General features: G+C 42.3%; 6 protein-coding genes and 1 long non-coding RNA gene across 10 annotated transcripts; 3 read left to right on the top strand and 4 right to left on the bottom strand.

Annotated features, from left to right (window-relative positions):
* Positions 1-18,802: 18,802 nt before the first annotated feature.
* LOC134185279 (uncharacterized) lies at positions 18,803-20,575 on the top strand. The gene is made up of 3 exons (XM_062653059.1): positions 18,803-19,079; positions 19,136-19,235; positions 19,293-20,575. The coding sequence occupies exons 1-3, from the start codon at positions 18,849-18,851 to the stop codon at positions 20,573-20,575; spliced, it is 1,614 nt and encodes a 537-aa protein (XP_062509043.1). The 5' UTR covers positions 18,803-18,848.
* Positions 20,576-24,243: 3,668 nt separating this feature from the next.
* Positions 24,244-26,787, top strand: LOC134185812 (uncharacterized). Its single transcript, XM_062653692.1, has 5 exons — positions 24,244-24,568; positions 24,632-25,347; positions 26,085-26,171; positions 26,234-26,300; positions 26,368-26,787. Exons 1-5 carry the CDS (start codon positions 24,441-24,443, stop codon positions 26,531-26,533), a joined length of 1,164 nt encoding a protein of 387 aa, XP_062509676.1. The 5' UTR covers positions 24,244-24,440; the 3' UTR covers positions 26,534-26,787.
* A 10,849-nt stretch (positions 26,788-37,636) lies between these two features.
* Positions 37,637-40,191, bottom strand: LOC134185819 (ALK tyrosine kinase receptor homolog scd-2-like). Its single transcript, XM_062653697.1, has 2 exons — positions 38,071-40,191; positions 37,637-38,019 (listed from the first exon to the last, which is right to left on the bottom strand). The coding sequence occupies exons 1-2, from the start codon at positions 40,104-40,106 to the stop codon at positions 37,782-37,784; spliced, it is 2,274 nt and encodes a 757-aa protein (XP_062509681.1). The 5' UTR covers positions 40,107-40,191; the 3' UTR covers positions 37,637-37,781.
* A 361-nt stretch (positions 40,192-40,552) lies between these two features.
* LOC134186196 (uncharacterized) lies at positions 40,553-42,549 on the bottom strand. The gene is made up of 3 exons (XR_009970921.1): positions 42,482-42,549; positions 42,322-42,421; positions 40,553-41,367 (listed from the first exon to the last, which is right to left on the bottom strand). It is a non-coding gene; the product is annotated as an uncharacterized LOC134186196 (long non-coding RNA).
* A 4,782-nt stretch (positions 42,550-47,331) lies between these two features.
* On the bottom strand, positions 47,332-50,854 carry LOC134186156 (uncharacterized). 4 transcript variants are annotated; one of them, XM_062654074.1, is made up of 3 exons: positions 48,451-50,854; positions 47,883-48,381; positions 47,332-47,831 (listed from the first exon to the last, which is right to left on the bottom strand). In XM_062654074.1, exons 1-3 carry the CDS (start codon positions 50,846-50,848, stop codon positions 47,594-47,596), a joined length of 3,135 nt encoding a protein of 1,044 aa, XP_062510058.1. In that variant the 5' UTR covers positions 50,849-50,854; the 3' UTR covers positions 47,332-47,593. The 4 variants fall into 4 exon arrangements, with proteins under 4 accessions (XP_062510058.1, XP_062510057.1, XP_062510056.1 ...); XM_062654073.1 differs by having other exon boundaries at positions 47,883-48,633; positions 48,694-50,854; XM_062654072.1 differs by having other exon boundaries at positions 47,883-50,854.
* Positions 50,855-65,316: 14,462 nt separating this feature from the next.
* LOC134185278 (uncharacterized protein K02A2.6-like) lies at positions 65,317-66,297 on the top strand. Its single transcript, XM_062653058.1, has one exon. The coding sequence runs from the start codon at positions 65,317-65,319 to the stop codon at positions 66,295-66,297; it is 981 nt and encodes a 326-aa protein (XP_062509042.1).
* A 615-nt stretch (positions 66,298-66,912) lies between these two features.
* On the bottom strand, positions 66,913-68,813 carry LOC134185853 (probable serine/threonine-protein kinase drkC). Its single transcript, XM_062653734.1, has 2 exons — positions 67,386-68,813; positions 66,913-67,334 (listed from the first exon to the last, which is right to left on the bottom strand). The coding sequence occupies exons 1-2, from the start codon at positions 68,780-68,782 to the stop codon at positions 67,097-67,099; spliced, it is 1,635 nt and encodes a 544-aa protein (XP_062509718.1). The 5' UTR covers positions 68,783-68,813; the 3' UTR covers positions 66,913-67,096.
* Between the last annotated feature and the right edge of the window lie 2,652 nt (positions 68,814-71,465).

Below are 71,465 nucleotides of genomic sequence, written 5' to 3'. Positions count from 1 at the left end.
CCCCCTTACAACACACAAATGATCAAATCTACAATCAACAGCAGCGCATGTCATCACCTGCTGGGCATCACATCAATCCCTTTTCATGCACTTCAGTCTCTGGATCTTCTCTTTGTTGTTGAAAATCATCGGCAACACTCTCGTCCTCGTATGACGCTGCACACGTCAGAAAGACTCGAGACTGCATATCGCCTCACTACTCATCATCAATCTCTCTTTCTCTGATCTCCTCTTCTGCATTCAATATCTTCTGAGTGAAATCATGCTTGTCGGGCCGTCTTCCACTAATGAAAAGAGCAGTTACCCATTCACGATTCGAGCCTTTGTATGACGGTAGTATTCCTCGTGTTTGCTTCGTGCAACTGTGTCGTTCTAACTTCAGTCGCCATCGCTCTTCACACGTTCTTGTCCGTCGCTGAAAGATGGTGGACGAAACCGCTAGTCGTGACGGTCGTGGTTACCGGATGGATAATTTCGCTCACAATGGCTTGTCTGGCCACCTCGAGCGTGCAAATTACGTAAGCGCGTATCTCTCGGCGGGCACATCAGCGAAAGTTTTCTCTTTAATTAGTTGTCATTTACGGATGCACTGGAAACGACCGAGCAAGTTAGATTGAGTGATCGTTACAGGTTTAAACGTTTTATCCACGACGATATACTCTAATTTCGTAAATGTTGGCATACATTTAATTTCGACAAATTCGGCGAAGGGTCTGCCATGCTTAAACTAAATGTTCACCAAATTTAATGTCTACCCATGCCCATTTAAAAGTTGGATCAGTTTCTTCTGAAAGATTCCAAACAGACATTACTAGTACTATTAGTATATGTACTGTAAGCACATTCATATGTTTGCCAAAAATGAGTAATGCCAATATACTGTATTATATATCTGTGCTTCACCACGTACCTTGATGTACTAGTAGTACAAACGTTTTGAGCTGAGCTGGCTCCAGAGCGCAACATAAATATCATGGAACTTTGACACCTTAAACCAAGAATTCTAACTTCCACAGTGACACCGTATGTCGCGCTAATCAAAAATCATATCGTCTGCTGTTAATGTTGTGCCATACATAAGATAATATTATTTTAAAACGTCAGATTCAAATATAGACGGTATCTACCGAACAAGTTGTCTCTAATAAATATTCTTTTAGCCGAACTCAAGTAAGAAAACTGTGTGTGTGTGTGCGTGTGTGTGTGTGTGTGTGTGTGTGTGTGTGTGTGTGTGTGTGTGTGTGTGTGTGTGTGTGTCTGTGTGCTACAATGGCTCAGTTGGTTAGAGAGTTAAGTTATGGATAATGACATCCGGGACCTTGAATGGTCTCAAGTTCAAGTTACAGTGATGGCGAGCTATGGCATAATTTTATTAAGCAAGAAACTAAAACTCATTTGCTTCTGTTGACTCAGGAGTATAAATGAGTACCTGATCATTGACTGGGATCATAAGTGGTCGCCGGCTGTGACGTGATATCAGCCACTGGGGTCCTGGTGAGACTTCGGGTGCTCACACCACAGTTGGCTTCACAAGTCGGTGCTCCTGCGAGTACCTGGCCCGGCTCCAGAAGTTTGCTAGCGCAGTCCTAGAGTTTCCTGGGTAGCGCACCGGGCCAAGCAGAGCTGGAGGGCGTGACCTCTGAGAGACAGCTCCTGACATTTAGGATTTTTAGGTGTGTGTGTGTGTGTGTGTGTGTGTGTGTGTGTGTGTGTGTGTGTGTGTGTGTGTGTGTGTGTGTGTGTGTACGTACGTGTGTGTGTGCGCGCGCACGCGTGTGTTGCTTCGAGCAACTGTGTCGTACGGTGAACGAATCCAATAGTTTGGACGGTCGTACCGGATGGATGATCTCGTTCACATGCACCAACCGGACTGACCATCTCAAACTTGCAAAATTGCGTAAGCGGGTTTCGCTTGGTAGACAAATATGCGGAATTTTTCTTCTTTGATTGTGATACGGATGCACTGGAGGTATAGATCCAGTGATTGCTACAAGTTTAGACTTTTAATTGTCAATGATATGTTGCTTTCTTTAGGCCGCCTTTTGCATCAAGAAGCTACGAAGCATACAAATTATGTGGAGAAGCAATACCGTACGTGAGAGCTTTCTTCGATATGCAGATTCGCTTCGCTTTCCTAGAGCATTACTCAACTTAGCGTGCTGCAGAATGGTGGCCGCGGCATGTAATATATGTGTGTGTGTGTGTGTGTGTGTGTGTGTGTGTGTGTGTGTGTGTGTGTGTGTGTGTGTGTGTGTGTGTGTGTGTGTGTGTGTGTGTGTGTGTGTGTGTGTGTGTGTGTGTGTGTGTATTGGTACTCAAAGTGGCGAATACATGCAGAGTTTGCTTGAAGGCGGCACAAACAACAAGAAGTCGGTATGACGTCATCAACTTTTTATGACGTCATACATTTGCCTCGTGATTCGACGTTTAGACTGGTATAATTATGAACCAGTTTAGAGGACATATGTACAGTGTGTTACTGTTTTATTGCAAGTTAGCACAAATTATGCTTTGGCAAAGAATTTAGCAATGACATGATTTTATGTTTTAGTCACTACAGTACTGTCGTGCATTCTCTTGAACGTGAATTTAATTACATGAAATTAGACACTGTTTAAGACATAATTAAGAGTGAAAACCGCAGACGTGATTTCTCCACAATCTGCCATTCAATTAGATTACACAACAACGTGCATCTTAGTATATAGAGAGCAGTCGGCAAAAACAGGGGTGTACTTGGAGCATTTAGTTGGTCGGTTCTTTCAGCTAGTGCTTTAGTGGACCTCTCACTCAGTTTAACATGCTCTATTCTAGGCATTCTATTTATTAATTACAGGTTTATTAAAAGAAATCGGTACATATGTATAGTATAAAGGTAATACTGATAAACACTGCACATTGCGCGCCAAGGAGTTTTGAAGTGTAAATCTGCTAACAACTGGAATGGAGTCCCAGGCTAGCACTTTAGTAGTTACAGCTTCTACATGTAATCTGGTGCAAATATTGCATGCAGATTGGTCGTGCATACATATCGAGGTAAGAGCGGACTTCCGACTGAAGTGGGTCGTTCGTTCACACACCTCGAACCCCATAGGTACGCGCTAGCAAACACAATCAGAAAGTAAGCGCGTGATTAATTGAGAGAAGTTTAATCAAAACAAACACACAAAATTTGAGAAAAATGTCATCTAACATGCGCTGAATAACCATGTTCATTTGTCTAGACAACTGTACTCTACACAGTAAATAACAATTTTTACGACTAAAACTACCAATTCTAATATCGTATGCTATAGCAATCTAATCTGCTGTAATACCTCTACATAGCAGCTAAGCGTCACTAGACTAGTAGTAACAATTGGCCAAAATTCAAAACTCTCGTGTAGTCACTCTAACATGCATCTTCCACATGAATGCTTTCCAGACAGCTGACAACTTCGCTAAACGACGGTCGTTTCCGAGCTCTTCCTGCCCAGCAAGCTTGCATTACGCTTGCATACCCTTCCGGGCAATCGCACGGAACGACGGGACGCTCGTCTCTTTCTACCGCGTCGTCGACTTCGTGAGCAAACCGATACTGCTCGAAAGGAAAGCCACGTGACCAAATCTCCCAAAGCACAATTCCAAAACTAAGCACAAAATGTATTATTACATACAATAAAATTGACGTCGTCGAGTACCTGTAGACATCGATGGATCCATCGTAGCTCTCTCGTCGTGCTAACTCTGGTGCACTCCATCTCACTGTCCCGATACCATCTTCAGACAAATCTCTCATTTCAACTAGAAGCTCGTTTCCCGAATTCGTGCTGCTCAATGCATTGTTTCGATTTGATCGTCGGTTTTTCTGTGCCCCACTAAAGAGTCTTCCAAGACCAAAATCAGCCACTTTGACAATCCAACTTTTGCAAACGAGTAAATTCTCACTTTTCAGATCTCGATGGATTCTGGGCGGGTTCAATTTGTGAAGAAACTCTATTCCTTTCGAAGCGTCTAGAGCAAAATCTATTTTACGATTTGATCTATTTCAATACTGACGTCATCCAGTACGTGACGTAATGAACCTCTATGCGCAAACTCGACGACAAGAAACGGTTGTGCTTGTGGACTCGTTTTACCGGCTCCGATGAAAAGTACAATATTTCGATGACGCATTGTTTGCATAATCTTAATTTCTCCTTCAAATTCCAATAACGATTGTGATTCATCATTGTTAATCAGCATTTTTACAGCAACGTCTAGATTACGGTATTGCGCTTTCCACACTCTTCCCGAAGCTCCTCCTCCTATTTCGTCTTGCAGTTCTATTTCTTGCCAACTGATCTGCCACGCATCGTTCAAAATTTGTATTTGACGACGGAAAGCCGTTTCTCGTTCTCTTCGTTTCTTGATGATGCGCCGTAATACAACAACGAGTAAAGTAATAATACCTATAACAAGAATAACCCCCGTTCCAATGTAATAATATGTTGCGTCTTGACAGTGAGAACCAGTGAATCCGATGGTACACGAACAGACGGGAACTTGCGTTAGCCTGTCGCTCACCACCAGACATCTTCCATGACGACAGTAACCCGTGACACAAACATTGCATTCGGTCAGCCTCGACGAACGCTCTTGTCTCGTCGTCGTTCCGTTTGGACATTTGCGGCACTCTTTCGTCTCTACATCAGAGTAAAATCCTACTTTGCAGACGTCGCAGGGAAAACGAGAAATGTTGCTCGATCCTAGTCCTTCAGGACATCCAGCCTTGATGTAAAGTAAACTAGAAGGCTTTAGACTTATTAGATATCCTCGCCAAAAATACAAAGATGAATAGACATAATTGTCCGGCAAATTTTCTATTTTTTCAAACGTGACGAAATTCCAAGTCTGCAAGTGAACAATAAACATCCACAAACGGATATATACGTTGACATTGGATTTACACCTAGACACAATCCATAGCGTTTCACTTTGAGCGGTCGCCACAAGAAAGCAATTACTTCCATTAATAGAAGTAAAATGTGAAATTTGGTTGGTTGGTTCTAAATATCTCCACGAATTGTTAATCATGTTATATCTCCACAATTCTGAGTTCGAATGACCGTATTCGTCATATCCGCCAAAAACAAACATTTCGACTCCTATAACTGCAGCAGCATGATTATATCGAGGTGAGGGGACGCTTTCTGCTGCCTCGTTAGTAATGGGTCCGATGTAGCCGGACCCACTACTCTCCATCATTTTCACTTTCTTCCAAATTCTACTTGTAAGAGAAAATTGCCAAAGATTATTAAAAATGTGATTTCCATTAAAACCTCCAAACAGCAACACTGACGTCGAGTTGATAGTGACGACTGTAAAACCAGTTCTAGAAGGCCTAGGACTTTTCACTAGTCGTATGTGATCTCTAGACGCGATCAACATTGTGTACCTGGATGACACCACCAACCACACATTTTCCTGCATTTGCATGCTCATCACGTCAATCCTAATTATTTCGGCTATATTTATGTCTGTAACGTTGAGATATCCCTCCACTTGCCATTGCTTCGTGCCCAAGTTCATCGACCACATGGTAGGTGGGACAGACCTTACACGTTGGGACGGAAAGACAATCCGGGAATATGTGTCTCTCCACAAAGACTGAAATTCGTATTTTGATGGAATTAGAAGGGTATGGTCCATTTTATCAAGATGCCACGACTGTTCTCCCGTCATATTTCGTCTCTGCAGACTCCAAGTACTTGTACCACAAACTTCTGTAAGGACGTAATACTTAACAACCTGACCGGCAACTCGTACAAAATATTTTTTAGCTTCTGTTGGATATTGAGACAAAAACCACAGCTGTACGATATTAGCTTGATCTATCTGATTGACAAAAGCGTCCCCATTAGAGACAGACAGCCTAATAACTAAATATAGACCAATACTTATACAAAGAATCTCTCTGGTATCACTAACAAAATGAACATCCAAATGAACGGTGTTAGCAATAATCCGATAAATCAAATATGGAATGCAGAGTTTCGTTTTAGTCCAAATTGATTTCTTTACGGAATATTTCCAAATGCATTCGTCAACCAAAGCCAAAACTGTTCTCTTTCCTGACCAACCACCAACCAAATATACACTAGAAGAGACAGGAATTGTTTTGTTTCCTACTTTCTCCCAACGATATGTTGTTTGTTCTATCACACAGCTCAGTCTGTAGCCCGCACAATCATTTCTATCGAGAGTAACGTAGAAAACGAAAACATCCTGACTACAGGAGCACAAAGAATGTTCGCTTTCCACGGCCACTGCGTGAATGTCATAACGAATATCTGTCCAACTTGGCCCATCGCCCACAATCGCGACTCGTTTCCATATCAGTTGTTCGAACACAAATATCCAAGTGCTGTTGATAGCATCAGGAGACAGAATGATGGCGTGTGAACTACAAATTGTCACAAGACGTAACCAGGTATTCGATGGAAGGCCGTGGGCAACACTAGCAATCATTTTCCAAGAGTCTGTTTCTTCGTAATAAATCCACGTTTGGTATGAAGTTGCTTCATCTAAAATTGTGTCACCGGTTTCTGTTGTAGACATTTCTCCAAAAACCAGTATCCTGTAACGATATTCTTGGATTCTCATCGACGGTTTAATAACTAATTTTGCAAATGCAAAGTTCGTCAAAAGTGGAGTATTGCAGGTCCAAGAACTGAAACGTCCAAACTTATTAAAAGACTGACAATTACTGTTAAAAACTGCACTTGTTTTAGTATCTTTGCTTGCGAAGGTTGGAGGCGAGATATTGTCGAGTGGAAGTTGTTGTACTTCGTTCCTTGTGTTTCGACTTGGAGATGAGCTTGTGCTTAGCTTGTCATGTGCAATAAACAGAGTGAACAGAAATACGTACAGAGAGAATTCCATGCCGGCATTCGGCAAAAACTTGCTAAAGCAAAATGAAACGGAAACGCTTTGCGATTGTCCAACAGTCCTAGTAAGCGATATTGCAAATTGATAAACACAACTAAACGTTTGCACATAGATATTATTGCTATACATGCAGACTACTGTTCGTTTGCATTTGAAATACAAACAGCAAACAAACAAACACAAACCGACAGAGATATAAACAAACAAACAGACAACAGAGCTCGACTGTACTTCCTCACAACGAGCGAGTAGCCAACCTCCATTTGCTCGCTCACAAAAATTATGAGATAAACGTAATACTGCTAGATACTAGTAATGACGTGACCAGATGCAAAGTATCATGATTTTGATGCTACTAATACTACTGTAAGCTATTTAATTGTTAATTAACGTTGCACTCGAGTGCCAGAACGGTACTGTAGTCTGCTGTAGTCTGTAGCAACTGCTTATCATACTTGAAGAAAACAAGCAGAGGTGTAGCATGGCATGGGCTAGACAGAGACAAAATAGCCTCATCAACGATTGTAGGCGTGGTCATAAAAATTGTGGACTGCAACCCTCTTTTCCATTCTGGATCTGCCACTGATTCTACTGTCCAGTATCGGTCAATTAGAAGCCAATAAAAGTGGACGTGTACATAAAAGTGGGCATGTCTCGTATCATCGTGAAGTCCATTTTTAGAAGTCACGCTCTGCCTCTGTACAAGAATAATTTTATCTCACGCAAATACCTCAATTAATTAACCATTTATATACTAGATCATTAGATGCGGTAAACTTCCGTTCTGTTTCCGGCGTATTACCCCGTATAACCTGACTAGATCGCGAAGCGAGAAACATTGTAAAACGTACTGCAACACATCTACTAACACATTTAGCAGTAGCATGACACGTTTCAAACAATCTGCATCTAGCTTGTATGTCGGTTTTGACGCTAGACGATTGCGTACGCAGCCAAACGACACACTAACTAACAAGTACATACTCTTCGAAACATCAAACGCGCTAGAATGTACCTGAACTATACTTGGGCCGAGTTTCGCACGCGTTTTCGATATCCTTTCTTGTTCCTGTGATAAGTTCTGTCACGTTATGCCAAAATCAACACCTAGTTAGCTATAACAAAGAAGAAACTGGGCTACGACACGCACAACACAATTCGACCTATGCAACTACTTTGTCTCGACTTTGGCAATGGCAATAATCAGGCCCGACGGAAGCAACTTGAAAGTGGAGCGGTCTGGAGCGCGTTATGAGGTGTTGCTTAGCGCACGCAAGGAGTGGGGTTGCTGGGCGTGTACAGGTGCAACCACGAGTACACTGCTTGAACCACGCTGGCTGGAAAGCTCGATTGGAGACTTGCTTCTTTCCAAACTCACGTTTGGAGAATTGGAAGTTGGAAGGCTGGTGGGGTACTTCAATAATAGGAGGAAGCTCGCATTCGACGCTCGATCGCAACTATGGCGTGCCATTTGTGTCAAAATTAGACAATGAGATGAGGCGATGAGACAATGAGATGAGACAATGAGATCATGCGATGAGACAATGAGATGAGGCGATGAGACCATGCGATGAGACCATGGGATGAGACCACGCGATGAGACCATGCGATGAGACTATGGAATGAGACCATGCGATGAAACTGCACTATGAGACTGCAATATGAGACGGCATCAATATGAGATTACCGCAGATTACCGCAGATTACCGCATGCCGCTACTACACTGTATGGGACTGGGGAGACTGCATTACATAATTATATTTTATCTACTACAGAGAATCTACTTTTTGAAGATTTTTTCACCCGTTTTCTTGTGTGATTGCATCAAGGTTGCGTTTTTGAGCTCCACAAAACCAATCGAAGTGCCTACTCTCCCACTTTTCTAAATCTAGACAACACATGCAGTATGTAGTCTTTGGTATCCGGTTGGAGAGTTACAACATGTCGTATATATCTTGTACGAGTTAGACACTCGCTGCAAGTCACTCTATTTCTAGACTACAATTGATTGTCGAAACACATCTAGATGGAGACCTCGTGTAATTGTCTCTCAGGAAATCCCCTTACACGTGTAGAACACCTAGTAGATCGACTCCTTCCCTATTAAAACCTATATAATCTCTGACACAACTTCACGGATTTGCGTACAATGATAGTCAGCGTGCACACATGTATACATATATACTTACGTCGTCTACCTCTTATGTGCATATAGATGGTGGATTTTTCATGATGCACTCGGTCAACTAGTAATTTTGGGTGTAGTCAACGACGTCGAGTCTGCATTGAGAAGCTACGAGTGCAAAATAACAGCAAAACAACACGAGAGCGCAAACTCTGAAATGAAGATAGGAAAATAAATTTTAAAAAAATGCAAATAGAAAATAAAAATGCTATTTAAAAATAAAACGTCAGTATTGTAGTAACATTTCAAATTTAAATTTTTAATCTAAAATACTATAGTTAGCATTAAATTAATTGGATATTGCAATGAGAAGAGGCAATGAGACAATGAGACGAGGCGATCAAATGAGACTGCAATATGAGATTACTAGAAGAGGTCATGCAGCTACATCGTTTATATTTTTCTACAAAAATTTATTTTTAAAAAGTCTAATTACAATTACAATTATTCTTTTCAATAATTATAATTATAAGAGATAATGATAATTAGATTTCTACGCTTGTGTGTTTGCTTTAGAAACCAAGCGAGTACCTATACGCCCACGGTTTTAGACTACGCACAAGTAGCTAAAACATGCTGTATCTTGACACTCGCTGCAGCTTATTCTATTTCCTTAGAATCGCGCGTACGTATGTCTAAATTATTGCTTCTCGGGAAATCCCCTTACATGTGTCACAGGATACATTAGCTAATATAGGAACGCTTCCCACATGCAATAACCACAGTCGTCCTATTTCCAGAATGAACCTAGAAGTATAATCTCACGGATTTTCACACCCTAGTCAGCGTTCACACTCTTCGTTGTCTGAGCATGCGATGTCTGCTTTTTCTCACTCACCGTATTTGAGTCTGCGGCTAACTGAAAATTGTGATCCGCCTGCGAATTAACTCTTTCCCAATTTTGGGTCTGGAAGTGCGCGAAATCTAGAGTGTCGTACAGATGACAGGCGAGATTTACATGTGAACGCTAACTAGACCCGGCTGCCCATCGCCAAACCGTGTAAGTGCACATGCATCGAGTCTCCAATAACTTTGTGATGACATTCTAATCGTCACAGGGAGCGATGTTGAAAACCATATAATTTTATAGTACATCAATTTCAATGTCAGCTAGTCACGTAGCTCTTAAAATCAACCTTTATTATCTAGATATTTCTGTAGTCTAGCACAACCATAGATTAACTATCAAGCATCGAAAGGTAACAGAAACTTTAATTCAAAAAGGCTCTTGCTAAACAATTCCTTATTGTATTCTAACACAATAATCATAGAACCAAACATGCATCTACTAAAAGCCTAGTCAAATCTAGCAAAGAAAGGGTCTGCCATGCTTAAATTAAATGTTTACCCAAATTTAATGTTCACCCAAATTTAATGTCTACCCATGCCCATTTAAAAGTTGGATCAGTTTCTTCTGAAAGATTCCAAACAGACATTACTAGTACTATTAGTATATGTACTGTAAGCACATTCATATGTTTGCCAAAAATGAGTAATGCCAATAACTGTATTATATATCTGTGCTTCACCACGTACCTTGATGTACTAGTAGTACAAACGTTTTGAGCTGAGCTGGCTCCAGAGCGCAACATAAATATCATGAAACTTTGACACCTTAAACCAAGAATTCTAACTTCCACAGTGACACCGTATGTCGCGCTAATCAAAAATCATATCTTCTGCTGTTAATGTTGTGCCATACATAAGATAATATTATTTTAAAACGTCAGATTCAAATATAGACGGTATCTACCGAACAAGTTGTCTCTAATAAATATTCTTTTAGCCGAACTCAAGTAAGAAAACTGTGTGTGTGTGTGTGTGTGTGTGTTTGTGTGTGTGTGTGTGTGTGTGTGAGAGAGAGAGAGAGTGCGCGTGTGTGTTTGTGTGTGTGTGTGCGTGTGTGTGTGTGTGTGTGTTTGTTTGTTTGTTTGTGTGTGTGTGTGTGTGTGTGTGTGTGTGTGTCTGTGTGTGCGTGTGTGTGTGCGTGTGTGTGTGTTTGTTTGTTTGTTTGTTTGTGTGTGTGTGTGTGTGTGTGTGTGTGTGTGTGTCTGTGTGCTACAATGGCTCAGTTGGTTAGAGAGTTAAGTTATGGAGAGTTTACATCCGGGACCTTGAATGGTCTCAAGTTCAAGTTACAGTGATGGCGAGCTATGGCATAATTTTATTAAGCAAGAAACTAAAACTCATTTGCTTCTGTTGACTCAGGAGTATAAATGAGTACCTGATCATTGACTGGGATCATAAGTGGTCGCCGGCTGTGACGTGATATCAGCCACTGGGGTCCTGGTGAGACTTCGGGTGCTCACACCACAGTTGGCTTCACAAGTCGGTGCTCCTGCGAGTACCTGGCCCGGCTCCAGAAGTTTGCTAGCGCAGTCCTAGAGTTTCCTGGGTAGCGCACTGGGCCAAGCAGAGCTGGAGGGCGTGACCTCTGAGAGACAGCTCCTGACATTTAGGATTTTTAGATGTGTGTGTGTGTGTGTGTGTGTGTGTGTGTGTGTGTGTGTGTGTGTGTGTGTGTGTGTGTGTGTGTACGTGTGTGTGTGCGCGCGCACGCGTGTGTTGCTTCGAGCAACTGTGTCGTACGGTGAACGAATCCGATAGTTTGGACGGTCGTACCGGATGGATGATTTCGTTCACATGCACCAACCGGACTGACCATCTCAAACTTGCAAAATTACGTAAGCGGGTTTCGCTCGGTAGACAAATACGCGGAATTTTTCTTCTTTGATTGTGATACGGATGCACTGGAGGTATAGATCCAGTGATTGCTACAAGTTTAGACTTTTAATTGTCAATGATATGTTGCTTTCTTTACGCCGCCTTTTGCATCAAGAAGCTACGAAGCATACAAATTATGTGGAGAAGCAATACCGTACGTGAGAGCTTTCTTCGATATGCAGATTCGCTTCGCTTTCCTAGAGCATTACTCAACTTAGCGTGCTGCAGAATGGTTGCCGCGGCATGTAATGTGTGTGTGTGTGTGTGTGTGTGTGTGTGTGTGTGTGTGTGTGTGTGTGTGTGTGTGTGTGTGTGTGTGTGTGTGTGAGTGTGTGTGTGTGTGTGTGTGTGTGTGTATTGGTACTCAAAGAGGCGAATACATGCAGAGTTTGTCTTAAGGCGGCACAAACAACAAGAAGTCGGTATGACGTCATCAACTTTTTATGACGTCATACATTTGCCGCGTGACTCGACGTTTAGACTGGTATAATTATGAACCAGTTTAGAGGACATATGTACAGTGTGTTACTGTTTTATTGCAAGTTAGCACAAATTATGCTTTGGCAAAGAATTTAGCAATGACATGATTTTATGTTTTAGTCACTACAGTACTGTCGTGCATTCTCTTGAACGTGAATTTAATTACATGAAATTAGACACTGTTTAAAACATAATTAAGAGTGAAAACCGCAGACGTGATTTCTCCACAAGCTGCCATTCAATTAGATTACACAACAACGTGCATCTTAGTATATAGAGAGCAGTCGGCAAAACCAGGGCTGTACTTGGAGCATTTAGTTGGTCGCTTCTTTCAGCTAGTGCTTTAGTGGACCTCCCACTCAGTTTAACATGCTCTATTCTAGGCATTCTATTTATTAATTACAGGTTTATTACAAGAAATTGGTACATATAAACAGTATAAAGGTAATACTGATAAACACTGCACATTGCGCGCCAAGGAGTTTTGAAGTGTAAATCTGCTAACATCTGGAATGGAGTCCCAGGCTAGCACTTTAGTAGTTACAGCTTCTACATGTAATCTGGTGCAAACATTGCATGCAGATTGGTCGTGCATACATATCGAGGTAAGAGCGGACCTCCGACTGAAGTGGGTCGGTTCGTTCACACACCTCGAACACCAGGTACGCGCTAGCAAACACAATCAGAAAGTAAGCGCGTGATTAATTGAGAAAAGTTTAATCAAAACAAACACACAAAATTTGAAAAAAATGTCATCTAACATGCGCTGAATAACCATGTTCATTTGTCTAGACAACTGTATTCTACACAGTCAATAACAATTTTTACGACTAAAACTACCAATTCGAATATCGTATGCTATAGCAATCTAATCTGCTGTAATACCTCTACATAGCAGCTAAGCGTCACTAGACTAGTAGTAACAATTGGCCAAAATTCAAAACTCTCGTGTAGTCACTCTAACATGCATCTTCCACATGAATGCTTTCCAGACAGCTGACAACTTCGCTAAACGACGGTCGTTTCCGAGCTCTTCCTGCCCAGCAAGCTTGCATTACGCTTGCATACCCTTCCGGGCAATCGCACGGAACGACGGGACGCTCGTCTCTTTCTACCGCGTCGTCGACTTCGTGAGCAAACCGATACTGCTCGAAAGGAAAGCCACGTGACCAAATCTCCCAAAGCACAATTCCAAAACTAAGCACAAAATGTATTATTACATACAATAAAATTGACGTCGTCGAGTACCTGTAGACATCGATGGATCCATCGTAGCTCTCTCGTCGTGCTAACTCTGGTGCACTCCATCTCACTGTCCCGATACCATCTTCAGACAAATCTCTCATTTCAACTAGAAGCTCGTTTCCCGAATTCGTGCTGCTCAATGCATTGTTTCGATTTGATCGTCGGTTCTTCTGTGCACCACAAAAGAGTCTTCCAAGACCAAAATCAGCCACTTTGACAATCCAACTTTTGCAAACGAGTAAATTCTCACTTTTCAGATCTCGATGGATTCTGGGCGGGTTCAATTTGTGAAGAAACTCCATTCCTTTGGAAGCGTCTAGAGCAAAATCTATTTTACGATTTTGATCTATATCAATACTGACGTCATCCAGTACGTGACGTAATGAACCTCTATGCGCAAACTCGACGACAAGAAACGGTTGTGCTTGTGGACTCGTTTTACCGGCTCCGATGAAAAGTACAATATTTTGATGACGCATTGTTTGCATAAACTTAATTTCTCCTGCAAATTCCAATGACGATTCTGATTCATCATTGTTAATCAGCATTTTTACAGCAACGTCTAGATTACGGTATTGCGCTTTCCACACTCTTCCCGAAGCTCCTCCTCCTATTTCGTCCTGCAGTTCTATTTCTTGCCAACTGATCTGCCACGCATCGTTCAAAATTTGTATTTGACGACGGAAAGCCGTTTCTCGTTCTCTTCGTTTCTTGATGATGCGCCGTAATACAACAACGAATAAAGTAATAATACCTATAACAAGAATAACCCCCGTTCCAATGTAATAATATGTTGCGTCTTGACAGTGAGAACCAGCGAATCCGATAGTACACGAACATACGGGAACTTGCGTTAACCTGTCGCTCACCACCAGACATCTTCCATGACGACAGTAACCCGTGACACAAACATTGCATTCGGTCAGCCTCGACGAACGCTCTTGTCTCGTCGTCGTTCCGTTTGGACATTTGCGGCACTCTTTCGTCTCTACATCAGAGTAAAATCCTACTTTGCATACGTCGCAGGGAAAACGAGAAATGTTGTTCGACCCTAGTCCTTCAGGACATCCAGCCTTGATGTAAAGTAAACTAGAAGGCTCTAGACTTATTAGATATCCTCGCCAGAAATCTAAAGATGAATAGAAATACTTGCTAAATGACAAATTTTCTAGTTTTTCAAGTGCGACGAAATTCCAAGTCTGCAAGTGAACAATAAACATCCACAAATGGAAATATCCGTTGACATTGGAATTCCTGTGGCTAATAAACAAAGGACACCTCGACGCAATCCATAGCATTTCACTTTGAGCTGTCGCCACAAAATAGCAATAAATTTCATCAATAGAAGTAAAATGTGGAAGTTGGTTGGTTGGTTCTAAATATTTCCACGAATTGTTAATCATGTTATATCTCCACAACTCTACGTTCAAATGACCATATATTTCATATCCACCAAAAACAAACATTTCGACTCCTATAACTGCAGCAGCATGATTATATCGAGGTGAGGGGACGCTTCCTGCAGACTCGTTAGTAGTGGGTCCGGGACTAGTAATGGGTCCCGTCACTTTTTTCCAAATTCTACTTGTAAGAGAAAATTGCCAAAGATCATTAAAAATGTGGTATCCAGTCCCACCTCCAAACAGCAACGCTGACGTCGAGTTGATAGTGACGACTGTAAAACCAGTTCTAAAAGGCCTAGGACTTGACATTAGTCGTATGTGATCTCTTGACGCGATCAACATTGTGTAGCTGGACGACACCACCAACCACACATTTTCCTGCATGTGCATGCTAATCACATTCTTCCTCATTTCTTTGGGTATATTTATGCCTGTAACGTTGAGACATCCATCCACTTGCCATCGCATCGTGCCCAAGTTCATCGACCACATGTTCGGTGGCACAGACCTTACATCTTGGGACGGAAAGACAATCCGGTAATATGTGTCTCTCCACAAAGACTGAAATCCGTATTCTGATGGAATTAGAAGGGTATGGTCCATTCTATCAAGATGCCATAACCGTTCTCCCGTTACATTGCGTTTCTGCAAATTCCAAGTACTTGAGCCACAAACTTCTCTAGGGATGTAATACTTAATACCCTGACTCGCAACTCGTACGGCATAGTTTTTAATTTCTATTGGATATAGAGACCAAGACAATATCGGTTCGAGATCATCTCCATGTATCTGTTCGAGAAAAGCGACCCCACTAGAGACAGACAGCCTAGTAACTAAATGTTGACCATTATTTATACAAAGAATCTCTCTGGTATCATTAACAAAAAGAACATCCAAATAAACGGTGTTAGCAATATTCCGCCAAATATCATATGGAATGCAGAGTTTCGTTTTATTCCAAATTGATTTCTTTACGGAATATTTCCAAATGCATTCGTCAACCAAAGCCAAAACTGTTGTCTTTCCTGACCAACCACCAACCAAATATGCACCATAAAGGACAGGAATTGTGTTGTTTCCTACTTTCTCCCAACGATATGTTGTCTGTTCTATCACACAGCTCAGTCTGTAGCCCACAAAATAATTTCTATCGCCAATAGCGTAGAAAACGAAAACATCCTGACTACAGGAGCACAAAGAATGCTCACATTCCACGGCCACTGCGAAAATGTCATAACGAATATCTGGCCAACTTGGCCCATCGCCCACAATCGCGACTCGTTTCCATATCAGTTGTTCGAACACAAATATCCAAGTGCTGTTGATAGCATCAGGAGACAGAATGATGGCGTGTGAATTACAAATTGTCACCAGACGTAACCAGGGCATCCATGGAAGGCCGTTCGCAACACTAGCGATCATTTTCCAAGAGTCCGTTTCTTCGTAATAAATCCACGTTTGGTATGAAGTTGCTTCATCTAAAATTGTGTCACCGGTTTCTGTTGTAGACATTTTTTCAAAAACCAGTATCCTGTAACGATATTCTTGGATTCTCATCGACGGTTTAATAACTAATTCTGCAGATGCAAAGTTCATCAAAAGTGGAGTATTGCAGGTCCAAGAACTGAAATGTCCGAACTTATTAAAAGACTGACAATTACTGTTAAAAACTCCAATTGTTTCAGTATCTTTGCTCGCAAAGGTTGGAGGCGAGATGTCGTCAAGTGGAAGTTGTTGTACTCCGTTTCTTGTGTTTCGACTTGGAGATGAGCTTGTGCTTAGCTTGTCATGTGCAATAAACAGAGTGAGCAGAAATATGTACAGAGAGAATTCCATGCCGGCATTCGGCAACAACTTGCTAAAGCAAAATGAAACGGAAACGCTTTGTGATTGTCCAACAATCCTAGTAAGCGATATTGCAAATTACTAAAGTCAATTGAACGTCTGCACGTATAGACTATTGCTATACATACAAGCTAGTGTTCGTTTGCATTTGAAATACAAGCTGCAAACAAACAAACAAACATAAACCAACAGACATATAAACAAACAAACAGACAACAGAGCCCTACTGTACTTCCTCGCAACGAGCGGGTAGCCAACCTCCATTTGCTCGCTCACAAAAATTTTGATATAAAGGTAATAATATAAAAGTAATACTACTAGGTAATACTACTAGATCCTAGCAATGTCGTGATCAGATGCAAAGCATCATGATTTAGATGATCCACTAATAATACTCTACGTTGTTTGTCAATTAACGTTGCACTAGTGTGCCAGAACAGTCCTGTAGTCTGCTGTAGTCTGTAGCAACTGCTTATTATACTTGAAACAACAAGCAAGGGTGTAGCGTGGCATTCGCTAGACAGAGACAAAATAGACCCATCATCGTTTGTAGGTGTGGTCATGAAACTTGTGGACTGCAACCCTTTTTTCCAGTCTGGATCTGTCACCGATTTTACTGTACAGTATCAGTCAATTAGAAGCCAATAAAAGTGAGCGTGTTCATAAAAGTGGGCGTGCCTCGCATCATAGTGAAGTCCATTTTTAGAGGTCACGCTCCGCCCTTGAACAAGAACATATTTTATCTCACGCAAATACCTCAATAATGTTTGAAACATAATCAGTTCAGTCTTTGTTCCATTCTGTCTACTTAATTAACCATTTATATACTAGATAATTAGATGCGGTAAACTTCCGTTCTGTTTCCAGCGTATTACCCCGACTAGATCGCGAAGCGAGAAACATTGCAAAACGTACTGCAACACATCTACTAACACATTTAGCAGTAGCATGACACGTTTCAAACAATCTGCATCTATCTTGCATACCGGTTTCGACGTTAGACGACTGCACATGCAGCCAAACGGCACACTAAATAACAAGTACATACTCTTCAAAATATCAAACGCGCTAGAATGTATCTGAACTATACTTGGGCTGAGTTTCGCACACGTTTTCGATATCCTGTCTGTTTCCTGTGATAGGTCCGGTCACGTTTTGCTAAAATTAGCACCTAGTTGACTAGAACAAAGAAGAAACTGCGCTACGACACGCACAACACAATTCGACCTATGCAACTACTTTGTCTCGACTTTGGCAATGGCGACTCCCGACAGCGTGAAAATACGGTTGCCGTGGGCGTAACTAACATGGGTGTTGGAATGCAGTCGAACGTGCGCTACTTGACAGAACGAGCGGTTTCACACTGGTGGCTATACCGTGGTAAAGTTCGGTTAAGTTAGGTTACCAAGGTCAGTGTGAAACCAAGTATGGTTAAGTTTGGTTAACTACGGTTAGATCGTGGTTAGAGCGCTCCAGACCATGGTTAGCGTTGGGTTAGACTCGGTTAAGAGATCGCGCTTGCGCAATAGATCATAGTACTGTGTACTAGCTTGAGAATAGCCTCGTCCCCAGACTCACGTGAGTCTGGCAGTGTCCGGTTCCCGTATGACATTTTCAGCCTCCCGTGAGTCTGGACTCACCGCACCTACTTTCACACACTTACTTCACTAAGTGTCACCCCACGTCATAGAGTTGGCACACCACGTGACTACATACTATCAAGTCACAAACTCAATTAGCTATATCTGATTGCAAGACATTATTGCGGCTTGAGTCACCCACCATTGTGTGTCCAGTTTCCAAACAGCGCATGCCTCATGGTGATTAGTCCACTCGGTGTGTGAACCAAGTTCAGGCTCTCCTAATTCTCTCAAGACGGTTTCAGCATGTGGAAAGGTGAGTGTATCCTACCTTATTGTCTTACTCGTATAGACTGGCGAACCTGCCAAGTCCAGTTACTTCGTGTGCAGTTCATTCGTTGTTTTGTCGCACATCTGCCTTCTGCACGATCCTTGCTAGTGCGCAGACTCTAGTGTAAAAGCCAGTAGGGCGCGCAATGGCAACGAGAGACATTGACGTGGAATTACAGTCCGCTCTTCGTATTTTCAATTATGATGACTTCCGGGAGGGTCAACTTGAAGCCTCTAGGGCCATCCTAAGGGGAAAAGACGTCTTTGTCCGCATGAAAACTTCTGGCGGGAAATCTCTCTGCTACCTTGTACCAGCGCTAGTCATGCCAGGATCTTGTATAGTTGTGAGCCCATTGATATCTTTGATGGACGACCAGGTATTACACAACGAAATAGTTCTAACTATAGCTATGTCTAACTCTTCCTGCTCAAGGTGAGTAAGCTAGAGGAAAAGTCCATCTCTGTCACTCGAGTGGCTTCTCTGGCAGATGATGTACTTCTACAGGATATGTGTTTGGAGAAGTTCAAACTGAGTGAGCACCTATTTTTTGTCTGTGTGACAAGCAGTTATCTGCATCTGCTTGTTTTAGTTTACATGTCACCTGAAGCTATCACAGCAAAGTTTTGGAGAAACGCTATTAGTCACAAATTGAAGGATGTTCTGTCTTTTATTGCAATAGACGAAGTTCACTTAATTGAAGATTGGGGTGCCACCTTTCGTCCTTCTTACAAGGAGCTCAATTTTATCAGGTCCTGCCAGCCGTCTATCCCGCTCATGGCCCTCTCTGCAACAGCCCCAACCCATCTTATTTTTTCTATTACTCGAGAGCTGAACATGTTTGACTATGTGCTAGTGTCCGCTCCCTTGAACTGCCCCAATCTGTTCTTTTCTCTGGATTCGTCACATAGTATGTTTTCTGTTTTTTCCTCCTTGTCTTCCATGTTATCGTCAACGAATTCTCCGGAAAGTATTCCCAAGACTCTGATATTCTGTAGGTCTAAAGATACCTTGTACAATGTGTATGTCTACCTTATTAGAAGCTGTAACAACGCTACCAAGGGTTATGTTGGCCAGTACCACGCAACCATGACTTTGCAAGGACGGTCACAGCATTACCGTGATTTTAAGAGTGGGAGGCAAAGAGTGATGGTTGCAACCAGTGCTTTTGGCTTGGGAATCGATATCAATGACATTACTGAAGTGATATTGTTTAGTGTTCCAAACAAAGGTTCAGAGTTAGTACAGCTGGCAGGTCGTGGAGGCAGAGACCCTCGGCGTTTGTGCCTGGTTCGTTTTGTGGTCCGGCCTCAAGATCTTAGAGACAGTGATAGTGCAGTTGTCAAACTAGCATCAAACACAGCTTGTTTGCGAAAAGTTATTCTTCGTGAGATTTTGCAATCTGAAGAGCACATACACGCTAGTGACTTTTGCTGCTCTTTCTGCTCCTCTGTCGAGCGCCCATCTGCATTTTCATTGGAGCTGCCATCTGCAAGCACTGTTTCTTGTAGTTCTCATAGATCTGGAACACTGAGATCACGGCGAATTCTGGCTGTGCAAAGGGCTGCTTTAAAAAAAAATTTAGTTGAATTTAGAGGAATGGCTGGTGGCACACGATTTAAACGAAGGGGTTTAGATGGAGTGTTGTCCATGGCAGTGATTGATAACGTGCTGAAGAAGTGTAACAGAATCATTTCTGAAGATGATGTACAATCAACAGGTGTGATGCCAGAGTTTACAACACCTGTATATCAAATGATCGAGCGTCACATTCCCATAACCATACCCCAAAGTGTTCCAACAGTTACACGTGCTAGCAGAAGCATAGCTTCCTGTAGAGAATCTTTATTGGAAGACATTACTAATTGTCTGTAATGTTGCTGTAATTAATGTAATTAAAATTTGCAAGGGTACTGTCTGTTCAATAGTATACATTGTAAACACTGTATTTTGCTCACTATTGTGCCACATTACATTAAAATGTCTTCCACGACATCAGTTTCCTCGTGGTCCTCGTCTGTTGCGTGCTCTTCATCAAGTCGCAGTTCCTCTTTTTTTAGAAACTTTGTAACCCATTGTTTGGATAGTGCAATTTGATAACCTTTACGCTCTGGTGTAGTAAAATAAATTTTTGATGGCAACTTTCTTTCAGGAATACAACACGTTACTTGGAATTCCAACAAGCTAGCTGTCATCATCTCAATATCTTTCTGTGCTTTTGTGCTGTGATGCTGTGATCCTTTGTGACCAGCAAGGACCTCTTCGTCACATAAAACTGCTGCATCGTGGAGCATCTGTGACGCTAAGCTCATCATCTTCAAGTGATGGAGAGTAATATTGCCACCAGATGATCGAATGGCTGTTTTTATGACTAGGTTATGATGTTCCACGGCCATGTCGATGGCCTTGCCATGACCTGGTCGCCCTGAAGAATTGACTGTCCTGTTGTGGACCACTACATAAGCCAGCCATTTTGAAAAGTCAGCCTTCAAATTAGCTAAGAGATTGGCAGCTTCATTACTGTAATTGGTTCTTTTTGATGCCAGAAAGTACAGTAACCAAATTCGCCAGTGCTGGATAATTCTTGGACCATCTTCGTGCTTGATAGCATCCCTCAAGTCTTCATAAAGTAATGCCATTTGCATGAAAGACTTATGAAAGTTGTACATGTGGTCAGCATTTGCATCATCTTCATCTGTTGGCACTACTAAAACTTCATTGGCAAATCTCTCAGCTGTTTGATGCAGCCATTGATCAGTTGGTGCAGTTTCATCAAGTACAACTTGACTTGATATGTTGGACACTTTCAAGAATTTTAATAAAGCTGCAGTAAGATGGGCCTCAAGGGCATGTTTGATGAATTCATCTGCTTGTTGGAAATTTTTTGCAGCTATGGTGACATTGCTTCTGTTTATTAGGTTACTGAGATGGGCCAATGACCCAGGATGCTGTGGTGACTCCCAAAAAGTAAGATAAATTACTTTTAGACATTCCCATGTAAAATGAAAATCACCTGGATTTTCTTTGGCCCATAGCAGTCGTGCATTTGGGACATCAGCTACGCGTCTTCGTTGTGCCCCACGGATTGCTCGACAGGTCGCCTGGTCACCCACAACAGATTGCTGTACAGAATCGTCTATTGCCAACATCTTTTGAAATTCATCAAGTATTGCCACATTGTTGTCTGTGAAGCTTTCATCAACGTCAATGATGGCAATTGGATGGATGACAGACTTTATACCTTCTTGGCCTGTGCTAGAGTAGAGAGGTGGCACAGCAAGGTGACTGCAGCATTTGAATCTTTGTACAAGCATTCTCTCTACCCTTTTTGTGCAGATTCATGGAAGGTTTTGTCATCATCATCATTGGGGAGAATGTCCTCTACAGATAGGTTTCTTCGTTTGCCTTGCGGTATGCCAGCCGTACTATTGTATTCTGCTGGTGGTAATCTAGCCACTTTGAGCGCTAAACGGCTGGTGAAGTTCCATGCTTCAGTGTGCCTTGCACACCTTTCATGCCTTACCCTTTTCTGGATGTTGATGTTGTCGTATGCAAGAATCCAGTGACCCTGACGGAGCTGACTGCTGTTTTGTATTGCTCTGGCTGCGTTTTCTATATACCTGAGAGTCTGACTATATGATAGACAAATACCTGTGTGGTTGAGTGTCGTTATGACCGCCTTGCTTGTTGCTCTAGCAACCAACATCAGACTCAACAGAAGTTGGAATCCCTTGACTTGGTCACTATTTTTCTTCGCAAGAACAGAGATAGCTGCCAGACTGTGTATGTCCTTTGGTGTTGTGACTGTCTGTGTATCATCTGTACTAGAACCTATTGTTGATAGCAGGGATGTGATCTTAGGTGCATGCTGCAACAACTGCTCGTGAAGTTGAGAGAGACTGAATTCGGTTAGAGTGGCTGGATCATCTTCTTTAATCGGACCAATGGAGAGAACTCCTCCTGATCTTCGTATGCTTTCTAATTCAGCATCTAACTCTGCTCTTACTCTGTCCCATGGGATGTGCTGCATTTGGTTCTCCAGGTCATGCCTGACCTTCCTTTCATGCTGCAGTTGAAGCTCCAACTGTTGTCTACTCTGCCTTTCATACTGCAACTGAAGACTCAAATCTTGCCTAAGCTGCTGTTCAAGCTTCAGTTCATCATCTAAGTCAGACATCTGTTGAGCTGTTGATGACAGACGGGGGCGTTTGGATGCATCTCCCAGCTTCCTTCTGATGCCGTTATACATGTATGTCTTACCACCATGAACACGGACATGTTTCTTATCAAAATTACTGCTTGAGCCAAACTCAACATGTAATAGCTTTCCTATCGTACTAGGAGATAATGTAGCTTCTCCGGTAGCCTCTAAAGCAGAATTCAAGCAATCCACAACATCCTTCGTCATCACTTTGTCTGACTCGTCTCCCAGCTCAAACTTCTCGTGAAGTCTACCATAACATCATCATTGTAGCAAAGATTAGAGATTGTGTAATACAAGGTAGGTGCCCTTACAACTTTGCGTAACGTGAATCCATAGATATTGTCAGAATTTAACGGTGTTTCTCTTTCTTAGCCGTGGCAAAAGCAAGAGGTACACTGAGCAAGCGAGAACTATACTCACAAATGAAACTCGTATGAGATCATCTTTCCTTTTGTAGGCCATGGGACATGGGCACTAATTAGTACAGAGGGCGTATTTGTGTTGGTCACTGTGTGATGGCAGGGACACAATTACGTAGTTTGCACTACAGGTGAAAGTCCTATGACATAATCGTTTCTTTGTGTTGGAATGGTTAGGTCACTTCTATTACTTCCGAAGTTCAGAGGGCGTATCTTTGTTGATAGCTAGAGACTAACGCTGAACGTTTACAGAAAGCCACTGATGTTCTAGCCAGAACTTAGCTTTATTACGTGTCTTGTAGAACAGATGAATCCTCTGAGATAGTCGTTTCTTCCGTTTTTGGCATAGTAATACATCGCTAGTATTTACACCTGCCCTAGCTAAGATTACAGCAGCTAGATATCAGAGAGCGCATGATTTGTTTACAGCTCGGCGCCCAACACTTGGCTTTACGTGATCATAACTACCTCAATTGGTATCAGAAACTCCATGCACGAAGACACTCAATTGAGCTGAGCGCGCGCAAATTTAGAATTCAATGTCCCAAACGACGTCCATCAGGCCGTCTTATTACCACTGAATGTTGGCACTGTCTTGCAGTGCCAGTTGTACATACTGGAATCATGCATGTCGCTCTCCCCTGTGTAATGTCTTTCCACGTGATCGGCAGCACAGGGAATGAAACCGATATGCATGGAGTCATGTTTGTAAGCGTGTCGAATGAAACCAATATGTATTTGCAATCAGATATAGCTAATTGAGTTTGTGACTTGATAGTATGTAGTCACGTGGTGTGCCAACTCTATGACGTGGGGTGACACTTAGTGAAGTAAGTGTGTGAAAGTAGGTGCGGTGAGTCCAGACTCACGGGAGGCTGAAAATGTCATACGGGAACCGGACACTGCCAGACTCACGTGAGTCTGGGGACGAGACTACTTGAGAATGCCAGCTTCGTTTCGTGTCAATGCGTCTACCTTCTTTCTGCTAATGGTTTCGCGGCTAGACGTTAGGGCTCAGAAGAGGAGGCGTCAGAGGAGGCTCGTTCGCCGTCGGCAACGAGGGGTCCTTCTCGTTTAACTCTGTTTACTCCAGTGTGTTCTAAAAGTGGTAGCTAGAATGCGCCCCGCCGGTCAAACATTATGGATCAAACCGAGAGAATCAAGGTGGTTTGACAGAATGCTTGCGGAGGCATCAGATACCGATTGGAGAGAGAATTTCAGGATGTCAAGAGGAACTTTCATGAGGTTTGGATATTGTTCTAGAATAGCTAGTTAACTGATAACCTCAATTTCTTCTATTTTGTGTAGTCTCTGCAATGATATACGACATCTGATCACGAAGAAGTCCACCCACTTGAGAGTCCCTATATCGCCAGAGAAGAGACTAGCCTTGACTTTATACATGTTGGCTGGCAGTGAATATTATAGGACTGTCTCAAACTTGTTTGGCGTTGGTGTGTCAACTGCTAGCACTATTTCCAATGAAGTATGTCAGGCAATCGTTTCCCACTTGAGTGGTCAGTATGTCCAGATGCCACAAGGAGATCGCTTGAAGAAAGTCATTGAACGGTTCAGAAATATTGGTCATGGGTTCCCTCAAATTGGTGGAGCAGTAGATGGGTCACACATACCTATTAAAAGTCCACCTCTCAATCCAGCCTGTTATATCAATCGTAAAGGGTTTCACTCAATTATACTTCAAGCCGTGGTAGATTCATTTCTTTACTTCAACGATATCTGTATTGGCTGGCCAGGACGAGTCCACGATGCTCGTGTTCTTGCTAACAGTCTCCTCTTTGCAGTTGCTGAACGTGCTGGAACAGCGTTTCCTGGAAGTGAGACTGTTGTCTGTAATGGTTCTCGAATACCTGTTTTAATTCTGGGAGATCCAGCCTACCCTTTGAAAAGGTGGTTAATGAAAGCATATCCCGAGAGCGCCAATATGAGGGAGTCTGAGAAAAGTTCCAACTACAAACTGAGTTGTGCTCGAATCGCAGTGGAAAGGGCATTTGGGCTACTCAAAGGTAGGTGGCGAATTCTGTTAAATCAGCAAGAGACTGACATCAACAACGTTCAAGTAGTCGTTATTGCTTGCTGTACCTTACATAACTATTGTTTGGCACACAATGAAATCAACGATGACTACAGTGAAACTGAAACAATATGTGATCTTGAATCAGGATTGGCAGCTATTGGAAGGAGAGATATGGCGGCATCAGCAATCCGAGATAATATCAGAGACTATTTAGATAGATAAAGTTAATTAACAACAGGGCTGTAGTAGTAGTCTCACGTTTGAGAGTTCTGTGTGGGAAGGGAGGGGAGAACATGGATCCGTGGCCAGATGTTCGAGAGTGCTGAAGGGTGGATGGTTGGGAGAACAAACTCTCTCTTCCTTACCCCATGGCACTCTCAAATGTCAGGCCGCGCATCCATGTGCTTCCCTCTTCTCTCCCCCCCCCCCCACAGAACTCTCAAACATCTGGTACACAGAAGACTACTGCTATTAGAACATGGTTACATTGTGTTAAAACAATCTGTTAGAGACTACTGTAATTAAAACATGTTTACATTGTGTTAAAATAATCTGTTAATTAACATAGTGTTGTTAAAACAATGTGATAAAAATATTGTTAGAACAGTATTAATTAAAAGTGTTGACCAGTGTTAAAATATTGCTAGAACAGTATTAATAAGAACATTGTGTTGTTAAGAACTGTGTGTTAACAATATAGTTAGAACTAAAACTTTGTGTTGTTAGAACAGTGTGTTGAAACAGTGTGCTTTAATTTTTTGGGGAATTTTGTGCTACTGGTTTGCATTGTCAGGTTCTTCCATTTGTTGTCCGGTAAGAATTCGTAATGCATTGAGCAAGAATGCATCTCTTCGTTCAGCCTCTCTTCTCTCTAGCTCTTCTCTCTCTCTGTCAGCATCTTCCATCCTTGACATCAAATCCACGATCTTTTCCCCAAATTGAGTAAGTTCATTCACAACTCTATCAAGGCCACTGCTTTCTTGTCTTTTTCGTTTTTTGGGTGCACTAGGAGGTGCACTTGGAGGTGCACTAGGAGGGGTATGGTGCCTACTAGTACTGGCAGGTGTTTCAGAGAAGCATGGGCTTTGGTCACTGCAATCTGGAGGTGTACCAGTGCTATTTCCGGATACACATTCAGCTCCTGTTTGAGTAGAGTCGTACGGAGAGGCAACTAAGGAAGAGGACAATAATGTACAGATACCATCAGAAGACTCGTATACATTAGTAGGTGACACAGATGGACAGTCACCTAACACCATGTCCATATCATCATAGTACGCAAAATCACTTGTTGTATTTCCTTCTCCACTTCTTGTTATTCGATCCTTGACCAGTCTGTAATCTTTTTTAGATTATTTATTTTTTCTTTGTACTGCTCTGGTGTTCTGATGAATTTATGTTTGGCTAGTTCTTGTGATATTTCCTGCCATATTTTGCTCTTGCTACCAGGCTTTGTCAGGAGATTCTGTATTCGCGAGTGTGACCACAGGTTGATGAGGCACGTCGTTTCTTCCTAAGAAAATTGACGAGACTTTCTCTTTCTTCCTTGTCTTCCAGAATTTTCTATACGTTGATCAATTTGATGGTCAGTTTGCTCTTCACTGGCTTCCTGTTCTTGACTGGTTTCTTGACTGGCTCCAGACGGATTCCAGCCTAGGGGATACTGATCAGTTGTCTCTGCAGTTTGTAGAGGCTCCTGGCTATCAACGGTGAGTTGACCCAAGGCTTGATAGTGACGAAACGTATCGCCAGTTCGGTAGCTTCCCGTCCTTATCCGGGTTATGTACAAGGTGTTATAAGTGCCTAGTAATGCATAGTGATGCAGTAGCGCGCATGACCATTTCCGAGACAGTGTGAAACCACGTTGGTTGCCGCAACCTATCTTGCTAATTAGCTATTAAAGTCTCTAACTAGACGGTACGCATGCATGCCAGAGTAACAATAATTCTAAAAATATTTTAGTCGTCGTCTGAATAGAAGTCGAGCCATTTATATTGTTACTTCTTCTGTCTCTTACTAGTTATCTAACATGCGCTGCAGTGACAGGTCTGTGCAGTTAGGACGGTGACAGTGCATTGAGCCGTGCTGCAATCGCGTCGACATTCACAGTTGCCAAGTTTCTGAAAGCAATCGCATGTACATCCGAGTCCTCCGCTATACAGCTGAGGTTGTTTTCATAGAGTTGTAGCTCTAGAGTATTGAATCTACTTTGTGCTTGTGCGTGTAATTTAGAACGACAGCTGTCATGCCATGGTACTACAAGAAAAAAGTTTTACAAGCAACAAGGTCGGTTACTGTGCGAGTGAGAAGTGCAGTCCTATCGTCTCCTTTGATTTCAGCAGCCTTGTGAACTGTTTCTCCAACTTTCTTGATTAATATTCATACTTCGTGTGTGTATATGTGTGAATGTGTGTGTGTGTGTGTGTGTGTGTGTGTGTGTGTGTGTGTGTGTGTGTGTGTGTGTGTGTGTGTGTGTGTGTGTGTGTGTGTGTACAATTTCTGTTTATATCCTTTTGCTTTGCGGTCTTCCGTCACAAACAGACATCTACCGGCCAACGAATCGATCCCTTTGCCGCATTAGTGGATGGATGTAGTTGTACTTCTGGAAGTCCTTGGTGACATGCAGCGATACTGGCGGCAGCAACGGGTGTTGCAGTATAGCGTCGTGCTAGCTTTGATGCAGTAAAACGACCAAGGTACATACATTTCTCTGTTATATACGTTCTGTAGCAGATGCGATAGGGTAATTTTCTTCAAGCTCATCCACGAAATACGTACGAAATTGTTTATCTCCGCTATTTAGAATTCTAATAATTATCTATAGTAAATTGGAAATGTCGACCAGGTAGCAAGTGTAAACTCTATCAGTTCGATCATGACCAAGCGGACATACAGGGCCTTTTAGAGTCTAACTACTGGTTGAATTACACATACATCGGTTAGCTCGTGCTCTAGGTAACTTCTTCGCAAGAGGTTCTTCGAAAGCAATTTTGCACAAGTCACTGGTCGCCTCTACGTCCCTAGTTAGTGAACTACTTGCAACAATTCAGTGTTACAAAAACAGATTTATACTGCAAATCAACTTAAACTTTATTTGTCAGAGTGGCGTTCACATACACACTAGAAATTAAGTTGCTAACAATTTTAATACCCATGCATTCCAAACTAAACTTACAACGATGTGAGTCCATACGTCGCCTATAGAACTGTAGAAGTCAGAAATATCTCTGACGCGATTTAGAGGATCGAGACGTGAGCTTTGACAACAAGATTCTACAGTTAGTCTGTTGGCAGCTCATGCATGTACTAACGCAACGAACGCGTGAATTCGAAGCACCGACATGCAAGTACCGTATACATAAAAAACTCTCGGTTATCACTGTGACTGTAGCTAAAAAACGCTTGATATATTTTTGCATCACAAATCGACATACATTTACGGGAATCACGCAAAATATGGGAGTCACATTGGAATCACTGTGACCCCAGAACAGGTGTGAAATTGGTGCGTCGCAAATCGTGCCACATATGGCAAAGCGATGAACAACAAAGCTAGACCGGTACGGCAATCAACTAGATCTAGTAACGTTCTGTCGTTGGAACGCAGAAATTTAATTTGCAATAATTTTCATCTCGATTCTCAAATCGCAGTAATTTAATTAAGAACGCAAAAAGTACCTGTTAGATAATTATACGTACTACGATACGCGTGCGTGGTGATACGTGGTAAACAACAATATTTATAATTTGAAAAATGCGTCGATTATTGTGCGGTAGACGGTTAAACGGTTCGAACTTAACGCTAAAGGTTATCTAATAGTATGTGAGGTCATGTAGTAGAAGAAACCAGTCGTTAGAAACCCTACATTAATATAACTGCATGCACCACTGGTCTGATTCACAGTTTCCCGTATGTTCACATGACGCCGACTGGAAGACACCATTAGCTCTAGTTTAGTTACACTAATCTATTGCATTAGCTCTAGTTTAGTGACAAACACGCGCGCGCGCGCACACACACACCTAGATATTCCTAAATGTCAGGAGCTGCCTCTCAGCGGTCACGTCCCCAGCTGTTATGCTGGTAACAGCTGGAGGCGTAACCTCTGAGCGGCAGCTTCTGACATTTGGGAATTTTTAGGTGTGTGTGTGTGTGTGTGTGTGTGTGTGTGTGTGTGTGTGTGTGTGTGTGTGCACGCGCGCGTCTGTGTTGCATCGAGCAACTGTGTCGTACGGTCGACGAATCCGATAGTTTTGACCGTCGTACCGGATGGATGATTTCGTTCACATGCACCAACCGGTCTGACCACCTCGAACATGCAAAATTACGTAAGCGCCTTTCGCTCGGTGAACACATCTGCGAAATTTCTCTCATTGATTGTCATGTACAGATGCACTGGAGATATAGATCCAGTGATCGCTACAAGTTTAAACTTTTCATCCTCAATGATATGTTGCTTTCTTTAGGCCGACTTTGGCATCAAGATACGACGCATACAGATTCATTTCGCTTTCCTATAGCGTTGCTCAACTTGGCGTGCTGCATCATGGTGCACGGCCGCAGCATGTAGTCCAGATATACTCGAAGTGGCGGATCCATGCAGAGTTTGGCTGAAGTGGACACAAGCAACTACAAGTCTGCATGACGTCATCACCTTTATGACGTCACACATTCTCCGCGTGACTCGACGTTCGGACAGGTATAATTATGAACCAGTTTAGAGAACACATGTATAGTATGTTACTGTTTCATTGCAAGTAAACACAAATTATGCTTTGGCAAAGAATTTTTAGTCACTATAGTACAGTCGTGCTTTCTCTTGAACGTGAATTTGATTACATGAAATTAGACACTGTTTAAAGACATAATTAAGAGTGAAAATCGCAGACTTGATGCTCATTCACAGTTTCTGCCATCCAATTGTATTAGACAAAAACATGCACGGCAGTCATACGGAGCAAGCAGTCAGCAGAAGAAGAGGTGTACTTGGCACATTTAGTGGGTCGGTTCTTTCAGCTAGTGCTATAGTGGACCTCACAGTCAGTTTAACATGCTATATTCTAGACATTCTATTTATTAGTTACAGGTATATTAAAAGAAGTTGGTAAATAGCCATAGTATAAATGTAATACTGATAAAGACTGCACATTGCGCGCCAAGGAGTTTTTAAGTGTAAATCTGATAACGTCGATCTAGTTATACATCGCAACGGGGTTTCAGGCCAACACTTTAGCAGTTACAGCTTCTACCTCCAGGGATGCCGTTGCCATGGTGATGGTGCCAATTGTGGCACCAGGCTTCAAAATCGTGGCAACATGCAAACCTGGCGTGGGAAACACTTGGCATTCATAGTTGACCTCGTCTAAGGGCCGCTAATAAACAGCTATCCTGCATGTATGGAATATTTGCAATCATTTATTCGAAAGCACCATCTAATGCCATTTGCTCGACTTGGCTAACTTTTTGAGTCTTAGACTTATTAATATTAATCAAGTGGCACCGGAAAGCGCCACAATTTTGGTACAAGCTATAAATAAGGCCGGCAACACTGACATCTGGTGCAAATATTGCATGCAGATTGGTCGCGTATATAGGCCGAGGTAAGAGCGCACTTCCCACTGGAGTGGGTGGGTACTTTAGCATCTCTCGAACTCACTTAGATACGTGCTAGCAAAATAATCAGAAAGTGAGACCCACCGTGACTAATTGAGACAAGTTCAATCAGAACGAACATACCAAATTTGAGAAACGTCATCTAACGTGTGCTAAATAACTATGTTTCTTTGGCTAGACTGTGGTATAGCGAGCATGCGCTTTAGGTGTGACTGCGGTTTGCGTACGTGTTATATTAGTCTAACGTAAACTAGCGTTGAGTGCACTTGTGCAGTAGAGTACGTGTCGTTCACTGTAGCAGAATGGATTCTGGTATAACCGGTCCACTGAGTCGGTATACAGCGGAGACTACAGCGGAGTAGTATCACGGCTGATGAGCTATACAACAATTGGCGACGAGGATATACTCGGAAAGTGGCGAAGAGTACGTAGCCACAAGAAGATCGGTACGACACTGAGGAGCACCGATTCAGTTGCGACAAGAGATTGTCATTGAACGATAGGAGTTCGAACTATCAGAGTAAACACACGACCGTATGGCTGCTGCAAGTTATCATGGACGTTTGGCGGAGTTCAGCCCAGGAATTGACACCGTAGAGGACTATAAAGAAATGTCCTTCTTGTATTGTACAGCTAACTCGATCGAAGATGGAGACAAACAGAAGGCCGTGTTCTTGACGAGCATCGGAGGGACGACCCACACCCTATTGAAGAACCTAGTAAGACCGCGACTGCCGCAAGATCTCGAGTTGGAGGCACTAATTGACGTGCTAAAGAGGCACTACCAGCCCAAAGTAGTCGTCATAGCGGAGCGATTCAAGTTCTTCAAAAGACAACAGCGAGAAGGTGAGTCAATCGCTGTGTATTTGTCTGAGCTGTCAGTGGCGGATTCAGGCCGGGTCTATGGGGTCTATAGACCCCCCTTTGAGCTGAGCATTACTGTTTCAGATTCGATTTTTCATTATAATACAAAAATACCTGTTCTTTGGTACTGTGTTACTGTATGAACTGGGTTACTCAACAGTATGTTTAATTAATGACAGCTAGCTAAGTTTCGAAACTATCAGGTCCACGGTCAAGTCCTTTCTCCGGGTTGCCGAGATCGTGTTACTGTAGGCTTGTTGTAAGCGCGCAAAATGGACGGTAGATCGCGGCCATAAGATCTGCTCATGCTCAGAGAACTTCATTCTACAATCCCACGCATCAATTGATTCCGTGAAGTCGTCAACAAATACTTCAAGATGAAGAGACATGCTGCTACACCTATCACTTCATTCTTCTCCAAAAGGAGCAGAGAAGGTAAATGCAGATGACAAATTTGCATCTATACTATATATAATAGCGTTTGACAAAATTCAATGGATTACCATTTACTGACTATTCCCTTTACTACAGAGTCTGAGGGAGAGTCACACTTAAGTGCAGATATAGGTTCGCCATCACAGAACTGTGTAACAGAAGACCCTTGTGGGGCCCAGATGCTTCTGGTAAGTAGATTATAAATAGTATTAAACTTAAATTCAAATATTAAGTTACATACGTGTAGCTGCAAACAGAATACAAACTATCACAACACCGATTAATTTTAATGTTTACAGGTCCAAGTCGAATGTTACCCAGTGCCACCACTCTGTCCCAAGTTGAGTCGAGCACTGCTTTCGCTCCTGACGATATTGGAGCACTGTTGAAAGCAAACCAGAAGTTAAATGACTTGGATCCGACACGTAAATACCAATTGCTTACATCTGAGCCAAATCTTGATCCTTCCTATTACCCAAAGACGTACTATGCTGTTTCTAAACACTATCGCCACTTTACAACAAGCTCGTTTAAGAAATATCCTTGGCTCTATTACAGTCGTGCAGAGGATGGGGCATTCTGCCAAGCCTGTGCATTTTTTGCTCCGGAATTACCTGGTGGACATTCTACAGGTCAGTTCGTGACTGCACCTTTGAGAGCATGGCGAAAAATATCTGACAGGACGCTAGCTCATGGCAAGCTTGATTACCATCTTGCTTCTCTGGCAAAGATGAGTGCATTCTTGGATTTTATAGTAACCCATCACAAGCTATTGACACAGTGCTTGTATCCGAGGCTCGGAAGCGGATGGAGGCTAACAAGAAAGTGATTTCGTCTTTGTTAAAAATACTTTGCTGTGTGGAAAACAAGGCTTAGCGTTTCGTGGTAATCGTAATGATTGTTTCAAGTGGAAGGATACCGAGTATAAACACTCAAACCCAGGGAATTTCATTGAGCTTGCATGCTTTAGGGCTGAAACTGACAATATTTTCTCTGAACATCTCAAGAACTCTCCAAGAAATGCTAGATACACATCCAAAACGATTCAAAACGAATTGATTGAAGTGGTTGGCAAGTACATCTGCAACGAAATCATAGCAGAGGTAAAGAAGAGCAAATACTACACTGTCATTGTTGATGAAGTCACTGATATTTCATACAAAAAGCAGCTCTCAATTTCCCTTCGCTACGTTTATTATGGTACTGTGAAGGAAGTATTCGTTGCCTTTGTCTCAGTAGAAAGAATCACAGGAAAGAATATTGCTGCAGCAATTTTGAACTGGATACAGACAGTTGGATTGTCACCAAGTGATATGCGAGGGCAGTGCTACGATGGAGCCAGTAACATGTCTGGAGAAAGATCAGGGTGTAGTGTTGTTATTCAACAGCAAGCTCCAAAGGTTGCCTATTTCCACTGTGCTGCTCATCGATTGAATCTTGCTGTAGTGTCTGCATGTAAGATCCAAGCATTCATGAATGTTGAGGCATACATCAGAGAAATTGCAAGGTTCTTCTCATTCTCTCCCAAAAGGCAACGACTGTTTGATAAGACAATGGATAAATTCCTTCCAGAAGCCAAGGCCCGAAGGCTCAAAGACGCCTGTAGAACAAGGTGGGTTCAACGTATTGATTCGTACACAGCCTTTCTGGAGTTGTTACCGGCACTTCACACATCTCTGCAAGCTATGGTTTCTCCAGGACAACACAAAGACTTTGGTACTGATTGGGGCTGGGATGGCAATACAATCACAAAGGCGAATGGCTATCTGTATCAGCTTCAGTCGTCTTCTTCCTTAGTTTGCTTCAAGATTCTCCTTGAAATCTTGCAATGTCTCAAAGGCCTCACAGTCAAGCTTCAAATGCAAGCATCTGATGTCATGTATGCCTACAAGCAGGTTCAGTCAGTACGTCTAATCCTACAGAAAACGAGAGAGGACTGTGTCCAAGAATTCAATAAAATCTTTGCCGAAAGTCTTAAGTTAGGACAAGATCTCCATGGTGAAGATTTTGAGTTGACCAAACCGCTCATTGCAAGACGACAGTCTCATTGAAGCAACATTGAAACATGCAGTGCAGAGCAGTATTATTGTGTAACCATGTACAATGAGTTCCTATCTCATGTCATAAGAGAGCTTGACAACGGATTTTCTGGAAACCAGTACTTGGTTCACGGCTTGCTTCATTTGGTTTCAAGTAAGGTTGCTTCTGAATCTCATGATGACTTTCCAGAAACACTCAGTCAAGCTGTTGATTATTTCGAAGATTGACTTGCCTCATCACGACATGCTTTCCATTGAGTATGGAATGTGGGTCCGGAAATGGAAGTGTTCAGATGAAGTTCCAACAATGCTTGTTGATGCACTCAAATAATGTGATGAGATACAGTTTCCTAACATATTCGTTTGTTGAAGTTGACTTTAATTAACGCTTCCAGTCACCACTTGCGAGTGTGAGAGAAGCTTTAGTCAACTCAAACTGATTAGAACCTGCAGAAGATCTACAATGATAGATGATCGATTAAATGGATTGACAATCATGAAAATAAACAGTGATCGATGTGAAAGAATTCGTAAATCTCCAGAAGCACTAAATCTACTTGTGAACTCATTTGCATCATTACATCCTAAGAGAATGAAGATTGCTTTTGTTCTAGCTAATCAATAATTTCACGTTTTTAACATGTAAAATCATTTAATTCCACCGTGTACATTGTACTAAACATTATGTCTTAATTAATGTATATAGTATTATATCTATCGCATATATAAATAGCCTTAGCTGCTATAACCATAGATTGAGATAGCTAGCTTGCTGCTACCAGCTGGTGCAGCTAGTTCTTGTTTCTGCTGGGGAATTATTTGGAATTGGTTTTACGCCCAAGGGAGACAACTCCAAAGTTCTTAATTATTAAAGAGACTGAATCCTAAGAAAAGTAGGCAAAGTAGGCGTGGTTAAAATTTTGTTTTTATAGACCCCTCCTTTCTCAATTTCTGAATCCGCAACTGGATTGCACGCGTACAATAAACAGCCCTTGAATGTGCAAGGAGAAGCGAAAGTTCCTGCAAGATACAAGAGACAGCAAGTAAATGTAAAATTTCATGTGGTAAAAGTGAAGAACAAGCCCGCCATCCTAACTAGAGACTGATTGAAACATTTTAAACTAGATTGGGATTCAATCTTCACTGTACAGAAATTTCAGGCAATAGACCCAGTGGAAACCTTTCCACAGTTGTTTGGCACTGGGGTAGGTACATTGGTTGGATATCAGACTAACATCATGTTGAATACCAATTCCAAACCAAAGTTTCATCGACCCAGACCGATTCCATATGCCTTGCATACTAAGGTCGATGCTGAACTCGAACGGATGCGGAAGGAAAGTATCCTGAAACCAGTAGAGAAGGCATCTACAATAAGTAAATACTGCTTCCCCGCAAATTCCGTTAAGGAAGGGAGCACTTCCATAAATACCTGATGAGAAGGAAATCTAAGCTAGTAACCGATCATCGACCGCTACTAAGAATTCTAGGAGCTAAGGAAGGAGTTCCTCCGCTAGCAGATGCACGACTGCAGCGCTGGGCACTCATATTAAGTGCCTACAGCTATGAGCTAGAATACAGGGCAGGGCAGGATAACAAGGAAGCTGATGTATTGTCTCGACTTCCTATACCAGTAGAAGTGATTAATCCAATGAACAAATCTTTGGAATGGATTATTGTAAGCAATTGTCCATGACTGCCAAAGGGATTGCAAAGGTAACCCAATTGAATGTGGTGACAAGTAGAGCATATCAATACACTCGATACGGATAAACTACCAGAGATGTGGACCAATCCATACAACAATTTGCTAAACGTGTTAATGAGTTATCGATTGAAGGTGGCTGCTTATTGTGGGGCATCAGAGTTATCATCCCAGAGGAATTGAGAAAGACCGTATTAGCGCAGATACGTGAGGGTCATCTGGGGACCAGCAAAATGAAGGCCTTAGCCAGAAGTTATGTGTGGTGGCCAAACCTGGACAGGGATATAGAAGATTTGGCAAGATCATGTGAACAGTGTCAAAACCAGAAGAGTAGACCAAGTACTACTAAACCTCACATCCACGGATCTACCCAACATCACCATGGCAACGTGTCTATGCAGATTTTGCAGAATTTGCGGGGAAGCAGTATTTACTTATTGTAGATGCCTTCTCTAAATGGCCAGAAGTCCACAAACTGGGTATACATGCTACTACAGGGCAGACAATATAAGCTATTCGAAGCAGCTTTTCTTGTCATGGATTGCCACAGCGACTCGTAACCGACAACGGTCCTCAGTTTAGGGCACAAGACTTCAATGAGTTTATGGAAGCCAATGGAATCAAGCATCAACTGACTCCACTCTACCATTCTGCATCTAATGGACAGGTAGAGCGAATGGTACAAGAGTTGAAAAAGAGCTTGAAGGGTCGACCAGCGGGAAGGTCGATAAGTCATCGAGTGTCTTCGTTCCTTCTCCACTATCGTACGACTCCACATACTGCAACAGGCAAAACTCCTGCCGAACTGTTGTTAATCAAACGAATACCGATAACCAAGTTATCTTTTTTGCGCCCAGAGGTAAGTGACATTGACAGAGATGAGCAGAGAATCAAGTTCGAGGAAGCTACCAAACGATCAAGACAACTGGATCCTGGTTGTAAAGTCGGTGTGTGGAATCCACGTTAAGATAGTCGTGGTAGATGATTGGTGGGAACCGTCGAACAACAGCTAGGACCAACCAACTATTTAGTGAATGTGGAAGGACATTCCAGGTACGTTCATACAGACCAAATGCGGTGGAGAGATCAACGGAGTGTACCAGAAACAGCTGATGTAAGCGTACCAGAGATAGAGGTGGAAGAGATACCAGCACCAGTCGTTCCTGTGAAAGAGACAGTACAAGTAGTTGAAATTCAATCTAATCAACATAAGAACCAAGATGAGGAGTCTACCTTGATCTCCAAGAAAATGTTATCACCTCCAGAAGACCACGAGATTGAGACTTCCAGACGTTATCCAAAAAGACAAAACAGACAACCACCAGCAAGATATCGTAAACAATAGATAAGGACAGCACCAGGTTAAGGAAGAGAGAGTGTGGCATAGAGAGCATGCGTTTTAGGTGTGACTGCGGTTTGCGTACGTCTTATATTAGTCCAGCGTAAACTAACGTTGAGTGCACTTGTGCAGTAGAATACGTGTCGTTTACTGTAGCAGAATGTATTCTGGTATAACCGGTCCACTGAGTCGGTATATGCGATATACTTAGCCTAGACTACAGGGGAGTAGTATCACGGCTGGTGAGCTATATAACATAAACAACTGTATTCTACACAGTAAATAACAATTTTTACGACTAAAACTACCAATTCGAATATCGTATGCTATAGCAATCTAATCTGCTGTAATACCTCTACATAGCAGCTAAGCGTCACTAGACTAGTAGTAACAATTGGCCAAAATTCAAAACTCTCGTGTAGTCACTCTAACATGCATCTTCCACATGAATGCTTTCCAGACAGCTGACAACTTCGCTAAACGACGGTCGTTTCCGAGCTCTTCCTGCCCAGCAAGCTTGCATTACGCTTGCATACCCTTCCGGGCAATCGCACGGAACGACGGGACGCTCGCCTCTTTTTACCGCGTCGTCGACTTCGTGAGCAAACCGATACTGCTCGAAAGGAAAGCCACGTGACCAAATCTCCCAAAGCACAATTCCAAAACTAAGCACAAAATGTATTATTACATACAATAAAATTGACGTCGTCGAGTACCTGTAGACATCGATGGATCCATCGTAGCTCTCTCGTCGTGCTAACTCTGGTGCACTCCATCTCACTGTCCCGATACCATCTTCAGACAAATCTCTCATTTCAACTAGAAGCTCGTTTCCCGAATTCGTGCTGCTCAATGCATTGTTTCGATTTGATCGTCGGTTTTTCTGTGCCCCACTAAAGAGTCTTCCAAGACCAAAATCAGCCACTTTGACAATCCAACTTTTGCAAACGAGTAAATTCTCACTTTTCAGATCTCGATGGATTCTCGGTGGGTTCAATTTGTGAAGAAACTCCATTCCTTTGGAAGCGTCTAGAGCAAAATCTATTTTACGATTTTGATCTATTTCAATACTGACGTCATCCAGTACGTGACGTAATGAACCTCTATGCGCAAACTCGACGACAAGAAACGGTTGTGCTTGTGGACTCGTTTTACCGGCTCCGATGAAAAGTACAATATTTCGATGACGCATTGTTTGCATAAACTTAATTTCTCCTGCAAATTCCAATGACGATTCTGATTCATCATTGTTAATCAGCATTTTTACAGCAACGTCTAGATTACGGTATTGCGCTTTCCACACTCTTCCCGAAGCTCCTCCTCCTATTTCGTCCTGCAGTTCTATTTCTTGCCAACTGATCTGCCACGCATCGTTCAAAATTTGTATTTGACGACGGAAAGCCGTTTCTCGTTCTCTTCGTTTCTTGATGATGCGCCGTAATACAACAACGAGTAAAGTAATAATACCTATAACAAGAATAACCCCCGTTCCAATGTAATAATATGTTGCGTCTTGACAGTGAGAACCAGTGAATCCGATAGTACACGTACATACGGGAGCTTGCGTTAGCCTGTCGCTCACCACCAGACATCTTCCATGACGACAGTAACCCGTGACACAAACATTGCATTCGGTCAGCCTCGACGAACGCTCTTGTCTCGTCGTCGTTCCATTTGGACATTTGCGGCACTCTTTCGTCTCTACATCAGAGTAAAATCCTACTTTGCAGACGTCGCAGGGAAAACGAGAAATGTTGCTCGATCCTAGTCCTTCAGGACATCCAGCCTTGATGTAAAGTAAACTAGAAGGCTCTAGACTTATTAGATATCCTCGCCAGAAATGCAAAGATGAATAGAGATAGTTGTACGGCAAATTTTCTAGTTTTTCATGTGCGACGAAATTCCAAGTCTGCAAGTGAACAATAAACATCCACAAATAGATATATACGTTGGTATTGGATTTCAGGGTTTTAGGACACCTAGACACAATCCATAGCGTTTCACTTTGAGCGGTCGCCACAAAATGGCAAGAATTTCCATAAATAGAAGTAAAATGTGAAATTTGGTTGGTTGGTTCTAAATATCTCCACGAATTGTTAATCATGTTATATCTCCACAATTCTAAGTTCAAATTATCATTTTCGTCATATCCGCCAAAAACAAACATTTCGACTCCTATAACTGCAGCAGCATGATTATATCGAGGTGAGGGGACGCTTTCTGCTGCCTCGTTAGTAATGGGTCCGATGTAACCGGACCCACTACTCTCCATCATTTTCACTTTCTTCCAAATTCTACTTGTAAGAGAAAATTGCCAAAGATCATTAAAATTGTGGTTTGCATAATAACCTCCAAACAGCAACACTGACGTCGAGTTGATAGTGACGACTGTAAAAGCAATTCTAGAAGGCCTAGGACTTTTCACTAGTCGTATGTGATCTCTTGACGCGATCAACATTGTGTACCTGGATGACACCACCAACCACACATTTTCCTGCATGTGCATGCTAATCACTTTCTTCCTCATTTTATTGGCTATATTTATGCCTGTAACGTTGAGATATCCCTCCACTTGCCATCGCTTCGTGCCCAAGTTCATCGACCACATGGCTTGTGGCACAGACCTTACATCTTGGGACGGAAAGGCAATCCGGTAATATGTGTCTCTCCACAAAGACTGAAATCCGTATTCCGATGGAATTAGAAGGGTATGGTCCATTCTATCAAGATGCCATGACTGTTCTCCCGTCATATTTCGTCTCTGCAGACTCCAAGTACTTGTACCACAAACTTCTGTGATGACGTAATACTTAACAACCTGACCGACAACTCGTACAACATAGTTTCTAAATTTTATTGGATATAGATACCAAGACAAAAGCGGTTCGAAATCATCTCCCTGAATCTGTTCAACAAAAGCGACCCCAGTAGAGACAGACAGCCTAATAACTAAATATCGACCAATACTTATACAAAGAATCTCTCTGGTATCATTAACAAATTGAACATCCACATAAGATATCTTGATATTCAGCCAAATATCATATGGAATGCAGAGTTTCGTTTTATTCCAAATTGATTTCTTTACGGAATATTCCCAAATGCATTCGTCAACTAAAGCCAAAACTGTTGTCTTTCCTGACCAACCACCAACCAAATATACACTTTGGAAGGAAGGAATCGTGTTTCCTACTTTCTCCCAACGATATGTTGTCTGTTCTATCACACAGCTCAGTCTGTAGCCGACAGAATGATTTCTATCGCCAATAACGTAGAAAATGAAAACATCCTGACTACAGGAGCACAAAGAATGTTCTCTTTCCACGGACACTGCAAAAATGTCATAAGGAATATCTGTCCAACTTGGCCCATCGCCCACAATCGCGACTCGTTTCCATCTCAGTTGTTCGAACACAAATATCCAAGTGCTGTTGATAGCATCAGGAGACAGAATGATGGCGTGTGAACTACAAATTGTCACAAGACGTAACCAGGTATTCGATGGAAGGCCATGGGCAACACTAGCAATCATTTTCCAAGAGTCTGTTTCTTCGTAATAAATCCACGTTTGGTATGAAGTTGCATCATCTAAAATTGTGTCACCGGTTTCTGTTGTAGATAGTTCTCCAAAAACCAGTATCCTGTAACGATATTCTTGGATTCTCATCGACGGTTTAATAACTAATTTTGCTAATACAAAGTTTATCCCACGTGGAGTATTGCAGGTCCAAGAACTAAAACGTCCAAACTTATTAAAAGACTGACAATTACTGTTAAAAACTGCACTTGTTTTAGTATCTTTGCTTGCAAAGGTTGGAGGCGAGATATTGTCGAGTGGAAGTTGTTGTACTCCGTTCCTTGTGTTTCGACTTGGAGATGAGCTTGTGCTTAGCTTGTCATGTGCAATAAACAGAGTGAACAGAAATACGTACAGAGAGAATTCCATGCCGGCATTCGGCAACAACTTGCTAAAGCAAAATGAAACGGAAACGCTTTGCGATTGTCCAACAGTCCTAGTAAGCGATATTGCAAATTGATAAACACAACTAAACGTTTGCACATACATATTATTGCTATACATGCAGACTACTGTTCGTTTGCATTTGAAATACAAACTGCAAACAAACAAACACAAACCGACAGAGATATAAACAAACAAACAGACAACAGAGCTCGACTGTACTTCCTCACAACGAGCGAGTAGCCAACCTCCATTTGCTCGCTCACAAAAATTATGAGATAAAGGTAATACTACTAGATACTAGTAATGTCGTGACCAGATGCAAAGTATCATGATTTTGATGCTACTAATACTACTGTAAGCTATTTAATTGTTAATTAACGTTGCACTCGAGTGCCAGAACGGTACTGTAGTCTGCTGTACTCTGTAGCGACTGCTTATCATACTTGAAGAAAACAAGCAGGGGTGTAGCATGGCATGGGCTAGACAGAGACAAAATAGCCCCATCAACGTTTGTAGGCGTGGTCATAAAAATTGTGGACTGCAACCCTCTTTTACATTCTGGATCTGCCACTGATTCTACTGTCCAGTATCAGTCAATTGGAAGCCAATAAAAGTGGACGTGTTCATAAAAGTGGGCGTGTCTCGTATCATCGTGAAGTCCATTTTTAGAAGTCACGCTCTGCCTCTGTACAAGAATAATTTTATCTCACGCAAATACCTCAATTAATTAACCATTTATATACTAGATCATTAGATGCGGTAAACTTCCGTTCTGTTTCCGGCGTATTACCCCGTATAACCTGACTAGATCGCGAAGCGAGAAACATTGTAAAACGTACTGCAACACATCTACTAACACATTTAGCAGTAGCATGACACGTTTCAAACAATCTGCATCTAGCTTGTATGTCGGTTTTGACGCTAGACGATTGCGTACGCAGCCAAACGACACACTAACTAACAAGTACATACTCTTCGAAACATCAAACGCGCTAGAATGTACCTGAACTATACTTGGGCCGAGTTTCGCACGCGTTTTCGATATCCTTTCTTGTTCCTGTGATAAGTTCTGTCACGTTATGCCAAAATCAACACCTAGTTAGCTATAACAAAGAAGAAACTGGGCTACGACACGCACAACACAATTCGACCTATACAACTACTTTGTCTCGACTTTGGCAATGGCAATAATCAGGCCCGACGGAAGCAACTTGAAAGTGGAGCGGTCTGGAGCGCGTTATGAGGTGTTGCTTAGCGCACGCAAGGAGTGGGGTTGCTGGGCGTGTACAGGTGCAACCACGAGTACACTGCTTGAACCACGCTGGCTGGAAAGCTCGATTGGAGACTTGCTTCTTTCCAAACTCACGTTTGGAGAATTGGAAGTTGGAAGGCTGGTGGGGTACTTCAATAATAGGAGGAAGCTCGCATTCGACGCTCGATCGCAACTATGGCGTGCCATTTGTGTCAAAATTAGACAATGAGATGAGGCGATGAGACAATGAGATGAGACAATGAGATCATGCGATGAGACAATGAGATGAGGCGATGAGACCATGCGATGAGACCATGGGATGAGACCACGCGATGAGACCATGCGATGAGACCATGCGATGAGACTATGGAATGAGACCATGCGATGAAACTGCACTATGAGACTGCAATATGAGACGGCATCAATATGAGATTACCGCAGATTACCGCAGATTACCGCATGCCGCTACTACACTGTATGGGACTGGGGAGACTGCATTACATAATTATATTTTATCTACTACAGAGAATCTACTTTTTGAAGATTTTTTCACCCGTTTTCTTGTGTGATTGCATCAAGGTTGCGTTTTTGAGCTCCACAAAACCAATCGAAGTGCCTACTCTCCCACTTTTCTAAATCTAGACAACACATGCAGTATGTAGTCTTTGGTATCCGGTTGGAGAGTTACAACATGTCGTATATATCTTGTACGAGTTAGACACTCGCTGCAAGTCACTCTATTTCTAGACTACAATTGATTGTCGAAACACATCTAGATGTAGACCTCGTGTAATTGCCTCTCAGGAAATCCCCTTACACGTGTAGAACACCTAGTAGATCGACTCCTTCCCTATTAAAACCTATCTAATCTCTGACACAACTTCACGGATTTGCGTACAATGATAGTCAGCGTGCACACATGTATACATATATACTTACGTCGTCTACCTCTTATGTGCATATAGATGGTGGATTTTTCATGATGCACTCGGTCAACTAGTAATTTTGGGTGTAGTCAACGACGTCGAGTCTGCATTGAGAAGCTACGAGTGCAAAATAACAGCAAAACAACACGAGAGCGCAAACTCTGAAATGAAGATAAGAAAATAAATTTTAAAAAAATGCAAATAGAAAATAAAAATGCTATTTAAAAATAAAACGTAAGTATTGTAGTAATATTTCAAATTTAATTTTTTAATTTTAAAATACTATAGTTAGCATTAAATTAATTGGATATTGCAATGAGAAGAGGCAATGAGACAATGAGACGAGGCGATCAAATGAGACTGCAATATGAGATTACTAGAAGAGGTCATGCAGCTACATCGTTTATATTTTTCTACAAAAATTTATTTTTAAAAAGTCTAATTACAATTACAATTATTCTTTTCAATAATTATAATTATAAGAGATAATGATAATTAGATTTCTACGCTTGTGTGTTTGCTTTAGAAACCAAGCGAGTACCTAGACGCCCACGGTTTTAGACTACGCACAAGTAGCTAAAACATGCTGGATCTTGACACTCGCTGCAGCTTATTCTATTTCCTTACAATCGCGCGTACGTATGTCTAAATTATTGCTTCTCGGGAAATCCCCTCACATGTGTCACAGGATACATTAGCTAATATATGAACGCTTCCCACATGCAATAACCACAGTCGTCCTATTTCCAGAATGAACCTAGAAGTATAATCTCACGGATTTTCACACCCTAGTCAGCGTTCACACTCTTCGTTGTCTGAGCATGCGATGTCTGCTTTTTCTCACTCACCGTATTTGAGTCTGCGGCTAACTGAAAATTGTGATCCGCCTGCGAATTAACTCTTTCCCAATTTTGGGTCTGGAAGTGCGCGAAATCTAGAGTGTCGTACAGATGACAGGCGAGATTTACATGTGAACGCTAACTAGACCCGGCTGCCCATCGCCAAACCGTGTAAGTGCACATGCATCGAGTCTCAAATAACTTTGTGATGACATTCTAATCGTCACAGGGAGCGATGTTGAAAACCATATAATTTTATAGTACATCAATTTCAATGTCAGCTAGTCACGTAGCTCTTAAAATCAACCTTTATTATCTAGATATTTCTGTAGTCTAGCACAACCATAGATTAACTATCAAGCATCGAAAGGTAACAGAAACTTTAATTCAAAAAGGCTCTTGTTAAACAATTCCTTATTGTATTCTAACACAATAATCATAGAACCAAACATGCATCTACTAAAAGCCTAGTCAAATCTAGCAAAGAAAGGGTCTGCCATGCTTAAATTAAATGTTCACCCAAATTTAATGTTCACCCAAATTTAATGTCTACCCATGCCCATTTTAAAGTTGGATCAGTTTCTTCTGAAAGATTCCAAACAGACATTACTAGTACTATTAGTATATGTACTGTAAGCACATTCATATGTTTGCCAAAAATTAGTAATGCCAATATACTGTATTATATATCTGTGCCTCACCACGTACCTTGATGTACTAGTAGTACAAACGTTTTGAGCTGAGCTGGCTCCAGAGAGCAACATAAATATCATGGAACTTTGACACCTTAACTTCCACAGTGACACCGTATGTCGCGCTAATCAAAAATCATATCGTCTGCTGTTAATGTTGTGCCATACATAAGATAATATTATTTTAAAACGTCAGATTCAAATATAGACGGTATCTACCGAACAAGTTGTCTCTAATAAATATTCTTTTAGCCGAACTCAAGTAAAAAAACTGTGTGTGTGTGTGTGTGTGTGTGTGTGTGTGTGTGTGTGTGTGTGTGTGTGTGTGTCTGTGTGTGCGTGTGTGTGTGTGCGTGTGTGTGTGTTTGTTTGTTTGTTTGTGTGTGTGTGTGTGTGTGTGTGTGTGTGTGTGTGTGTGTGTCTGTGTGCTACAATGGCTCAGTTGGTTAGAGAGTTAAGTTATGGAGAGTTCACATCCGGGACCTTGAATGGTCTCAAGTTCAAGTTACAGTGATGGCGAGCTATGGCATAATTTTATTAAGCAAGAAACTAAAACACATTTGCTTCTGTTGACTCAGGAGTATAAATGAGTACCTGATCATTGACTGGGATCATAAGTGGTCGCCGGCTGTGACGTGATATCAGCCACTGGGGTCTTGGTGAGACTTCGGGTGCTCACACCACAGTTGGCTTCACAAGTCGGTGCTCCTGCGAGTACCTGGCCCGGCTCCAGAAGTTTGCTAGCGCAGTCCTAGAGTTTCCTGGGTAGCGCACTGGGCCAAGCAGAGCTGGAGGGCGTGACCTCTGAGAGACAGCTCCTGACATTTAGGATTTTTAGGTGTGTGTGTGTGTGTGTGTGTGTGTGTGTGTGTGTGTGTGTGTGTGTGTGTGTGTGTGTGTGTACGTGTGTGTGTGTGTGTGTGTACGTGTGTGTGTGCGCGCGCACGCGTGTGTTGCTTCGAGCAACTGTGTCGTACGGTGAACGAATCCGATAGTTTGAACGGTCGTACGGGATGGATGATTTCGTTCACATGCACCAACCGGACTGACCATCTCAAACTTGCAAAATTACGTAAGCGGGTTTCGCTCGGTAGACAAATATGCGGAATTTTTCTTCTTTGATTGTGATACGGATGCACTGGAGGTATAGATCCAGTGATTGCTACAAGTTTAGACTTTTAATTGTCAATGATATGTTGCTTTCTTTAGGCCGCCTTTTGCATCAAGAAGCTACGAAGCATACAAATTATGTGGAGAAGCAATACCGTACGTGAGAGCTTTCTTCGATATGCAGATTCGCTTCGCTTTCCTAGAGCATTACTCAACTTAGCGTGCTGCAGAATGGTTGCCGCGGCATGTAATACGTGTGTGTGTGTGTGTGTGTGTGTGTGTGTGTGTGTGTGTGTGTGTGTGTGTGTGTGTGTGTGTGTGTGTGTGTGTGTGTGTGTGTGTGTGTGTGTGTGTGTGTGTGTGTGTGTGTGTATTGGTACTCAAAGTGGCGAATACATGCAGAGTTTGTCTGAAGGCGGCACAAACAACAAGAAGTCGGTATGACGTCATCAACTTTTTATGACGTCATACATTTGCCGCGTGACTCGACGTTTAGACTGGTATAATTATGAACCCGTTTAGAGGACATATGTACAGTGTGTTACTGTTTTATTGCAAGTTAGCACAAATTATGCTTTGGCAAAGAATTTAGCAATGACATGATTTTATGTTTTAGTCACTACAGTACTGTCGTGCATTCTCTTGAACGTGAATTTAATTACATAAAATTAGACACTGTTTAAGACATAATTAAGAGTGAAAACCGCAGACGTGATTTCTCCACAAGCTGCCATTCAATTAGATTACACAACAACATGCATCTTAGTATATAGAGAGCAGTCGGCAAAACCAGGGCTGTACTTGGAGCATTTAGTTGGTCGGTTCTTTCAGCTAGTGCTTTAGTGGACCTCTCAGTCAGTTTAACATGCTCTATTCTAGGCATTCTATTTATTAATTACAGGTTTATTAAAAGAAATTGGTACATATGTATAGTATAAAGGTAATACTGATAAACACCGCACATTGCGCGCCAAGGAGTTTTGAAGTGTAAATCTGCTAATATCTGGAATGGAGTCCCAGGCTAGCACTTTAGTAGTTACAGCTTCTACATGTAATCTGGTGCAAATATTGCATGCAGATTGGTCGTGCATACATATCGAGGTAAGAGCGGACCTCCGACTGAAGTGGGTCGGTTCGTTCACACACCTCGAACCCCATAGCTACGCGCTAGCAAGCACAATCAGAAAGTAAGCGCGTGATTAATTGAAAGAAGTTTAATCAAAACAAACACACAAAATTTAAGAAAAATTTCACTTAACATGCGCTGAATAACCATGTTCATTTGTCTAGACAACTGTATTCTACACAGTAAATAACAATTTTTCGACTAAAACTACCAATTCTAATATCGTATGCTATAGCAATCTAATCTGCTGTAATACCTCTACATAGCAGCTAAGCGTCACTAGACTAGTAGTAACAATTGGCCAAAATTCAAAACTCTCGTGTAGTCACTCTAACATGCATCTTCCACATGAATGCTTTCCAGACAGCTGACAACTTCGCTAAACGACGGTCGTTTCCGAGCTCTTCCTGTCCAGCAAGCTTGCATTACGCTTGCATACCCTTCCGGGCAATCGCACGGAACGACGGGACGCTCGTCTCTTTCTACCGCGTCGTCGACTTCGTGAGCAAACCGATACTGCTCGAAAGGAAAGCCACGTGACCAAATCTCCCAAAGCACAATTCCAAAACTAAGCACAAAATGTATTATTACATACAATAAAATTGACGTCGTCGAGTACCTGTAGACATCGATGGATCCATCGTAGCTCTCTCGTCGTGCTAACTCTGGTGCACTCCATCTCACTGTCCCGATACCATCTTCAGACAAATCTCTCATTTCAACTAGAAGCTCGTTTCCCGAATTCGTGCTGCTCAATGCATTGTTTCGATTTGATCGTCGGTTCTTCTGTGCCCCACTAAAGAGTCTTCCAAGACCAAAATCAGCCACTTTGACAATCCAACTCTTGCAAACGAGTAAATTCTCACTTTTCAGATCTCGATGGATTCTGGGCGGGTTCAATTTGTGAAGAAACTCCATTCCTTTGGAAGCGTCTAGAGCAAAATCTATTTTACGATTTTGATCTATTTCAATACTGACGTCATCCAGTACGTGACGTAATGAACCTCTATGCGCAAACTCGACGACAAGAAACGGTTGTGCTTGTGGACTCGTTTTACCGGCTCCGATGAAAAGTACAATATTTCGATGACGCATCGTTTGCATAAACTTAATTTCTCCTGCAAATTCCAATGACGATTGTGATTCATCATTGTTAATCAGCATTTTTACAGCAACGTCTACATTACGGTATTGCGCTTTCCACACTCTTCCCGAAGCTCCTCCTCCTATTTCGTCTTGCAGTTCTATTTCTTGCCAACTGATCTGCCACGCATCGTTCAAAATTTGTATTTGACGACGGAAAGCCGTTTCTCGTTCTCTTCGTTTCTTGATGATGCGCCGTAATACAACAACGAGTAAAGTAATAATACCTATAACAAGAATAACCCCCGTTCCAATGTAATAATATGTTGCGTCTTGACAGTGAGAACCAGTGAATCCGATGGTACACGAACAGACGGGAACTTGCGTTAGCCTGTCGCTCACCACCAGACATCTTCCATGACGACAGTAACCGGTGACACAAACATTGCATTCGGTCAGCCTCGACGAACGCTCTTGTCTCGTCGTCGTTCCGTTTGGACATTTGCGGCACTCTTTCGTCTCTACATCAGAGTAAAATCCTACTTTGCAGACGTCGCAGGGAAAACGAGAAATGTTGCTCGATCCTAGTCCTTCAGGACATCCAGCCTTGATGTAAAGTAAACTAGAAGACTCTAGACTTATTAGATATCCTCGCCAGAAATGCAAAGATGAATAGAAATAGTTGTCCGGCAAATTTTCTAGTTTTTCATGTGCGACGAAATTCCAAGTTTGCAAGTGAACAATAAACATCCACAAACGGATATATACGTTGGCATTGGGTTTCAGGGTTTTAATAAAGAAAGGACACCTAGACACAATCCATAGCGTTTCACTTTGAGCGGTCGCCACAAAATAGCACTCACTTCCATTAATAGAAGTAAAATGTGAAATTTGGTTGGTTGGTTCTAAATATCTCCACGAATTGTTAATCATGTTATATCTCCACAATTCTAAGTTCGAATGACCATCTTCGTCATATCCGCCAAAAACAAACATTTCGACTCCTATAACTGCAGCAGCATGATTATATCGAGGTGAGGGGACGCTTTCTGCTTCCTCGTCAGTAATGGGTCCGATGTAACCGGACCCACTACTCTCGATCATTTTCACTTTCTTCCAAATTCTACTTGTAAGAGAAAATTGCCAAAGATCATTAAACTTGTGGTTTTCATTCCAACCTCCAAACAGCAACGCTGACGTCGAGTTGATAGTGACGACTGTAAAACCATATCTAGAAGGCCTAGGACTTTTCACTAGTCGTATGTGATCTCTAGACGCGATCAACATTGTGTACCTGGATGACATCACCAACCACACATTTTCCAGCATGTGCACGCTAATCACTTGCGCCATTACTTCTTCGGCTATATTTATGTCTGTAATGTTGAGATATCCCTCCACTTGCCATCGCTTCGTGCCCAAGTTCATTGACCACATGGCTAGTGGCACAGACCTTACATCTTGGGGCGGAAAGACAATCCGGTAATATGTGTCTCTCCACAAAGACTGCAATTCGTATTTTGATGGAATTAGAAGGGTATGGTCCATTCTATCAAGATGCCACGACTGTTCTCCCGTCATACTTCGTCTCTGAAGACTCCAAGTACTTGTACCACAAACTTCTGTAAGGATGGAATACTTAACACCCTGACCGGCAACTCGTACAACATATTTTCTAGCTTCTATTAAATATGGAGACAAAGGCAACAGCTGTTCGAAATCATCTCCATATATCTGGTCGACAAAAGCGTCCCCATTAGAGACAGACAGCCTAATAACTACACGTTCACCAATATTTATACAAAGAATCTCTGTGGTATCATTAACAAAATGAACATCCTTATGATTTTTGTTAGCAATATTCGGCCAAATATCATATGGAATGCAGAGTTTCGTTTTATTCCAAATTGATTTCTTTACGGAATATTCCCAAATGCATTCGTCAACTAAAGCCAAAACTGTTGTCTTTCCTGACCAACCATCAACCAAATATACACCATCAAGGAAAGGAATTGTGTAGTTTCCTACTTTCTCCCAACGATATGTTGTCTGTTCTATCACACAGCTCAGTCTGTAGCCCGCAAAATGATTTCTATCGCCAATAGCGTGAAAAACGAAAACATCCTGACTACAGGAGCACAAAGAATGTTCGCTTTCCACGGACACTGCGTAAATGTCATAACGAATATCTGTCCAACTTGGCCCATCGCCCACAATCGCGACTCGTTTCCATATCAGTTGTTCGAACACAAATATCCAAGTGCTGTTGATAGCATCAGGAGACAGAATGATGGCGTGTGAACTACAAATTGTCACCAGACGTAACCAGGTATTCGATGGAAGGCCATGGGCAACACTAGCAATCATTTTCCAAGAGTCTGTTTCTTCATAATAAATCCACGTTTGGTATGAAGTTGCTTCATCTAAAATTGTGTCACCGGTTTCTGCTGTAGACATTTCTCCAAAAACCAGTATCCTGTAACGATATTCTTGGATTCTCATCGACGGTTTAATAACTAATTTTGCAAATGCAAAGTTCGTCCCACGTGGAGTATTGCAGGTCCAAGACCTGAAACGTCCAAACTTATTAAAAGACTGACAATTACTGTTAAAAACTGCACTTGTTTTAGTATCTTTGCTTGCAAAGGTTGCAGGCGAGATATTGTCAAGTGGAAGTTGTTGTACTTCGTTCCTTGTGTTTCGACTTGGAGATGAGCTTGTGCTTAGCTTGTCATGTGCAATAAACAGAGTGAACAGAAATACGTACAGAGAGAATTTCATGCCGGCATTCGGCAACAACTTGCTAAAGCAAAATGAAACGGAAACGCTTTGCGATTGTCCAACAGTCCTAGTAAGCGATATTGCAAATTGATAAACACAACTAAACGTTTGCACATATATATTATTGCTATACATGCAGACTACTGTTCGTTTGCATTTGACATACAAACTGCAAACAAACAAACACAAACCGACAGAGATATAAACAAACAAACAGACAACAGGGCTCGACTGTACTTCCTCACAACGAGCGAGTAGCCAACCTCCATTTGCTCGCTCACAAAAATTATGAGATAAAGGTAATACTACTAGATACTAGTAATGTCGTGACCAGATGCAAAGTATCATGATTTTGATGCTACTAATACTACTGTAAGCTATTTAATTGTTAATTAACGTTGCACTCGAGTGCCAGAACGGTACTGTAGTCTGCTGTAGTCTGTAGCGACTGCTTATCATACTTGAAAAAAACAAGCAGAGGTGTAGCATGGCATGGGCTAGACAAAGACAAAATAGCCCCATCAACGTTTGTAGGCGTGGTCATAAAAATTGTGGACTGCAACCCTCTTTTTCATTCTGGATCTGCCACTGATTCTACTCTCCAGTATCAGTCAATTAGAAGCCAATAAAAGTGGACGTGTTCATAAAAGTGGGCGTGTCTCGTATCATCGTGAAGTCCATTTTTAGAAGTCACGCTCTGCCTCTGTACAAGAATAATTTTATCTCACGCAAATACCTCAATTAATTAACCATTTATATACTAGATCATTAGATGCGGTAAACTTCCGTTCTGTTTCCGGCCTATTACCCCGTATAACCTGACTAGATCGCGAAGCGAGAAACATTGTAAAACGTACTGCAACACATCTACTAACACATTTAGCAGTAGCATGACACGTCTCAAACAATCTGCATCTATCTTGTATGTCGGTTTTGACGCTAGACGATTGCGTACGCAGCCAAACGACACACTAACTAACAAGTACATACTCTTCGAAACATCAAACGCGCTAGAATGTACCTGAACTATACTTGGGCTGAGTTTCGCACGCGTTTTCGATCTCCTTTCTTGTTCCTGTGATAAGTCCTGTCACGTTATGCCAAAATCAACACCTAGTTAGCTATAACAAAGAAGAAACTGGGCTACGACACGCACAACACAATTCGACCTATGCAACTACTTTGTCTCGACTTTGGCAATGGCAACAATCAGGCCCGACGGAAGCAACTTGAAAGTGGAGCGGTCTGGAGCGGTTATAGGGTGTGGCTTAGCGCACGCTAGGAGTGGGGTTGCTGGGCGTGTACAGGTGCAACCACGAGTACACTGCTTGAACCACGCTGGCTGGAAAGCTCGATTGGAGACTTGCTTCTTTCCAAACTCACGTTTGGAGAATTGGAAGTTGGAAGGCTGGTGGGGTACTTCAATAATAGGAGGAAGCTCGCATTCGACGCTCGATCGCAACAGAGTAGACAACGCTATGACACATCGGTGAGTAGTGAGCATGCGCACTGTGAGCTGTCACTTAGGTCAGGGAATATAGTCCAGGTAACGAAAGAGAAGTCGTAGGAGACTTCAAAACACTCACCAAATTAGTAGAGCCGCAATCTGCTATTTTGCGATTATCAGATATAGTTTTCACAAGCCGAGTACTTGGATATATGCAAGTATATTGGCGAAACAAGACAAAATCTAATCTAATTCTAGATATAGTGACATGGGTGAAACGGTTTTAGCATTAGACAGCGCAGCGGCCACCTCAAGAGGTTCAGGTTCTGATTTTACCATAAAACTACACCCAGCTCTTCTCCTCGACAAGAGTGTCGATTACAAATTGGCATCGATCTTTAGTGATATATATATATATGGTATTCGTGTTACAAAACTACTGGAGACAACAATATGTTCAGGTACAATGACGGTACAAAGTGGATCAGAATTAAGGTACCACCGGGTGCTTACAATACCACGGACTTAACTGGACAATCAAACGGCTCATGAAATCAAACAGTGACAATGAAGACGGTATAACTACACAATCTAATTACAATACCTTAAAATTACCAATAATTTTCGCTCATAGTTACCAAATCGATTTCACAATCAACAATGGTTTGAGATATATATTGGGATTCGATGCAAATGCTTGGGAGAGGATGGAGGATACGACAGCGATAGACAAGTCAACATCACAGATATCCACTTGATATTAATTCGATGCTTTCTCGTATCCTCTAGCTACTTGAACGGTAGACCCGGCGATGTCATCTACAGCTTCTCTCTCGACAAACCACCGGGATCCCTCCTTTCCATCGAACCGAATAATTTGATCTACAGTCGAATGGGTAAACAAGAAGCAATCTCCAGCATCACCATACGTGTGACCGACCAGTACGGTAGACCCATCGATTTCAATAAGGAAAGAACAACGTTCTTATTATACATGAAAACTATATAACCTAGAGGTATAGTGACAACCATGTTGTACAGACGCAATCTGTTGTATCGTAAGAAAATCATTAGAGAATCTTTCCTGGAAAACTTGTGGGATGTTGCCAAATATGTTGTGAAATCGGGATTCAAGAGGCTTCTGAACAAAGACAAGGATTTACTCAAATTAGGGGCCAAAAAGGCTCTGAACGCAGAAAAACTCTAGCGTTTAAAGGGAAAGACTTGGCTATATCCAAGGCAAAAGATCTTGTGGCTAAGGGTAAAGACTTGGCTGTCAAAAAAGGCTCAGGACCTGACACAAAAAGCGCTCGCCAAGGGAGTGGCAACCACTCAAAAAGCTTTGCCCAAAGCTTAGGACTCCAGGGTGGGACAGATCGCCAGTATGATAGACCTACGTGCACCTTAGGCAAGATCAAAACTCTGACATTCAATTCACAGGTCCAGAAAGTTCTGCAAAAGCGTAGCAACGAACTCATCATAGTTAATCTCGTGCTGTCTTGAGTAATGTAGTCGCGGGTAATGGTGTCAAACGATTGCGATGAATTTTATGTAACCTCTAATATAGTGCAATGGAAACGTCAGAGATCGAATCACCTTACTTTCAAATGCTCGAGGATCCCATAGAGGACGACTCGATCACCGAGTTCGAATACATCGAATATCTCCCTAACGACTCCAGTAACATGAACAAACTCGGAGAGCATAAATAGAGACTCGAGATCTAGACGAATACCGGATTCCTTACAAAGCGATGCTGGAGGTTAGAGGTAAACTGGTCAAAGCGGCCGACGATTCCAATTACGCCGCTACCGATGTCGTCACACTCGTCAACAACAGATGGTCGCTCTTTCGATCTATCCAATACCAAATCGACGGTCACATAGTCGAAGACGTCAATCAATACCTACCTCAAGCCAGCACGATCATAAATTAGATCTAATTTTCGGACGACTATATACAGTTGAAGTACGGCGACCAATATGCTTTGGTATTGCGATCGTGGCCTCGAGAATCGTGGGGTATACAACTATAGAAATACCTATAATAAAGACACCCTAACCAACAAGCCCAAAGCCAATGAGTCTCTAGTCATCAAAGAAGAAGATTACTTTGATGATGATGGAACCCATTGGGTAGCCATCTATAGCGACCCCAAGACACGAGATGTGGAACACTTCGATAGTTTGGGAATGCGACCTTCGGAGGCTGTCTACCGGTATATACAAACGACAGGAAAAGGCATAGTGAATAATTCGAGCATACTACAAGATATAAATAGCGTCCTGTGTGGTTACTATTGCCTATACTTTATCGTTCATCGTTGGCAAGGTCGCTCCATGCAAGATATTCTGCTCGACTTTACCCAAATGCCGTCATTGAAAAATGAACGCCGTGTGGGCTGTTTCATGTAAACACTTTTTAATGTAGGCGTGTACATAGAACCACGGTGTCGTACTGTGTGAGGTGTAAAAGAGAGACTCCGGAAGTGAATCCGACTTCTATGAGGACAAAGAACAATAGGATAATGATGAGATCGACGTGCCCAGTGTCTGGAACCACAAAATCCAGATTTATGTCGATGAAAGAAATCGAAAGTGCTGGATTGGGTGGAATTATAACTGCTATACCGCTTATGGAGCCGCTTCTCAAAGTGATATTTGGTAGTGGAGCCGCAAAGGGGTTGCGTCTACCTGGCACGGTGGGTGGAGGTAAAAAGTACCGTGGACGGACCTACTAGCCGAACAACTTCATAAACCCGCGAAACTGCGGTTTCCGACAAGATGCATCAGGGTGGGAGGTGTGGACGACACGTGGTCCGCAGGTCTTGTCGACATGCAGTCTTTCTCGAAAAATACCGACGGAATCAGGCATCTTGTCAACGTCATCGATGTTTTCAGCAAGTACGTGTGGTCTAGTACGTTGGTAGACAAGACGGGTAAAATTATAGTTCGTGCTTTTGACACTATACCAAAAGAAAAACCCAGTAGGTTGTGGGTGGATCGAGGTGTTGAATTTTACAATAGGACCATGCGTATGGATCGCTGGCTAGAGAACAACGGTATCGACAGATATTCCACATACAATGAGGGTAAAGTGGTACTGGTTGAAAGATTGAATCGACCCCTAAAAACCAGAATGTAGGAATACATGTCGGCCAACAACACCTATAAGTACATAGACTTTTTGGGTGAATAGTTGAAAAAATACAATATCTCGTATGACAGGTGTATACGAATGAGCCCCACAAAACCAGCGACAAACGAAACGAATCAACGGTTTGGAATCATCTGTATGGTGACACAGTCGAGCCCCACAAACCCGTTGTTGTAACAACGATGAAAGTCGGTGATTGTTTGAATATCCAAGAAAAGACCACCTTGAAAAGGGATACACACCCAACTGGATCGAAGAAGTTTTCGAGATCGTCGACATACAGAACACCAACCCAGTGACCTATAAAATCAAAGATTTGAGTGGTGAGCCCGTCGACGGATCCTTCAGCGAGCCAGAGCTACAGAAGACGACCCATGATGTGTTTCGTATCGAGAAGGTGATATGGAGAAAGGGACAACGAGCGTTCGTCAAATGGAAAGAATATCCAATAACATTAACAGTTGGGTGGACAACCTCACCACCCTTGGATGAGATCTACGATGGTCTCCCATAATTGCTCGTATTCGAATCGAGTTTTCTCTTTGATGAGCGCGCATCGTTGGGCTTGCTCTGGAAGACAAATTGTATCAAGTTAATAAAACGGTTATTCAATTTCATGCGTCGCTTTAACTACGAAGAACAGAAACTGACATTGTATTACGCAACAAATCGATAGGCTAAATTAGTGTGGTTTGACTAATTCATCGAGTATGTGGTTTCTATCAAAGCATGCACGTGATTTCAATTAAGACGCTGCTTTATTAGATTTAAACACACACTGTATCTTGCGAGAATAACTGTAGAAGTGAGTCTAATAACAATAAGATAGCTTATTTTTGAATTGTTGACTTGATAAGTTGTTTAGTATTCGCAATCCTAACAGTCAAAATTCTGTGTGTGTGCTCGAGCTCATTCCTTTTCAAGTAAGGGCACTTAATTGAAACAGAATCGGTGTTAATAAACACAACATGATTACACACACACACACACACACACACACACACACACACACACACACACACACACACACACACACACACACACACACACACACACACACACACACACACACACACACACACACACACACACACACACACACACACACACACACACACACACACACACACACACACACACACACACACACACACACACACACACACACACACACACACACACACACACACACACACTCACAGACACACACACCACATAAATTTATTAGCAATATCAGCAGTGATTTGTTATTGGCGAGTGCCAATGTATCAATGTAGTTATAGCCAGCTATGAATGCATGTAGTACAGAAGTCTCTCTCAGGTGCCCTCTTATTGATGTGAGGCCGTCTCCTCTGATCAGTTCCGTGATGCACGTGACGTGCAAATTTGCATGACAGCCACTAGCCTTCTCTTATCAGGAACCGTGCACCAAATTGTGGCAACCATTCTTGACACACTTTGTTGATGGTGCGAGCATGAGGAACAACTATATATGGTTTTAGTTTAGTTTGTTTGTCCATCGGTTTGTGTGTCTGTCTGTCTGTTTGTCTGTCTGTCTCTATGTATGTCTATCGGTCTGTCTATTTGTCTGTCTGTCTGTTTATTTGTCTGTCTGTCTATCTGTCTGTCTATCTGTCTGTCTATCTATCTGCCTGTCTGCCTGTTTGTCTGTCTATCTGTCTGTCTGTCTGTCTGTCTGTCTGTCTGTCTCTCTGTCTGTCTGTCTGTCCATCACATATATTTGAACTTTTATCTATGATACGTTTTGCAATTCAGGGTACTATTTACTGTCAAACTACCAGTAGTGTTCATTAACTAAATTAAGCTAAAATTGAAACTCGTGTAAAACAAAGTGAGGACTACACTTAAAACCTACAATGTACGAGCAAAGCCTCCAGTACCAGCTAGGACTAAAGTACTGGGTGGCAAAGAGGTCACATCTGTTGTCTTCAGACATTGAAGACAGCTTTTTAGAGATGACTCTAGCATTACACTTCTGGAGCTGAACAGAAAAACGTTTGAACTAGAAGTCGATAAACTCCGCAGACTTCGGTCGTCTCACTTTGTCCGATGACTTCTTTGATAATTTGCACAGAAGTTTCCACCCATCGATCCCCCAAGCTCCAAAATGCTTCATTATCAGTGGGTTTACAGTGGCAATTATGCCACCTGGTAATTGCTGTTTGCTGTATTTCTCTTTCTTCCTGTCTGCTCTTCTCTCTGCGGCGGCACCACTAACACCAGCAAATGATGGAAAGATGTCACTACTCCATGGGTGGGCGAGGGAGATATCTAGGTCAACGTTGTTTCCAATGTCCGAGTTAAAAAATACGATGTCTAGTCTGTTGTCTGTGGTTGTACAACGACTTCTCGGCTCCCTGCGATGGTGGATATGCAACCCACGGAAACAATCAGACCAGACGGACGAAATCGATTCGTGAGACCTAGCAAAAGTCTGGAGCTGTCCAAACTGCATAGACGTCTAAGAGACACCGTAATAGATTGTTGGCTTAGTGCGAAAACGCCGCTGTCCACCATTAGCGATAGTATCGTTAATATTAACCTCTTTAGGACGTCACGTTCTAGTTGAATAGTAATATCTCGACGAATAGCTACAGACTGGAGAGTGAGCCTGCGTGATTACCAAGGGCCAAGGATGAATTGCTTTTCTAAAGATGTTGTCGTAAGGCTTCTGATCGGAGCTATTCTAATTACTTCGAAGGGTGTCCACATCTAGGCGAGTTTACCCTAGAGACTGTCTGGTTCCTGTGATAGGTCCCCTCACGTTTTGCCAAAATCAGCACCTAGTTAACTATACCAAAAAAGGAACTGGGCTACAACACGCACAACACAATTCGACCTATGCAACTACTTTGTCTCGACTTTGGCAATGGTACTTTGGCAATGGCACTTTGGCAATGGCGACTCCGGACAGTTGCCGTGGGCGTGACTAACATGTGGGTAGGAATGCAGTGGTACGTGTGCTATTTGACACAATGTCATATGTGTTTCGTACAGTATGATTAGCGTTGAAACTATAGTCTATCGGCCAAAGTTTAGCTAAAAGGCGCCCACAAATCGACTTTCATTGCTCCCTTCTCGCAAGAAAGCTTTATCGACGGTAAATGATAGTCAAAATAGTCACTAACAAAATTCAAAATGTTTTCACTCACGACAGTTGTTCGTTGTTGAAATAGTAACTAATATCTAATGCGCGCATCGCCTCGGATGGCAAATGATCGTTATACGGGTATCTACGTACATGCAAAACGTTTTTCGAGCGGCTGTTTGTCACGTTTTGTAGGTAAAAAAGCAAATAGAAGGGTTGTATAGGTAAGGCATTGTATCTCTAACGTTATGAACGCAACGTGCCAGGCTGCCATCGCGGTAAATCTATACGGCCTAGCGCGTTACATGGGCGTGGCTTAGGCAACATGGTTAGCTACTAATGTAGGCGGTACGCATGCATGCCAGAGTAACAATAATTCTAAAAATAGTTTAGTCGTCGTCTGAATAGGAGTCGAGCCATCTAGATTGTTACTTCTTCTGTGTCCTATTATCTAGCATGTGCTGCAGAGAGAGGTCTGTGCAGTTAGGACGGTGACAGTGCATCGAGCCGTTCTGCAATCGCGTCGACATTTACAGTTGCCAAGTTTCTGAAAGCAATCGCATGTACATTTGAGTCCTCCACTATACATCGAAAGTTGTTTTCATAAAGTTATAGCTCTAGAGTATTGAATCTACTTTGTGCTTGTGCGTGTAACTAGAACGACAGCTGTCATGTCATGGTACTACAAGGAACAAATTTTACAATCAACAAGGTCGGTCGGCCACTGTGCAAGTGAGAAGTGCAGTCCTATCGTCTCCTTTAATTTCAGCAGCCTTGTGAACTGTTTCTCCGACTTTCTTGATTAATATTCATACTGTGTATGTTCGTTTGTGTGTGTGTGTGTATGTGTGTGTGTGTGTGTGTGTGTGTGTGTGTGTGTGTGTGTGTGTGTGTGTGTGTGTCTGTGTCTGTGTCTGTGTCTGTGTCTGTGTCTGTGTCTGTGTGTGTGTGTGTGTGTGTGTGTGTGTGTGTGTGTGTGTGTGTGTGTGTGTGTGTGTGTGTGTGTGTGTGTGTGTGTGTACAATTTCTGTTTATGTTCTTTTGCTTTGCCGTCTTTCGTAAAAAACAGACAGCTATCGGCCAGCGATTCGATCCCTTTTTCGCATTAGTAGAAGTACTTGTACTTCTGGAAGTCCTTGATGACATGCAGCAGTACTTGGCAACAACAACAGGTGTTGCAGTATAGCGCGGAGCAAGCTTTGATGCAGTAAAACGACCAAGGTACATACGTTTCTATGTTATGTACGTTCTGTAGCAGATACGGTATGGTAATTTCCTTCTAGTTCGTCCACTAAATACGTACTGAATTGTTTATCTCCACTAATTAGAATTCTAATAATTAGCTATATTAAATTGGAAATGTCGACCAGGTAGCAAGTGTAAACTCTATCAGTTCGATCATGACCGAGCGGACATGCAAGGCCTTTTAGAGTCTAACTACTGGTTGAATTACACATACATCGGTTAGCTCGTGCTCTAGGTAACTTCTTCGCAGGAGGTTCTTCCAGAGCAATTTTGCACATGTCGCGGTCGCCTCTACGTCCCTAATTAGTGACCTACTTGCAAAAATTCCGTGTTACAAAAACAGATCTATACTGCAAATCAACTTAAACTTTATTTGTCAGAGTGGCGTACACATCCACACTAGAAATTAAGTTGCTAACAATTTTAATACCCATGCATTCCAAACTAAACTCACAACGATGTGAGTCTATACGTCGCCTAGAGAACTGTAGAAGTCAGAAGTATCTCTGACACGATTTAGAGGATCGAGACGAGAGCTTTGACAACAATATTCTACAGTTAGTCTGTTGGCAGCTCGTGCATGTACTAGCACAACGAACGCGTGAATTCGAAGCACCGACATGCAAGTACCGTATACATAAAGAACTCGCGGTTATTACTGCGATCATGATGTTTCAGCGAATACTGCGAAGTAATCACGGGGCGCACAAATAAAATTTGCAAATTTCTAGTCATATATTCAGGCAGTCACTGCATGTTCGGTCGCTTTGGTATGAGCCTAAGTCGATCGCTATTTCAGAGAAATGGCTTCGGAGATGAAGCCACTTGCGAAGCAAACCGCGATGTATCCCACGTATTCTAGTCAGCAAAGCGATGAACAACAAAGCTAGACCGGTACGGCAATCAACTAGATCTAGTAACGTTCTGTCGTTGGAACGCAGAAATTTAATTGGCAATAATTTTTATCTCGATTGTCAAATCGCAGTAATTTAATAAAGAACGCAAAAACTACCATTTAGATAATATACGTACTACGATACGTGTGCGTGGTGATACGTGGTAAGCAACAATATTTAAAATTAAAAATGCGTCGATTATTGTGCGGTAGACGGTTAAACGGTTCGAACTTAACGTTAAAGATCATCTAATAGTATGTCAGGTCATGTAGTAGAAGAAACCAGTCGTTAGAAACCCTGCATTAATGTAACTGCATGCACCACTGGTCTGATTCACAGTTTCCCGTATGTTTTTTTACATGACGTCGACTGGAAGACACCATTAGCTCTAGTTTAGTTACACTAATCTATTACATTAGCTCTAGTTTAGTGACAAACACACACCCACGCGCGCGCACACACACCTAAATATTCTTAAATGTCATGAGATGCTTCTCAGCGATCACGCCCCCAGCTGTTAAGCTGGTAACAGGTGGGGGCGTAACCTCTGAGAGGCAGCTTCTGACATTTGGGAATTTTTAGGTAGGTGTGTGTGTGTGTGTGTGTGTGTGTGTGTGTGTGTGTGTGTGTGCACGCGCGCGTCTGTGTTGCATCGAGCAACTGTGTCGTACGGTCGACGAATCCGATAGTTTTGACCGTCGTACCGGATGGATGATTTCGTTCACATGCACCAACCGGTCTGACCACCTCGAACATGCAAAATTATGTAAGCGCGTTTCGCTCGGTGCACACATCTGCGAAATTTCTCTCATTGATTGTCATGTACAGATGCACTGGAGATATAGATCCAGTGATCGCTACAAGTTTAAACTTTTCATCCTCAATGATATGTTGCTTTCTTTAGGCCGACTTTGGCATCAAGACACGACGCACACAGATTCATTTCGCTTTCCTATAGCGTTGCTCAACTTGGCGTGCTGCATCATGGTGCACGGACGCAGCATGTAGTCCAGGTATACTCGAAGTGGCGGATCCATGCAGAGTTTGGCTGAAGGGGGCACAAGCAACTACAAGTCTGCATGACGTCATCACCTTTATGACGTCACTCATTCGCCGCGTGACTCGACGTTCGGACAGGTATAATTATGAACCAGTTTAGAGGACATATGTATAGTATGTTACTGTTTCATTGCAAGTAAACACAAATTATGCTTTGGCAAAGAATTGTTTAGTCACTATAGTACAGTCATGCTTTCTCTTTAACGAGAATTTGATTACACGAAATTAGACACTGATTAAAGACATAATTAAGAGTGAAAATCGTAGACTTGATGCTCATTCACAGTTTCTGCCATCCAATTAAATTAGACAAAAACATGCACGGCAGTCATACGGAGCAAGCAGTCAGCAGAAGAAGAGGTGTACTTGGCACATTTAGTGGGTCGGTTCTTTCAGCTAGTGCTATAGTGGACCTCACAGACAGTTTAGCATGCTATTTTCTAGACATTCTATTTATTAGTTACAGGTTTATTTAAAAAAGTTGGTAAGTATCCATAGTATAAATGTAATACTGATAAACACTGCACATTGCGCGCCAAGGAGTTTTTAAGTGTAAATCTGATAACGTCGATCTAGTTATACATCGCAACGGGGTTTCAGGCCAACACTTTAGCAGTTACAGCTCCTACCTCCAGGGATGCCGTTGCCATGGTGATGGTGCCAATTGTGGCTCCAGGCTTCAAAATCGTGGCAACATGCAAACCTGGCTTGGGAAACACTTGGCATTCATAGCTGACCTCGTCTAAAGGCCGCTAATAAACAGCTATCCTGCATGTATAGAATATTTGCAATCATTTATTCGAAAGCACCATCTAATGCCATTTGCTCGACTTGGCTAAATTTTTGAGTCTTAGACTTATTAATATTAATCAAGTGGCACCGGAGAGCGCCACAATTTTGGTACAAGCTATGAATAAGGCCGGCAACACTGACATCTGGTGCAAATATTGCATACAGATTGGTCGTGTATATAGGCCGAGGTAAGAGCGAACTTCCTACTGGAGTGGGTCGGTACTTTAGCATCTCTCGAACTCCCATAAATACGCGCTAGCAAAATAATCAGAAAGTGAGACCCACTGTGACTAATTGAGAAAATTTCAATGAGATCGAACATACCAAATTTGAGGAACGTCATCTAACGTGTGCTAAATAACTATGTTTCTTTGGCTTGACTGTGGTATAGCGAGCATGCGCTTTAGGTGTGACTGCGGTTTGCGTACGTGTTATATTAGTCTAACGTAAACTAGCGTTGAGTGCACTTGTGCAGTAGAGTACGTGTCGTTCACTGTAGCAGAATAGATTCTGGTATAACCGGTCCACTGAGTCGGTATACGCGATATACTTAGCCTAGACTACAGCGGAGTAGTATCACGGCTGATGAGCTATACAACAATTGGCGACGAGGATATACTCGGAAAGTGGCGAAGAGTACGTAGCCACAAGAAGATCGGTACGACACTGAGGAGCACCGATTCAGTTGCGACAAGAGATTGTCATTGAACGATAAGAGTTCGAACTATCAGAGTAAACACACGACCGTATGGCTGCTGCAAGTTATCATGGACGTTTGGCGGAGTTCATCCCAGGAATTGACACCGTAGAGAACTATAAAGAAATGTTCTTCTTCCAGTATACAGCTAACTCGATCGAAGATGGAGACAAACAGAAGGCCGTGTTCTTGACGAGCATCGGAGGGACGACCCACACCCTATTGAAGAACCTAGTAAGACCGTGACTGCCGCAAGATCTCGAGTTGGAGGCGCTAATTGACGTGCTAAAGAGGCACTACCAGCCCAAAGTAGTCGTCATAGCGGAGCGATTCAAGTTCTTCAAAAGACAACAGCGAGAAGGTGAGTCAATCGCTGTGTATTTGTCTGAGCAGACTGCTGCATCGGTTAGCGAATGACTGCGAGTTTGGGGAGTATTTACAAACCGCGCTACGCGACCAACTCGTATGTGGGTTGAATAGTGAAGCACTACAAAGGAAAGTGTTGGCAGAGACAGACCTTACATTAGAGAGGGCTCTGCAAATATCACAGGCATTCGAAGCAACGAGACAGGAGACTAGGGTTCTTCATGGTAGTGCGCCACAAGGTCCGTCCACTCTAAAATCTGAGACCGCGTACATTGTTCGGAAAGACACAACAGGTGTCAATACAAAAACCACGAAACATGGAGTGGTGACGAACAAGCATGTCACCGATGCGGAACGAAAGGGCATACGCCACAGAATTGTAGATCTAAGACACAAACGTGCCATTTTTGCAAGGGACAGGAGCATATTAGTCGAGTATGCCGAAAGAGAATGCAGAATAGTTATTCCAAAGACGCAACACGTGCAAAGGGGAAGCCCCGAACTACTCATCACGTAGACGAGCAATCGCTTAGTGTTGTTTATAGTATCTCGGACAAGAGAGGTGTCACAGTGGAAATAGACGTTGCTGGAAGACAGATAGAGTTAGTAATCGATACCGGAGCAACAGTTACGGTTATCCCCACTAGTAAATATCAGAAGTACTTGAAACATATGCAGTTGCGCCCAAGTACCACCAGATTGAACGCGCACAATGGACAGCCCTTGAATGTGCAAGGAGAAGCGAAAGTTCCTGCAAGATACAAGGGACAGCAAGTAAATGTAAAGTTTCATGTGGTAAAAGTGAAGAACAAGCCCGCCATCCTAGGTAGAGACTGATTGAAACATTTTAAACTAGATTGGGATTCAATCTTCACTGTACAGAAATTTCAGGCAATAGACCTAGTGGAAACCTTTCCACAGTTGCTTGGCACTGGGGTAGGTACATTGATTGGATATCAGACTAACATCGTGTTGAATACAAATGCTAAACCAAAGTTTCATCGACCCAGACCGATTGCATATGCCTTGCATACTAAGGTCGATGCTGAACTCGAACGAATACGGAAAGAAAGTATCCTGAAACCAGTAGAGAAGGCATCTACAATAAGTAAATACTGCTTCCCCGCAAATTCCGTTAAGGAAGGGAGCACTTCCATAAATACCTGATGAGAAGGAAATTTAAGCTAGTAATCGATCATCGACCGCTACTAAAGATTCTAAGAGCTAAGGAAGGAGTTCCTACGCTAGCAGATGCACGACTGCAGCGCTGGGCACTCATATTAAGTGCCTACAGCTATGAGCTAGAATACAGGGCAGGGCAGGATAACAAGGAAGCTGATGTATTGTCTCGACTTCCTATACCAGTAGAAGTGATTAATCCAATGAACAAATCTTGGAATGGATTACTGTGAACAATTGCCCATGACTGCCAAAGAGATTGCAAAGGCAACCCAATTGAATGTGGTGACAAGTATAGCATATCAATATACTCGATACGGATGGACTACCAGAGATGTGGACAAATCCTTACAACAATTTGCTAAACGTGCTAATGAGTTATCGATTGAAGGAGGCTGCTTATTGTGGGGCATCAGAGTTATCATCCCAGAGGAATTGAGAAAGACCGTATTGGCGCAGATACATGAGGGTCATCCGGGGACAAGCAAAATGAAGGCTTTAGCCAGAAGTTATGTGTGGTGGCCAAACCTGGACAGGAATATAGAAGATTTGGCAAGATCATGTGAACAGTGTCGAAAGCAGAAGAGTAGACCAAGTACTACTAAACCCTCACATCCACGGATCTACCCAACATCACCATGGCAGCGTGTCTATGCAGAGTTTGCAGAATTTGCGGGGAAGCAGTATTTACTTATTGTAGATGCCTTCTCTAAATGGCCGGAAGTCCACAAACTGGGTATAAATGCTACTACAGGGCAGACAATTGAAGCTATTCGAAGAAGCTTTTCTTGTCATGGATTGCCACAGCGACTCGTAACCGACAACGGTCCTCAGTTTAGGACACAAGACTTCAATGAGTTTATGGAAGCCAATGGAATCAAGCATCAACTGACTCCACTCTACCATTCTGCATCTAATGGACAGGTAGAGCGAATGGTACAAGAGTTGAAAAAGAGCTTGAAGGGTCGACCAGCGGGAAGGTCGATAAGTCATCGAGTGTCTTCGTTCCTTCTCCACTATCGTACGACTCCACATGCTGCAACAGGCAAAACTCCCGCCGAACTGTTGTTAATCAAACGAATACCGATAACCAAGTTATCTTTGTTGCGCCCAGAGGTAAGTGACATTGACAGAGATGAGCAGAGAATCAAGTTCGAGGAAGCTACCAAACGATCAAGACAACTGGATCCTGGTTGTAAAGTCAGTGTGTGGAATCCACGTTAATATAGTCGTGGTATGTGATTGGTGGGAACCGTCGAACAACAGCTAGAACCAACCAACTATTTAGTGAATGTGAAAGGACATTCCAGATACGTGCATATAGACCAAATGCGGTGGAGAGATCAACGGAGTGTACCAGAAACAGCTAATGTAAGCGTACCAGAGATAGAGGTGGAAGAGATACCAGCACCAGTCATTCCTGTGAAAGAGACAGTACAAGTAGTTGAAATTCAATCTAATCAGCATAAGAACCAAGATGAGGAGTCTACCTTGATCTCCAAAAAAATGTTATCACCTCCAGAAGACCACGAGATTGAGACTCCCAGACGATATCCAAAGAGACAAAACAGACAACCACCAGCAAGATATCGTAAACAATAGATAAGGACAGCACCAGGCTAAGGAAGAGAGAGTGTGGCATAGAGAGCATGCGTTTTAGGTGTGACTGCGGTTTGCGTACGTGTTATATTAGTCCAGCGTAAACTAGCGTTGAGTGCACTTGTGCAGTAGAATACGTGTCGTTTACTGTAGCAGAATGGATTCTGGTATAACCGGTCCACTGAGTCGGTATATGAGATATACTTAACCTAGACTACAGGGGAGTAGTATCACGGCTGGTGAGCTATATAACATAAACAACTGTATTCTACACAGTAAATAACAATTTTTACGACTAAAACTACCAATTCTAATATCGTATGCTATAGCAATCTAATCTGCTGTAATACCTCTACATAGCAGCTAAGCGTCACTAGACTAGTAGTAACAATTGGCCAAAATTCAAAACTCTCGTGTAGTCACTCTAACATGCATCTTCCACATGAATGCTTTCCAGACAGCTGACAACTTCGCTAAACGACGGTCGTTTCCGAGCTCTTCCTGCCCAGCAAGCTTGCATTACGCTTGCATACCCTTCCGGGCAATTGCACGGAACGATGGGACGCTCACCTCTTTCTACCGCGTCGTCGACTTCGTGAGCAAACCGATACTGCTCGAAAGGAAAGCCACGTGACCAAATCTCCCAAAGCACAATTCCAAAACTAAGCACAAAATGTATTATTACATACAATAAAATTGACGTCGTCGAGTACCTGTAGACATCGATGGATCCATCGTAGCTCTCTCGTCGTGCTAACTCTGGTGCACTCCATCTCACTGTCCCGATACCATCTTCAGACAAATCTCTCATTTCAACTAGAAGCTCGTTTTCTGAATTCGTGCTGCTCAATGCATTGTTTCGATTTGATCGTCGGTTTTTCTGTGCCCCACAAAAGAGTCTTCCAAGACCAAAATCAGCCACTTTGACAATCCAACTTTTGCAAACGAGTAAATTCTCACTTTTCAGATCTCGATGGATTCTCGGCGGGTTCAATTTGTGAAGAAACTCCATTCCTTTCGAAGCGTCTAGAGCAAAATCTATTTTACGATTTTGATCTATTTCAATACTGACGTCATCCAGTACGTGACGTAATGAACCTCTATGCGCAAACTCGACGACAAGAAACGGTTGTGCTTGTGGACTCGTTTTACCGGCTCCGATGAAAAGTACAATATTTCGATGACGCATCGTTTGCATAAACTTAATTTCTCCTGCAAATTCCAATGACGATTCTGATTCCTCATTGTTAATCAGCATTTTTACAGCAACGTCTAGATTACGGTATTGCGCTTTCCACACTCTTCCCGAAGCTCCTCCTCCTATTTCGTCCTGCAGTTCTATTTCTTGCCAACTGATCTGCCACGCATCGTTCAAAATTTGTATTTGACGACGGAAAGCCGTTTCTCGTTCTCTTCGTTTCTTGATGATGCGCCGTAATACAACAACGAGTAAAGTAATAATACCTATAACAAGAATAACTCCCGTTCCAATGTAATAATAAGTTGCGTCTTGACAGTGAGAACCAGTGAATCCGATAGTACACGTACATACGGGAGCTTGCGTTAGCCTGTCGCTCACCACCAGACATCTTCCATGACGACAGTAACCCGTGACACAAACATTGCATTCGGTCAGCCTCGACGAACGCTCTTGTCTCGTCGTCGTTCCGTTTGGACATTTGCGACACTCTTTCGTCTCTACATCAGAGTAAAATCCTACTTTGCAGACGTCGCAGGGAAAACGAGAAATGTTGCTCGATCCTAGTCCTTCAGGACATCCAGCCTTGATGTAAAGTAAACTAGAAGGCTCTAGACTTATTAGATATCCTCGCCAGAAATGCAAAGATGAATAGAGATACTTGAACGGCAAATTTTCTAGTTTTTCATGTGCGACGAAATTCCAAGTCTGCAAGTGAACAATAAACATCCACAAACGGATATATGCGTGCTCATTGAATTTCATGGTACTAATAAAGAAAGGACACCTAGACACAATCCATAGCGTTTCACTTTGAGCGGTCGCCACAAAATAGCAATCACGTCCCTTAATAGAAGCAAAATGTGAAATTTGGTTGGTTGGTTCTAAGTATCTCCACGAATTGTTAATCATGTTATATCTCCACAATTCGTTCGAATAATAATATTTGTCATATCCGCCAAAAACAAACATTTCGACTCCTATAACTGCAGCAGCATGATTATATCGAGGTGAGGGGACGCTTTCTGCTTCCTCGTCAGTAATGGGTCCGATGTAACCGGACCCACTACTCTCGATCATTTTCACTTTCTTCCAAATTCTACTTGTAAGAGAAAATTGCCAAAGATCATTAAAATTGTGGTTTTCATTCCAACCTCCAAACAGCAACGCTGACGTCGAGTTGATAGTGACGACTGTAAAACCATATCTAGAAGGCCTAGGACTTTTCACTAGTCGTATGTGATCTCTTGACGCGATCAACATTGTGTACCTGGATGACACCACCAACCACACATTTTCCAGCATGTGCATGCTAATCACTTGCGTCATTACTTCTTCGGCTATATTTATGTCTGTAATGTTGAGATATCCCTCCACTTGCCATCGCTTCGTGCCCAAGTTCATTGACCACATGGCTGGTGGCACAGACCTTACATCTTGGGACGGAAAGACAATCCGGTAATATGTGTCTCTCCACAAAGACTGCAATTCGTATTTTGATGGAAATAGAAGGGTATGGTCCATTCTATCAAGATGCCACGACTGTTCTCCCGTTACATTTCGTCTCTGCAGACTCCAAGTACTTGTACCACAAACTTCTGTAAAGATGTAATACTTAATTAACAACCTGACCGGCAACTCGTACAGCATAGTGTCTATTTTCTATTCTAAAGAGAGAGAAAGACACCAGCGGTTGGAGATCATCTCCCGGAATCTGTTCAACAGAAGCGACCCCAGTAGAGACAGACAGCCTAATAACTGAATGTCGATCAATACTTATACAAAGTATCTCTCTGGTATCATTAACAAAATAAACATCCAAATAAACTGTTCTAGCAATATTCAGCCAAATATAATGTGGAATGCAGAGTTTCGTTTTATTCCAAATTGATTTCTTTACGGAATATTTCCAAATGCATTTGTTAACCAAAGCCAAAACTGTTGTCTTTCCTGACCAACCACCAACAAAATGTATATAAAAGGGAGAAATTGTGTGGTTTCCTACTCTCTCCCAACGATATGTTGTCTGTTCTATCACACAGCTCAGTCTGTAGCCGACAAAATAATTTTGATAGCCAATAGCGTAGAAAACGAGAACATCCTGACTACAGGAGCACAAAGAATGTTCGCTTTCCACGGCCACTGCGTAAATGTCATAACGAATATCTGTCCAACTTGGCCCATCGCCCACAATCGCGACTCGTTTCCATCTCAGTTGTTCGAACACAAATATCCAAGTGCTGTTGATAGCATCAGGAGACAGAATGATGGCGTGTGAACTACAAATTGTCACCAGACGTAACCGGGTATTCGATGGAAGGCCGTGGACAACACTAGCAATCATTTTCCAAGAGTCTGTTTCTTCGTAATAAATCCACGTTTGGTATGAAGTTGCTTCATCTAAAATTGTGTCACCGGTTTCTGTTGTAGACATTTCTCCAAAAACCAGTATCCTGTAACGATATTCTTGGATTCTCATCGACGGTTTAATAACTAATTCTGCAGATGCAAACTTTGCCAAACGTGGACTATTGCAGGTCCAAGAACTGAAATGTCCAAACTTATTAAAAGACTGACAATTACTGTTAAAAACTGCACTTGTTTTAATATCTTTGCTCTCAAAGGTTGCAGGCGAGATATTGTCAAGAGGAACTTGTTGTACTTCGTTCCTTGTGTTTCGACTTGGAGATGAGCTTGTGCTTAGCTTGTCATGTGCAATAAATAGAGTGAGCAGAAATACGTACAGAGAGAATTCCATGCCGGCATTCGGCAACAACTTGCTAAAGCAAAATGAAAAACGCAAACGCTTTGTGATTGTCCAACAGTTCTAGTAAGCGATATTGCAAATTGATAAACACAATTAAACGTTTGCGCATACATATTATTGCTATACATGCAGACTACTGTTCGTTTGCATTTGAAATACAAACAAACAAACACAAACCGACAGACATATAAACAAACAAACCGACAACAGGGCTCTACTGTACTTCCTCACAACGAGCGAGTAGCCAACCTCCACTTGCTTGCTCACAAAAATTATGAGATAAAGGTAATACTACTAGATACTAGTAATGTCGTGACCAGATGCAAAGTATCATGATTTTGATGCTACTAATACTACTGTAAGCTATTTAATTGTTAATTAACGTTGCACTTGAGTGCCAGAACGGTACTGCAGTCTGCTGTAGTCTGTAGCAACTGCTTATCACACTTGAAGAAAACAAGCAGGGGTGTAGCGTTGCATGGGCTAGACAGAGACAAAATAGCCACATCATCGTTTGTAGGTGTGGTCATAAAACTTGTGGACTGCAACCCTTTTTTCCAGTCTGGATCTGCCACTGATTCTACTGTCCAGTATCAGTCAATTAGGAGCCAATAAAGTGGGCGTGTTTATAAAAGTGGGCGTGTCCCGCATCATCGTGAAGTCCATTTTTAGAGGTCACGCTCCGCCCTTGACCAAAAACTAAGTTTATCTCACGCAAATACCTCAATAATAAAAATTCACTAAAGAAACACCTTTGTTTGAAACATAATCAGTTCAGTCTTTGTTCCATTTAGTTTAATTAATTAATCATTTATATACTAGATAATT

The sequence above is a fragment of the Corticium candelabrum genome, chromosome 10, assembly GCF_963422355.1.
Source record: "Corticium candelabrum chromosome 10, ooCorCand1.1, whole genome shotgun sequence".
Lineage (NCBI taxonomy): Eukaryota > Metazoa > Porifera > Homoscleromorpha > Homosclerophorida > Plakinidae > Corticium > Corticium candelabrum.
The sequence above is the reverse complement of the archived record's forward strand: the minus strand, read 5'-3'. Positions and strand labels throughout refer to the sequence as shown.

Excerpts from the sequence above, each read along its gene's own strand:
- LOC134185278 (XM_062653058.1), top strand. The coding sequence starts at position 65,317 with ATGACTGCCAAAGAGATTGCAAAGGCAACCCAATTGAATGTGGTGACA.
- LOC134185279 (XM_062653059.1), top strand. The coding sequence starts at position 18,849 with ATGGCAACGAGAGACATTGACGTGGAATTACAGTCCGCTCTTCGTATT. Across the intron at positions 19,080-19,135 it reads TATCTTTGATGGACGACCAG|GTGAGTAAGCTAGAGGAAAA; the intron begins GTATTACACAAC and ends TTCCTGCTCAAG. Across the intron at positions 19,236-19,292 it reads TTTGGAGAAGTTCAAACTGA|TTTACATGTCACCTGAAGCT; the intron begins GTGAGCACCTAT and ends TGCTTGTTTTAG.
- LOC134185812 (XM_062653692.1), top strand. The coding sequence starts at position 24,441 with ATGCGCCCCGCCGGTCAAACATTATGGATCAAACCGAGAGAATCAAGG. Across the intron at positions 26,172-26,233 it reads GTTCTTCCATTTGTTGTCCG|CTCTTCTCTCTCTCTGTCAG; the intron begins GTAAGAATTCGT and ends TCTTCTCTCTAG. Across the intron at positions 26,301-26,367 it reads CGATCTTTTCCCCAAATTGA|GAGGTGCACTTGGAGGTGCA; the intron begins GTAAGTTCATTC and ends TGGGTGCACTAG.
- LOC134186156 (XM_062654072.1), bottom strand. The coding sequence starts at position 50,848 with ATGAGAATCCAAGAATATCGTTACAGGATACTGGTTTTTGGAGAAATG. Across the intron at positions 47,832-47,882 it reads GGATCCATCGATGTCTACAG|TTTTGGAATTGTGCTTTGGG; the intron begins GTACTCGACGAC and ends TTTTGTGCTTAG.
- LOC134185819 (XM_062653697.1), bottom strand. The coding sequence starts at position 40,106 with ATGACGGGAGAACAGTCATGGCATCTTGATAGAATGGACCATACCCTT. Across the intron at positions 38,020-38,070 it reads GGATCCATCGATGTCTACAG|TTTTGGAATTGTGCTTTGGG; the intron begins GTACTCGACGAC and ends TTTTGTGCTTAG.
- LOC134185853 (XM_062653734.1), bottom strand. The coding sequence starts at position 68,782 with ATGATTAACAATTCGTGGAGATACTTAGAACCAACCAACCAAATTTCA. Across the intron at positions 67,335-67,385 it reads GGATCCATCGATGTCTACAG|TTTTGGAATTGTGCTTTGGG; the intron begins GTACTCGACGAC and ends TTTTGTGCTTAG.